The 72,089-nt window shown below is 44.9% G+C and overlaps 1 long non-coding RNA gene and 1 pseudogene across 1 annotated transcript; one reads left to right on the forward strand and one right to left on the reverse strand.

Annotated features, from left to right (window-relative positions):
- Positions 1-11,612: 11,612 nt before the first annotated feature.
- Positions 11,613-38,218, reverse strand: LOC144241484 (uncharacterized). Its single transcript, XR_013338090.1, has 3 exons — positions 38,139-38,218; positions 36,476-36,508; positions 11,613-13,187 (listed from the first exon to the last, which is right to left on the reverse strand). It is a non-coding gene; the product is annotated as an uncharacterized LOC144241484 (long non-coding RNA).
- Positions 38,219-62,461: 24,243 nt separating this feature from the next.
- Positions 62,462-63,328, forward strand: LOC144241569 (non-selective voltage-gated ion channel VDAC3 pseudogene; annotated as a pseudogene).
- Positions 63,329-72,089: the final 8,761 nt, after the last annotated feature.

Raw genomic sequence — 72,089 nt, forward strand, 5'->3', positions numbered from 1 at the left:
GCCCAGTGCTGCTGGGCAAGAGAGTGATTGGCATTGCATCTTTGCAGCCTCTCAAGCTTCCAATCGGATGAACATATACTTTGCTTCTGCAGGTGTTTATCTGGTGCTAGACCTTTTCGTATTATCGCTTGTTTGCTCCCTTCTATGCCTGGGCCGAATCACTCGCCCGAGGACACCAGGCTGGATTGTGACAGATCCAGATGTTCTTCTCACTCTGTCGACCTCCCGGAGCCCACCTGAGGCCCACAGGAAAATCCCAATAAAGACCAGGCCCTTCCCCACCCACTCCCTTGCAGGTCTCTATCTCACAGCCACTAGGGTATTCTTCTGAACCAGGCCCTTCTCTGCCATATTTGCACTGTGTGAAGTGCCTTGTGAAGGAAATATTCGTATCGACAAACACAAATCACAGACTGCTTAATCCAGCGCCCACAGCCTACCTCAGTATACGCTTAGTTTTGCTATTTTTAATTTTCAATACTGAGAGATGCCCATACTTTGGAGAGGCCGATATCACAAGATGGGAGCCAAAGCACACGATGGCTCCTGCTTCCCAGCCCAGGGAACTGTCCGCTTGGAATCTTGGTTCCATTTATAACTACAAACTACACACGGTTGAGCAGAATTGGTTTTGTACTCAGATGGCCAACCTTGAGCTGGAATCTTTAGCGTCCCCTGGCTGTATGGCCTCAGGCTATTTAACCTCTCCCAGCCTCAGTTTCCTTATCTGTGTAACGGGGACCACAGCGGCTTCATGAGGCAAGTACAGCTTGTATCCAAATGCATCAGCGTAGGGAGGACTCAGTGAAAGGTAGCTGATGTCGCCATCACTTGCTCGGGGAAGGGTTGGCGATGATGACAGCAGCCCTGGGTGAAAGCTTGAGCCGGAGAGGGTTTCTCTCCACATACAGCACGTAGTCGTGGGCGCTGACAGGCTGGGAACACACAGAGGCTGGAGGCGCGCTGCTGCACGGACTTACCCAAGATAAACAGTGCAGGAGCCATCATGGTCCTGCTCTAGCCACCGCTGCTACAGACCATTCTGGGAGCAAAAAATAACCCCCGCCCCCTCGCCCCAGTTCTTCAACATGTCTTTTTTTAATTTCTTTTTTAATGTTTTATTTATTTCTGAGAGAGAGAGAGAGAGAGACAGTATGAGCAGGGGAGGAGCAGAGAGAGAGGGAGACACAGAGTCTGAAACAGGCTCCAGGATCTGAGCTGTCAGCACAGAGCCCGACGCGGGGCTCGAACCCACAAACCGTAAGATCATGACCTGAGCCAAAGCCGGACGCTCAACTGACTGAGCCCCCCAGGCGCCCCTTCACCATGTCTTTAGGGATGAGTTTTACCCCCTGCACTCTCAGGGTCTGCCCTCAGCTTTCCTGCTGGAGCTGGATACTATTTTTGTGCTGTTTGTTCACACTCCCCACAGAGCCCTTTGAGGATCAAGAAACTAGGCTCTGATTGACCGTCAGCCTCTTCTGTCAGAGAAAAAGACCTCTGGCTAAACCTCGGCCAGGGCCTGTTGGAAACTTCCAGACCCTCTGTGCAGTCACCAAGGCCCAAGCACACAGTCTAGGCAGTGAGGACCATGCTCGACCAGCCCCGGACTTAGGTGCGAGGTTCACAGAGGCACTGGGCGAGGCGCCTGGAACAAAGGTATCTTATTCCATTCTCAAACACCACAGAAATGTAATCAACAGTAACTGGTAATACCTGACCCTATATTCTTACCCCAAGATAACTATTGATGACAAAGTATTCTTCTACTTTTTAAAATGTATATAATCATACGTATATACTGCTTTTTAAAAATGGGATTGCACTGGAGCACCTGGGTGGCTCAGTCCAACTTCAGCTCAGGTCATGCTCTCACAGCTCATGAGTTGGAGCCCTGCGTTGGGCTCTGTGCTGATGGCTGGGAGCCTGGAGCCTGCTTCAGATTCTGTGTCTCCATCTCTCTGCCCCTCCCCCACTCTCCCTCTCTCCCCCCCTCAAAAATAAACATTAAAAATTTTTAATTAAAAAATGAGATTACATTAAATCCTTTGCTATAGTTTCCTTTGCTCGCTTGATAACCAACACCATGCTGATGTATCATTCTTCTTAAAACCACATAATGTTTATTGACAGGCATGAATTGGTTTCCATTTTTCTCTATTACAAAAACACTATAATAAAGAAACTGTACATGTATATCTGCACATGTATTAGTTACATTTTTAAAAGTATACCTGTTGAAGCAAAATATATTAACATGTTATATTCTAATAAATACTTCTATTCTTTTTTTGAGAGAGCGCTTGCATGAAGGGGGAGGGGCACAAAGGAGAGGGACAGGGAGAACCTTTTTTTTTTTAATGTTTTATTTATTTCTAGGAGAGAGAGAGAGAGAGAGAGAGTGTGAGCAGGGGAGGGTCAGAGAGAGAGGGAGTCACAGACTCTGAAACAGGCTCTAGGCCCTGAGCTGGCAGTCAGCACAGAGCCCGACGCGGGGCTCAAACCCACGAACCACGAGATCATGACCTAAGCGAAAGTCGGACGCTTAACAGACTAAGCCACCCAGGCGCCCCGGGACAGAGAGAATCTTAAGCAGGCTCCATGCTCAGCACAGAGTTGAGTTGCGGAGCTCGATCTCACCACCCTGGGGTCATGATCTGAGCCAAAATCAAGGGTCGGACACTCAACTGACAGAGCCACCCAGGTGCCCCTTAATAAATATTTCTAGGTTGCCCTCCTAAAGTATGGCATCAGTTTATATTGCCTACCCTGCTCATTTTTTTGGGAAAGAGTTTGACGTTCTCTTGGCTCGGCTCCTAATTGTAAATGGAACCTCCCGCTGCTCACATCACAGGGCTGCTGCAGATGACTGAAAGGTGTTTGTAAGCAGCCTATGACATTCAAATGGCCATTGGCGGTCCCCATTCCCTACCTAGCCCATGCAGCCTCACATACCCAGGCCCTAACTAGCCCATGCAGCCTCACATACCCAGGCCCTCCCTCTCAATAAGGAGTTGGACAAAAGCAAAGATGATTACAGTTTAAGGCTCCTACCAGGGGTATGTGTGGGGAAACTTGAGGGAGACTGGATGTCCAATCACCAGGCCCCTGGCACTGACATGGTCGGGGGACGGCAGTATTCTAGAGGATGGGGGCAGGGCACGAGACCTCCCATAGCAGCTGGTGTCTGCTACCTCACCAACTCTACGAACTCTAAGCCTGTTCCCTAGAGGATTCTTTCTTTCGAAATACAGAACACAGAGCTTAGCCTCTGGGCCACCATCAGGAGGAGGACAGAGAGAGCCGCAGCATTACTGTAAAAACCTGGTATGTGGTAGAGGGGGCAAGCTCTGTCCACCTTCTTGGGGAGACAATTCACTCTGACACCTACAGGTAATTTAAAAGCTTTTATGGAGCCTTAAGTGGAACCCAATGAAACTTCCAGTCTCAGCCAATTCAATAGAAGCGTCCGAAAAGTTAGTCACAAAGCATCCTTCCCTAATCCACAGCAGACATTAACATTGACTTTCCTGATGACCAATGAATAACCTCCAAGGACTTTTGCGAAAACTGACTGACAACATGAAAATTATGGCTCCCTTAGTAATGAAGTTAGTATCTGAAGGAGATATTGGGTTGGTTATTGGTTATGGTTTGAAAGCCTCTTGATTTCTGCTTGTTCTTCTCTGGACAGTCATCACTGAATGCACATTAAATTTGATACTTACTGTTGGCAACAGTGGGAGTTCCAGCTCTTTCGGAGCTTCTGCCTTCAGGCTCCAGGGCTTATTAGAGACATGGCTTTTTCTGGTTCACACTATGGGCGGATGAGTCATTCTGAATCCCAGGTGGTAGAAGGGTAAGCAAGTACTTAGATGGGGCAATTCCTACTGCTAACGTTATATATGCAACTGCTCTGTGTAGTAGCATTAAAAAGTACCTTGGGACACCTGGGTGGCTCAGTTAGTTAAGTGTCTGACTTCAAGTCAGGTCATGATCTCATGGTTCGTGAGTTGGAGCCCTGAATCAGGCTCTGTGCTGACAGCTTGGAGCCTGGAGCCTGCTTCGGATGCTGTGTCTCCCTCTCTGCCTCTCCCCCGTTTCTGCTCTCTCTCTCTCTCTCTCTCTCTCTCTCTCTCAATAATAATAAATAAATAAATTTTTTAAAAAGTTTAAAAAGAAGTACCTTTAGTACTTTTGGCATATCAAGACCATAAATTAGGGAGCAGCACTTTGGATTAAATGAGACTCATGATAAAACATGAGCAAAAACAGTTAAGAGCCTAGTAGAAGGCATAAAATATTTTATAGAATTTAAATTCCCAGCCCAAATATAACACAATAGCTTTCTTCCTTTGCACACCTATGGAAACAACAAAAATGATGTACAAAGGAAGTGGTTTGTCAAGGGACAAGGTATTATTCTTACCTTCTTTTCCTTTTCCCCCCCAGGGACTGTTTACCAGTATTCACATGCTTGTCTATCAAATTTGCTTGATAACCTAAACAAGATTGCAGAGGTGAGTGGGTGCAGAGGTTGGGGTGTGGCGAGATCTCTCTGCAGGTGCCCTTTCACACACAGCGTGCACTGGTTAGGCAATGGTGTTGGCAATTGAAATAGACTGTGAATCTGAAAGAGGGGGAAAAAATTCTGACACGTGCCACAACATGGATGAAACTTTTTTTATATGTATAAATGTTTTTGCTGATTTCTTTATTTTGAGTGAGAGAGAGAAGAGAGAGCGTGAGTGGGGTAGAGGCAGAGAGAGAGGGAGAGAGAATTCCAAGCAGCCTCCTTGCTGACATAGCACAGAGCCCGACGTGGGGCTGGAACTCAGGAACTGTGAGATCATGACCTGAGCAGAAATCAAGAGTCGGATATTTAACCTACGGGGCCACCCATGTGCCCCACAACATGGATGAATCTTGAAGATATTATGCTTAGTGAAATAAGCCAGAGGACAATTATGAGATTCCACTTATAAGTTGTGCCTGGTGTAGGCAGTCTCAGAGTGATCGAAACTACTTTGGTGCTTAGCTGGGGGTGAGGGAAGGGGGGATGGGAAGTTACTATTTAATGGGCAGAGAATTTCAGTTGGAGGAGTTGAAAAAGTTATGGAGATGGATGGTCACCGATGGATGCCCAATAATGTGAATGTACTTAATGCCACAGAACTGTACACTCGAAAATGGCTGAAATGCTACATTTTGTGTTATGTATATTTTAGTATAGAAGATAAAATTGCCAAAAAGAAAAGAAAAGAAATAGACTGTGAAGCTGGGCATGTTAGAGGTGAATCTACTCGAAAGGCTTGTGATCATGGGAACCCATGCACAGAACCAGTCATGGAAAGCAGAAGAGGAAAGACACCTGAAATCTACCTCCCTGAACAAGCCAGTGTATGTCCGTTTGGGGGTGTGGGACCAGCTCCCTTCCAGGCTTCTCTGCCAGGCAGGCTGAACTTGCTCCTGGGGCAGCAGCCCTGGGAGATTCTATCATCCATGGAAGGAATTCAGCAAAGTGGAGCATCTGAGCATGAGGTGGGGAGGAAGGAGGTTGGAAAATCCAGGCAGGGATATCCAGGAAGCAGATTGGATCGGATCCCAATCCAGGAGACTGGGGAACGAGGCCAAGGAGGGGAGGCTGGGCTTGCCACCAGCTATTCTAGGACAGACACCTGGCAACCCGGCTCCCTGCATGGCTGTGGCCTCCAGAGTCCCCGGCCCTGGTTCTTCACCAGTTCTAGGGATGGACATTTTGAGAACCAGTGGTAGCATAGACCCTTTCCTCTCCAAACCATTCATGCCTCTCCGCCACTTCTGTGTCCTTCCTCTTTCTGGCACTCTCTCTGAGTGTGCCAACACATGAGCTCTCTTTGTTGCACTGTGTGTGGCTCTGTCTCAGTCTGTTCTCTCTCTCTCCTGCAAAGTTTCAGGGTTTTTGAGGACCCCCTAAGCCTACACGAGCTGAAGCTATAGGAACACTTAGCTTAAAGATATTGGCAAAGAGTCCTCAGCACACATGTTTGGAACAGAAAATATGATTCAAGAGTGGAAAAAAAAAACTATGCCTTTCTTTTCTTTTTTTTTTTTTTTCCGAACAGTTTGGGAGGTTTTATTTAACTTCTCACTCATCACCAATTTCAGAAAGAGGTAATTCTCTGGGGTTTTGGGGTGTTCTTTTAAAGTGATGCAAACCTACACTATAGATTGCACATTTTGGGCACCCCTGTTGGGGATTACAGCTAAAAAGAGTAAGGTTCCATGTTAAGTGCTATAGAAATTCTTTTTTTTTAAAAGATAAATGATCCAGGGTGCCCGGGTGGCTCAGTCGGTTAACTGTCCGACTTTGGCTCAGGTCACGATCTCATGGTTCATGGGTCTGAGACCCACATCGGGCTCCATGCTGACAGCATAGAGCTCGGAGCCTGCTTTGGATTCTGTGTCTCCCTCTCTCTACCCCTCCCCCACTCACACTCTCTCTCTTTCAAAAAACAAATAAACATTAAAAAATTTTTTTAAAAAGATAAATGTTCCTTTCTCCATATCCACAGCAATCAGAAAGGGGAGGGGGGCGGTTGCCAGTAATGGCCCCTTTTGTTAATCTAATCAACAGCAAGGGACCATTTCCCTGCTACTAACACTAGAAAATCCCGACAGTAAATCACTTACTCTCAAGCAACTCGTGACCCAGAGGGTGTGTTGGATTACACTGTGAATCACCCTGCGAACTGACAAGAGCCAATCTGGTAGCAGCAGATATTCCATGAGCTCATGTTCTATTTTTGGTTTCATGAACGACTGGGTGGACTGTAATGCCCAAATAAATTACGGTCACAAAAGTGCTCTGGGAGTTTAATTTGGGAACTTCAAAATAGCAAGAGATAATGTGCTGCTCATTTTACTTAGGCTCATATTTAAGAGGAAGATTTGAGGCAGGAACTGCCATTTGCTGGTCTTCTCCATTTCGCTCTACAGTGCCATTTTTCTGGGAAGCAGGTGTGCCTCTCTTCCATCGGCCCATTTCCCTGCCCTGCACCAGACAGCATTCCCTTTCTGTTGCTAACAAGGAGGAAGAGAGAAAGGGGCTCTTATGAAAGTAAATTCTATCTCCAGAACAACCATTTGCAGGCATGAAATCTCTTTAAAAGAAACTCCTGACCCTACCTGGTTGAAAGTGATTCATCAAATTAGGGTCTAAATATAAGAAGGTACCTACTAGTTATAAAAGTGATACAAGTCATACTGAAAGAGACCAAGAAGAATGACCATTGTCTAGACTTGCATAGGGTCTCAGATTTGACCCTCCTGTGGCTGGCAAGTTAGCCTGCCACAGTTTCATGAATGCACCAGACTTGACACTCAGAGAGAAAAGACAATTTGTTATTCACAACAATAGCAGTAGCCAGAGTAGCAACACTTTTTGGTGTCAATTTCTCCAGAGCCAATTTCCACAGGCGTTTGCAAAGAAGGCTAAGTGATCGTTGTACCTGCCGTGGGTTGTATTATAGGAGACAAAATTCTGAACTGAAACATCTTTTGTAACAGGCAGAAGTCTACCTGCTCTTTGCTCTAGAGGGAGAAACTTATCTCTACTTCCAATACTGATGTTAATGAAAACATGCAGAAACATAAGAGATCTGTGTAGAGTTGTCTTCCACCAACTATAAAACTGAATTTAAAATATGTATATAAATGAGATCAGGTCTTTATAGCCATGATGTTCAAAGTGCATTTCTCTTTACCCTCATATACTCGTGAGGACTACCTACCCCTAGAATCTCTCAGAACGAGGTAAGCCCAAAGAAGGCCATCCAGCAGAGTCACTTAACTGTCTAATTAAAGAGCCTGAAGTATATCTCTCTATACCAGAGATAAGTCTGGTCTTTTTTATCCAATGGATCCAATGAAAGCACCAGAAAACCAGATTTCCAGGACCTAATCTGTAGTCGTTTTAATACCAGTAATCTTTTGAAATGCCTGTCTCTTGTGTTGTCATGGGAACACCCACAGAGCCGAGAGAAGTGGTGAGCGGTTCAGTCTTACAAAAACAATTCATCCTCAGTCAACATACATCACAGCTGCCTAAGAACACTGAGAAAGTGAAACATTTCTGGTAGCTGTGTCCGAATAGGGGTAGAAGGAACTTCGTGAAATCTGGATAGGTCTGACTCATAGATGACTGTGAGAAGCCACCCAATTTTTCACAGGCAAAGTACATACACACAGTAAGTGATATCCCAAATCCCAAAGGAAATAGCACTAGTTCTTGGTCATAACTCTGCAGGATCATTGCGGGTAAAATAAATTCAAGAAGAGGAAACTCTTCTACTGGTATTCCTATCTGCGTCCAATTTGAAAATGGCTTTCACAAAGTTCCAATTACCAAATACACTGAATTCTTTTGTTTTTTTTAGATCGACCACAGACAAGGGGTTCTTCCCCTCCCTTGACACCTTGTTCCTGGTACTACATCGACAGCGTCTACTTCCCACCAGGTGCCCTTAAGCCTTTTATAGCATTGGAGGGTCCTGAGTCTAGTGACCAAAGTCGGGAAAAGGAGGAGGCAATGGGGGTGGGGGTGGGGAGACAGCCCCTTCAAAGTGGCTGCATTCAGGGACATTTTCCTGAGAAGTGGAGGGAATCCCCCGGTCTTTGACTCAGAAGCAAAAATGATGTGAGAATAGGTGAGAATAGAGAGGTGTCCCGCAGCCATGGGGCCTGCCTTTCCCCAAGCTGTCACCCCGGAGGCTGGCTCAGGGCCAGGCGTCTTGCTGAGGGACAACCAGAGCGACCGCAGAGAGAATGGCAAACTCAGTCTCAGCGGGCTGGGTGGGAGCAGAACCGAGCACGAAGCCCTGGGGCAAGTGTCTGACCACCACTGGCAGCGTCACCTGGGCCATGAAAGGGGAAGTTTCATGGCCCAACAGCACACAAGCTTTTATGGGGATTTTAGGCAGTAAATGAACATCGGGTATCTATGTTTTGCAGAGATGGAAAATCCTTATCCTTGAACCGTTCTTTCCCTCAATTTTCCTTCCTCTGGGAAGTGATGGGAAGTCCTCCGTGCCCAGCTGCCAAGGCCAAGGCCAAGGCCAGGAGATTTTTGTCAGGGGGGAAGGCGAGGGGACTTGAAAGTGGAGGGGGTGAGGCACCGAGTCCGGCTGCACCACCCCTCAGGGGCTGGGGGCCCCTGTTCTCAGGAGCGAGGGAAATCCCGAGCGTGGCTGAGCACCTGCTCGCCACAGAGCTTCCCCTCCCCGCCTCCCAGCTCGGGGGCTCGGCTCAGCTTACATGCAGCTTCTAGCTTTCACTCCTGTGGGGGAAACTGAGAGCAACCCCCAGCAAGGGGCAGGAAAGCCTAATGGTCAAGGGGTGTAGAGTCAGACAGCTGGGTTTGAATGTCAGCTCTGTGACCGTGTGACCTCCGGTAAACTCTTCAACGTGGCTGAGTTTCTCTTCTGTAAAATGAGGAGAATGCAATCTGCCCCAAAAGATGAATGTCAGGACCGGGCCACCTGGGTGGCTCAGTTGGGTAAGCGCCCGACTTCAGCTCCGGTCATGATCTTGCGGTTTGTGGGATCGAGCCACGCATCGGGTTCTGTGCTGACAACTCAGCCTGGAGCCTGTTTCAAATTCTGTGTCTCCCTCTCGCTCTCTGCCCCTCCCCTGCTTGTGCGCTCGCGCTCTCTCTCTCTCTCAAAAATAAACAAACATTGGGGGCACCTGGGTGGCTCAGTCGGTTAAGCCTCCAACTTCGGCTCAGGTCATGATCTCACGGTTCGTGGGTTTGAGCCCCTCGTCGGGCTCTCTGCTGACGACTAGCTCAGAGCCTAGAGCCTGTTTCAGGTTCTGTGTCTCCCTCTTTCTCTGACCCTCCCCTGTTCACACTGTCTCTCTCTGTCTCAGAAATAATTAAAAATATTTTAAAAAAATAAACATTTAAAAATTAATAAAAAAAGATAAATAGCAGGACTAGGTGAGATAAGACATGTAAGCGCTTAGCACAGTGATGAATAAATGGGGACTATTATTATGATTGCAGTTAAGTGGATAAAGTTTTAACTTAGATTTCTCAATGCTCAGGTGAGTACTGAATTAGAAGTTGGATATTTTAGAGTCATTCCCCTTAGGGCTGGGCTGTAATTCCTCTCCAGCAGAAGATAGAATGAGAAACAGTCAATGTGCGAATGCCACATTAGCTATAATAGCATAAACATGGCAAGCTGAGGTCAATAACATCAAACTCATCTACACAAGAATGATCCAATAGCCTAGCTGGTGCTCAAGCTAGGAGCTTGGGGGAAAAAATGCCTAAGGTCTTTCCTTCAGATTCTGATTAAATTGATCAGAACTTATTTTTAAAGCTTCCCAGGTGATCCAAATGCACATTCAGGCCTAAGAACCACTATTCCAGCCAGGAAAGAAACAGTTGAGTTTTCTTGAAGAACCTTTTATCATATGTATTCAGTTAATAAACGCGTATTGATCTCTTTCATGGGCCAAGTTCAGGACCAGGTGCTTGATTTATAAGATGCAGCGTGAAGCTCAAGGATCCAAGAGTCTAAGAGAAGACACAAGGAGGTGAATAGACAGTGTTAATACTGCGGGTACGCAATGTGATGGGATAAATAGTAGGAGCTCTGGACACACTTAGGAGGGGGTCTAAACCAGCGTTCCAGATACAGCCTATTGATGGTGAAAGTATTCTAGGCTGAGGCAACAGTTTTTGCAAAGCCTTAGATGAGAAATTACACATGTTCCCAAGGCCCCAGTTATTCCGTAGGACTGGATATTAGTGGAAGACGAAGACGAAGCAGGAGAGGCAGAAACCAATTCCTTGTAAGGGATGCAGAGGAGTTTGGGTTTTAAGTAGGGTGTTGGGGGACAGAGCTGTCTTTCAGAAAGATTGTTCTGGCTACTGGGTGCAAAACAGATCAGAAGGAGGCAAGACTGGACCCGGAGAATTCCAAGACGGTTGCAGAAATCAAGGCAAAATTTAACAAGGGGCTGATCTGAGAGGTATTCGCAAAGGAAGGGCTTGGTGGGTGAGGGCATGTTGAGGGCAGAAACGGAGAGTCACAGAGGTCTAAGCTTGTGGCTTGAGTGCTCAGGTGGGGTCCGCCAGGCCCTTGGTGAGGGAGGGAGAGAGAGTATGATGTGGCAGGATCAGAGACCTCTTGCTTCATCAGCCCATCACTCGGGCAGGTCAGGCCTCATGGAAATCCTGCAAATCCGGTATTTTTCTGTTTATAGGGTCCATGGCATTCTAACAATAATTAGAATATCTGATTAATTTCTAATTTTCTTGAGAATTTATATCAGACGGAGAAAAGGGAATTTTAATTAAAGGCACATCACACAGCCTGAGAGAGGGTGGGAATAGAGGCCAGGCAGGACCCAGCGCACTGAGTTCATCTTCTGTTTCCTTCCCGGCCCAGGAGTGTGTGAAAGCAACTCAGCTTTCATCAGGAGAGAACCAGGATCAAATGCCTGAAAATACCTTGGAAGCAAAAAGCCAGATAGAAGTGCTTGGTACCCCTGGCTGCAGAACGCCTCTCAGAGTAAAACGATCATTTCAACGTGTTTTGCAGTGAAACATGTATGCAGAGTTGTAAGCAGTTCCATTTATTTGAGTAAATAGCTTGTAAATAAATCATTGGTAAACATTACAAAATTAAATACATTTTTGAAAGCTTGCCAGTATACATAAAATTCACATACTTCTTTTAAAAAATAAAATATGTTCAGAGCACCCTTGATATAAAATGTCTGACCCCTGTCCTCTGACAGGGCCACCTGGAGACATCTTACAGTAGGTGGGGCTTCTGTGGGGAGGCGGTGGAGGCCCCCTGGGGGGAAGGAAGAGTTTCTACTCTGACCTTTGACCCAGCCCACATCCATCTGATGTTGATCCTTCTCCAGGAGCTGATATATAACAGAGAAGCGCAGGCGCCCCACACCTTCCGAGCTCCAAGCAGGGATACTGGGGTGCATAATTAGGGCCAGGAGCCAGAATCGCCACCACATGCCAATGAGAGAAGCCGGAAATGCGATCTCCATCCCACCCCCGCTTCTGAACCAGCAAATGCTCCTATATTGACTTTCTTGAGAGAAGGTGAGGCTTTCTCACCTCTACAGTGTTCAACGCTCAGGTCACCTGCTCTGGTCTAATGCTGTCCAGGCACAGAAGTGACCAGATCTACTTCTAAGGAGGAAGATATCTAATTTGCTAACTTCCTTATGACCTGCTTTCATGGAGAGAGAATAATACACAGTATTTGGTTGAAAGCAGAGAATGAATTGCTACACAGTGCTTCCTTTTTCCATTGTAAAACACCACTCGGCATGGGCATTTCTCTAGACATCTGAATAGTTCTTCAAATTAAGGGTTCATAAAACTTTAAAATACCACAAACGAGGCAATAAGTACGTGACCTGGCAAAGCATCCCAATTAATGAAATAATATAAAGTCCATGAATTAAGCCCTTGACCAACTCGACTTTTTGTGGCGTAGCTCATTAAAATAACGGACACACGGACTTCTTTCACTTTGGCGCATAAAGTGAATGTTGAAGGTCAGGAGCAGCCACATGAAGACTATCTAGTGGCCTCTTGAATATACATGTGCTGTGACCTCCAATAAAAGGAAAAACCACAAGTTTAGCCCATCAATGTAAAATAAAACTCACATCTACATTTTGACTTAGTCGTGTGTGGATATATACAAGAAATTCAACATCTAAGACAATTATACAACTTAAGAAAAGTATTACCAAACTAGCTGTAAGAAAACCATCATCCCTGTGTAGTTAAGCTTCTGATTTCTCAAAGAAAATGGTGCCTGGCCCAGCCCATTCTTACATGTCTGCCTGGTTCGAGACCCCCTGGTTGGGCTGAAACCAGAGTCGTGATATTCTTGCTCTTAAAATATGACACTAACAAACCCTTTTAAAACAAAAAAGGAACATTCTTGAATAAATGTCTAATAGACACCCCCTCCCCCAAAAAAAGGTTCTCATAAGGGCAACTATTCTGTAGTAAATGTCTGCATGAAGCCCAAATCCCAGGACCCTTCTTCGTCTCTGGGAGGGTCCACCCTGTGCCAGAATTATACAGGCTTCTTCTGTGGAGGACTCAGTTTCCTCATGCCTCTTATCCGACAGAGCAGCTCCTGGATAAATTCCTAAAAGAGAGCAGAAGAAGTTAATATGACAGGCTTGCTCTACTAAAATGCGGGGTTCAAATCTGCTTGAAGTCATTGAGGTCAGTTGCCATTAACTGTAGTTGATGCATTTGGTTGGACGGGTTAACCCTGGCTGGTTCAATACAGGACATTTGTAAACAAATGAAGCATACTTAAACATCGCGTCATGACGCCTTCTCACTGCTGCTCTCTTTGAGGGAGTAAAACAGGCTGTTTTCAGTCACTGACATTACCAATTCAGCCTCCAAAGTCACATGTGGTTTAGGTCAGTCTTCTCAACCTTGGATAAACCTTTAATATGAGCGTACAAATTACGCAGAGAGCTTAGGGATTCTGATGTAGGTAGGCGGCCCAGGTTGGGGTGTAGCAGCCCAGGTGGGGGTCTGAAATTCTGTATCTCTCACTGGCCGCCAGGGGATGCCAGAGTTAGTCTCTGAACTAGATATCTAGAACAGCAAGCCTTGCACAGTGGTTCTCAAATGTAAGTCCCCATCAGAATCACCAGGGGGGACTTATGAAACCGCAGAGTGCTGGGCCCAAGAATTTTTGATTCAGGAGTTCTGGGTGAGGGGTGAGATGTGCACCTGAGAAGCTCCCTAGCAACTCGCTGCTGGTTCCACACTGAGAACCACTGATCTACATCTCAAGAGTCTTTTGACTGTTTTGACTGTAAATCAGTTTTTTAAAGCCGAACACATTTTATATCTACAATTCAGTACATACAAACACATACCTGAAAAAAAAATTTAAAGAATACTTAATGTACATAATACACCCTATATTTTCTATTCTAATTTAATTTAAAAGGTAATGCAGAGGGAGACCAACTAAAATGATTCATGCCCTATTCATAGATGGACGCCCAAAGAGCGAAGAACAATGTAGAACAGTTCCTGCTTTATACCGTCAGGAATCTTTCACTGTTGCCTTATGGTTTAAAATTTTTGGCTACCAAAAATCATATTTATTAGGTAATAACTACCTGTCTTCCTATTTTATATTTGTCACAAACAAGGCAGACAGCCAGACTTTCTGATCAGCAAGTAGCAGTCAGTGAATGACAGAACTGAGCACGTTGGGAATTTACCGAGAGCAAAACCACTAAGAAATCTTCCTCTCCACTTGGCCTTCTGAGAAACTACTCTTCAACTCCGCTACCAATCACAACCCTTAGTCATGACCTCCCAGGCCAAGTGATCTCTGCAACTACTCTCTAGCTCTAAAACACAATAAGCTTCAGCATTTAGTATTTTGTTAGCCACTAAATTTATTTTTTTGTAATGTTTTTGCTATTATAAAGTGATATGTGCTTTTTCTAAACAACTTAGAAAATATAAGCTAGCAACAATTACTCCTCAGAATGAACCACTAATATGTTTTCTCCTATGAAAACTGGGCTTTGCCTAATTGAGATCACACCGTATAAATATGTCCTTTTCTTCAATTTAGCATTATATCATTGTGTCAGCTTTCTCCCACAACATTAAATAGTCTTTCAAAAATTAACTTCAGTGGATATAAGATCCTTTCTTATACGGATATTCTGTACTCTGCTTAATTTCTCCATCATTGGATATTTGGTTGCTTCCTGACTTTCCAGAAGTATAAACAAAGCCACAATTAACATCTCTGTGCATGAATCAGCTATTTAGATTATTCTCTTCTTCGGAGAGCTATCCAGAAAGGGGTCAAAGGCTAAAAACATTTTCATCCCTGCCATTTCTGACCTCGGGCAGAATGGAACACACATGAAGTAAAATGAGGCCGTATTTTAACTTTCTGGGCTATTTTATCTAATTTAAAGAGTTTTCTAAAATAATGCCAAGGTTTCACACTTATATTCAATTTTCATTTTGTGCATTAAGTGCATTTCCTATTTCTCCCCCTGCTATGTGGTATAGGCAGTATAATGTGAAACACACTTTCAGTTTCATTGTTTTTGGAAACTATTACTCAAATGACTGCTGTAAGAAGTTTCAACAGTTCAGTATGGATTTTCCTTTTTTTCTTTTATTGCAAAGGTCAGAATTATAAATCCTATCATTTATCTTGTTAATAACTGGTAATTTTCCTGCACTATTTCTATAACATATTTTTCATAAAGTTCATTCTAAAAACAAAGATTAAATATAAGGAAAAATATACCCTAAACTACAGACCTTTCTTCTTCAAGGCAAAAGTCATTTGATAACTTAAATCAAATTCAAGTTTTCTCAAAAAATCGATCATGATGTGCAGTAATCTTAGTGATTAAAAACTTCAATAAATAACTTGTATTTATAATATTAACATCAATGGACCTCTAAAATTTTATATTAATGTAATGTATGCCTACAACTTAATATACTGTATTATACATTTTTTAAAGTGTTCATTAAATTTGCACAAGAGGTGCTCAGCTAAGTTAAAAAAGAGCAAGACTAATACTTATTCCCCATACAGAGACTTGCACAGAAGGATTTTAATGATTACAGACAATTCTCAACGAAGATTCAAGAATCTCTAATCAAAAATACTCTGATGGCTCTTGTTCATACCACACAAAAATTCTCTATGTAAGTAACAATATATCTCATTTACTTCCAAAACGGATCACTCAGACTTGGGTTGGGGATACCAATTTAGTCAGAGAAAGGCTGCCCCTTGGAGGAAATGACATCTGATGTGAGATTTAAATTAACAGAGAGGCCAGCTCGGAGAAAGTCTGGGAGCCTGAATCATTGCACATGTGCAAAGGCCCTGTGGAGAAACAAGCAAGGAGGTGGGTGTTCCTGGCACAGAAGGGACAAGATGAGTGGGGTATTAGGGTCAGCTTGCCAGGGCCTTGCTGGCCACAGTAAGGTGCTGAGAGGGTATTCTTGATGCAATGGAAAGCCAACGGAGGCTTTTAAGTAGGGAAGCAACATCATCTGATTTCGGTTTTTAAAAGATCCCTTTGACTGTCATGTGAACAATGGATTTTATAAAGACAAGAATGAAAGAGAAGCCAGTTTGGACCTATTACAGAGATCTAGGCTAGGGATGCCAGGGCCTTGAAGATTATAGAAATCAAAACAGAAATTAAGTGGGATCCATTTCAGAGGCAGAGCCAAAAGATCTTGCTAGGCTGAATGTGGGGCCCCAGTAAAACAGGGAGGGGACAGGGAAAGGGGGATTAAGGTCACCAGCCCTCAGCAACTGGAAGAAAAGTGGTGCCATTATGCTGAGATGAGGGAAAACTGGAGGGGGAACAAAACAGGTTTACAGACTTGAGGTGCCCCTTACATACATGAGGGCGAGCTTGGGAAGACAGATAAACATGACTTGGCATCTCAGCTCCAAGGTGAAGACATAAACAACAGACATCACCAGCATTTAAATCGGTGGCTTGCAGCTAAAAAATCACCCCCCTTAAAAAATTACATGTGATCCACACACATAGAGGAACCTAGGCCACAGAGACACAGGATTGAAATAAAAGTTTCTTGAAAAAATAACTCTTACTATATGTGATGCCCCTTGATATTTTATTTTGAAAAAAATAAAATAAAGGTCAAGACCAGTTCATGAGTTATGCCCATAGCTTATAAATACAATGATCTAGACTAAGGTTAATTGATGCAGTAGCCCCCAACCACAGATATAAGTAGTATGAATATAAATAATACAAATATAGATACATATTGATAGTATATTTATATGCAATATTTATTTCTATATTCTATAATATAAATGATACAGTGCAGCTATTTAAATGTAAATGAATGGAAATAAATACAACCTAAAATTCAATTCCTTATTTACACTGTGGTCACATTTCACATAGTCAGTAGCTACATATGGCCAGTGTCCACTGTGCTGGGCACTGGGGTTGTAGAATATTTGTCATCTCAGAAAATTCTGTTGGACAGTGCAGGTGACAACACTTTGGATCACAGGACTCAATGAGATAACCGACAAGGAAAGTGTAAACAGTAAAAGAAGGCTGAAGACCAAGGCCAGAGGCCTCCTAACAAGTGAGGTCTGGGAGAAGTTTTGGAGCCAGCCACGGAGACTGAAAAGGAGAAACCAATAAGAAGGAGGGAAAACCCAAGAGATTGCTGTTAAGCAGTGAAGAAAAGAACATTTTTCTAGAAAGAAGAGGCATTCAATCAAGCCAAGTCCCAATGAGAGGTTAAGAAAGTCAACACAGATTCAAAGCCAGAGTTGGCAAGAAAGGGGCCATTGTGCTCTGGTTGGGGAAGTTTTGGTAGAATGGCTCGGATGGACACTCCAGCCACTGAAAGGTTCACAATGACTTTCTTTTGGTAAACAGCTTTATTAAGGTATAATTGACATGTCATAAACTGCACATATTTAAGGCATACGACCAGCACAGGTACACCATCTGTGCAATCAACATAATGGACACATTCAGTTCCTCCAGAAGTTTCCTTACGTTCCTCTGCAATCCCTCTCTCCTCCCCTGCTCCTCTCATTCCCGGGGAATACGCTGTCACTATTAGATTAATTTGCATTTTCTAGAGTTTTATACCAAAGGAACCATATTTGTATAAAAGGAACATTTTATACAAAAGGAACCACTATGTACTTTTTAGTCTTCTACTTTTTTGGCTTTTTTCATTCAACATAATTATTTTGAGATTCAGCCACATTGTTGGATTTATTAATAACGCATTTCTTTTTTTTTTTTTTATTGCTGAGTAGCATTTTGTTGTATAGGAATACCACAGTTGGTTTAATCCATTCACCTGTTGATGGAAATTTGGGTTGTTTTTATTACAGGGCTATTATAAACAAAGGTGCTTAAAACATTCATATAAAAGTCTTTGTCTGGGATATGCTTCCATTTCTTTTGAGTAAATACCTAAGAATGGAAGGCCTGAATTGCTGATCTATTTGTTTGTTTTATTATGCCTTTGTCTGGTTTTAGTAGCAGAGTACTGCTTGCCTCATAGAATGAGTTGGGAAGTATTCCTTCCTTTTCAAGTTTCTGAAAGAGTTTGTACAGAGTAGGTATAATTTCTTCTGTAACTGTCTGATAAAAAATTCCTCTGTGGAGTCACTCGGTCTGGAGTTTTTTGTTTTGTTCAAGACAATATTGCACTGTATTCCAAGGATAGGTTTAAAAGTCCTAAAATCAGGTAGTGTTAGTCTGCCACCTCTGATGACCTTTTAAAATAAAATTGTTTGGGGGCGCCTGGGTGGCTCAGTTCATTAAGCGTCCGACTTCGGCTCAGGCCATGATCTCACGGTTCGTGGGTTTGAGCCCCGCTTCGGGCTCTGTGCTGACAGCTAGCTCAGAGCCTGGGGCCTGTTTCAGATTCTGTAGCTCCCTCTCTCTCTGATCCTCCCCTACTCACACTGTCTCTCTCTTTCTCAAAATAAATAAAACATAAAAAAAATTTTTTTAAATAATAAAATAAACTTGTTTTGACTATTCTGTGTCTTTTAAATTTCCTTAAGAATTTTAGAATCAACATGTACATTTCTACCAAAAAAAAAACAAACAAACCCCAAAACTCAGCCTGGGGTTTTGGTTGAGACTGCAGTGAATCTATAAATTAATCTGTGAACACCAACAATGAATGTTCTTAGCAACGTTTGATAGTTCTCCGTGTACAGATATTACACATCTTTTGTCAGGTTTATTCCTAAGTGTTTAATATTGTTGATATTATTACAAGGGATATATTTTTATTTCAATTTCCAATTGTTGCCAGCTGTAGATTTTCATATATTTACCTCATATCCTGCAAGCTTGTGGAACTCACTTGTTAGTTACAGCAGCTCTTTGTAGACTTATACCTTTTGCAGATGTTCTTTATAGAGTGTAAGAATTTCCCTCCTATTCCTAGTTTGCTGAGAAGTTTTACCAGGAATAGAGACTGGATTTTGCCAAATGCTTTTTCTGTACCAATGGACATAATTATACAAAGGGCTTTCTCCTCCTAGTGTCTTAACATGGTGACTTACACTGATTTTTGATGTTTATATATATGTGATGCTGAATTCAATTTGACAAAATTTTCTTTAGAAATTGTGTAGCTATGCTCATGTGGAATAATTGCCTACATTTTTTATTATGTCCTTGTCTGGTTTTAATATCAGAATACTGCTTGCCCTGTAGAATGAGCTCGGAAGTATTTCTTCCTGTTTTTTTTTAAATGTTTATTTATTTCTGAGAGAGACAGAGCATGAGCATGAGCAGCAGAGGGGCAGAGAGAGGGAGACACAGAATCCGAAACAGGCTCCAGGCTCTGAGCTGTCAGCACAGAGCCCAACACGGGGCTCAAACAACAGATTGTGAGATCATGACCTGAGCTGAAGTCAGACACCCAACCGACTGAGCCACCCAGGCGCCCCAGTATGCCTTCCTTTTCAAGTTTTGGAAAGAGTTTGTTCAGAGTTGGTATAATTTCTTCCATAAATATCTGATAAAAATATCCCTGCAAAGCCACGTGGGTCTGCAGTTTTTTGTTTTGCTTTGTATGTACTGGTAAGTTATGTCTTTATAGACATTTGTCTATTTCATTTAAGTTGTTGGATTTATTGGCATGAGGTTCATAACATCAGTAGAAACCACAGTGATGTCACCTCTCTCATTCCTGATACTGATAATTCGTCTCTTCTCTTTCCTTCCACTTGGACTAGAAGTTTACTAATTGTATTGCTCTTTTTGGAGAAAAAGCTTTTGCTTCACTGATTTTCTTTATTGATTTTCTGATTTATATTTCACTGATTTCAGCTTTCATCTACATTATTTCCTTTCTTAACCTTATTTTGAGTTTAATTTGCTCTTCTTTTTCTAGTTCTTAAGGTAGATTCTAAAGTCATTTATTGAAACCTTTCCTAATACAGAAATTTAGGATTCTATACTCACCTCTAAGCACCACTTTGGCTGCATCTCACAAATTTTTGATATAATTGATTTTCACTTCATTCATTTCAAAATAGTTTCTCATTTCATATTTGATTCCTCCTTTGGCCCAGGAGTTATTCAGAAATGTATCCTTTAGTTTCCAAATATCTAGGGATTTTCCAGACATCTTTCTGTTACTGGTTTCTAATTTAATTATGTTATTTAAAGAATATGCTTTGTATGACTTGAATCTTAAAATTTGAGACCTGCTTTACGGCCCAGAATACGTCTATGTTCTGTGAACGTTCATGAAGAAAAAGGCTAACTTCAGGCAGGCCTCAGCCTCTTACCACATGACTCGTACACATCCGGGATGTGCAGACAGAAAGGGTGAATGAGGTCATTCCCCAGATGCAACATTTCCACAAGAAAATGATTCTCTAACCACAAAGGACATGCTGTTTTGCAATACTCAGAAAAGGGCATCCTTGGCTCCCTTTTGACCTTTCCAATCCCCAGCTAAAAGGATGGGTGAGGTGGACGCGGACACCCTGGTGAATGTGGGTTCGGTACGAGGGTCAGGCATGGGGTACGCTCCATCAAAAGAAAAGGAAGGGAATGAGCATTTATCGAAGGTCTTCTCTGTGTAGCTGGTTCACATTTTACTATATGTAATCTAATGTAAATTTTATCGTTTCCATTTTATAGATGAGAAAAATGGATGTTCTAGTTCATTATAAGTAATTGTCTAAGCTCACAAAGAAAATAGTTGAACCCAGGTCTCTTGAAGCCAAGTGAGCTCAATACATAGGCACCAGGCCCCCACCTGGCACATGGAAACAGGCTCTGCCAACATGAGATGGGAGCCCCATCGCTAAGTGTGTGCACAGGGGTCCTATGGGCAGATGGACCGTGTGCACTGCCCTGGGCCGGACCGGGCCTGGGACCACTCTTGCCTCTCCCACTCCACCCCTTCCAGTGGATGGTGGGCTAAAAGAAGGTGATAATTCCAAGACACTTTGAAAGATGAGAAGCTCTGTGCTAATACAAGGAATCTAGAATCCAGAATCACTGCTCTGGAGTGATGGCCCCGCTTCCTCTCCCTCCCCTTCCCTCCTTAAAGGTACACTGTTCATTAGCCAAACATCTCCCTACCGGTTTGTAAGATCTGGCCATTCTGGTTTCCTAATGCTGGAAACAGGATTTCAGCTAACTGCAGAAGTTTTAAAAGGAAAACAGATATTGCCCTGACCCATCATTTCGAGATAAATGGCATCTATTTTTTAGGCTACCTTAGCAGCGTTTGTCCAAATGCTCTTCAAAATGCTACCTGAGATCCTGCGTCTTCAACCTGAGAGCGCTCCCCCCAACCCCTGTCGCAGGGCTCCTGTGGGCCGCTGAGGGCCAGGCTGTGCTCACCCCGGGGGACCCTGAACCGCAGTTGGAATAACTGCCTCACATACTGGCCTCTAACAAGAGGCTGGGGCCCTGCGTCCCCAGGGCCGTGAACTGCACAGTGACTCAAGAGAGAAACAGAAGATAAACAAAGACCTTGAATTACAAACATAGGAGGGTCCTTTGAAACAAATGCCTAAAAAGATCTCAGACGGGTCCCTTCCCACATAGAGGGAGTCACCCTCTGCACACACCACAGGAAGCAGGTAGCCACGTGGTTAAGAGGGGGACACTTCAAATCTGGGGGACTGGGTTCAAATCCTTGGGCATCACTTCCAGGCTAATTACTTTCTCTATGGTTCATTTTCCTCACTGTAAATTGAGAGCGATGGTAGTAAACTCACCCTCAAGCTTGGTGTAAGGATTTAAGGATTTGATGAATGAATAGATGCGAGATGGGCCGGTGCCTGGACCACAAGAAGTAGAAGGACTTGATGTCATCTTCTTCTTCACCATCATCATCATCATCATGGAGACTCTACTGATAAGAATATTTCCAGTCTGCACAAAATCTAATCGAGACACTGAGGAAAACGTGGCCGTTTCCCCTTGCTCTTCACACCCACATGCACCCTGCCACACACAGCCCTGAAGGAAAGGTGTGACCGCTGAGGCAGATGAGAAGCATGTGTCCGACGTCCAGCCAAACCGTGGTGCTCAGGTCACGGGGTGACGTCAGGCTGTGAGCAATGCAAATGTTTCCCGGAGGGGCCGTCAGTGACCCTGGCCGAGCGCATGACTCTCCCTCTGCGGCTGTCCATGCCGGGCTTCAGCAACAAGGCGGTAAGTACTGTGACAAAGTCGCGCTGGCCTCTCCCATCCTGCCTGGTCTGGGGGCTCACTTCCCACAGCACCTGCCTCGAGGACCCCTGCCCTGGACGGTCCGCCCTGCAGTCCAGGCCTGTACAGACCTTGGCCTGGGCCCTACCGGGCCTCTTCCCGGCCTCTGCCCGGCCTCTGCCCGCTTCCCCTCTCGATGGGCTGCAAAGGAGTGTTCGCTCTTCACACAGGAAGTGTTCCAAATGGACTTGAAAACATTCCTACTGTGGCATTTCCTCACCACCTCCCTCCCTCTTCCACACATGCACGTGCATGCACACTCAGACTCATACACACTCAGAGAGGTAAACTCACACACTCAGGTGCATGCACATTCATGTACACTAAAGAGAAGCACACACTCACACACTCAGGCACACACACACACTCAGAGGGGCACACTCACACTCAGGCACACACACACTCAGGGAGGTGCACACACACTCACATACACTCAAGAGGCACGCACACACTCAGAGAGGCACACACGCTCAAGCACACATACACACACTCAGAGAGGCTCACACTCAGGCATACACACAACACACTCAGGCACTCACACACGCGCGTGCGCACAGCAGCAGCAGCAAACACACCGCCTCCCACCTCCTCCAACTCTCCCTTCTCCACCTCCTGACTCCTCTGGGCTTCGAACATGGCCTCTATCAGGCTGCAGGTGAAATCTTTACCCTTCCCTCCACCTAACTCTCCTCCCTTAAAACAACGAAAAATTTTGTCTCTTAATAAACACCTTTCTAAATTACCCTGGGCCCCTCCCCCACCTCAGTCCTGGGCACTATTTTTGTATCAGAGAGTGTTCTTCATTCACCTCTTTACTCATGAACCCAGCCGGGGACCATTCTTTCCCACAAGGTGCACCTTCTGTTCTGCTGAGCACAGGGCCAAGCTCTCACGGGCACTGAAGGCCTGTCCGGGGTTCAGATACAATCATACTTACCGGGCATCTTTTATGTAACAAGCACCCTGGCCATTTTCATGTACTGTCTCGTTTAATCCTTACAACCGTCTTATAACATAGGCTCAGACAGGCTTAGAGGTTTGGCCCAGGTCACACAGCTACTGAGTGCTCAGACCAAGATTCAAACCCTACATTTATATAAAGCCATAAGAAACCTGCACTCAGCTCCTGGGAACAGATGGTAAAATTCCCTCCCTCTGTACGATGGTGTCTGGGGGCACGGGGTGGGGGGGGGGACTTTTTTTTTATTAAGCAACCAGGATAGGTCATTTTAGTCTAATTCCAAACTAAATGAAAATGACTTGACATATGAGTGACAAACACAGCTGCCATACCATTTTACATTCCTGCCAGCCGGAACACAAGCGATCTGGTTGTGCCACAGCCTTGCTAACACTTCACGTTGTCAGTCTTTTCAGTCTTTAGCCACCTAGCGAGTGTGGACTGATAAGATACTCCTTTTTCTTTTCTTTTTCTTCTCTACTCTTTTGTCATGAGGGGCTTGCCCACTCTCCTCCATATTATCTTTGCGAGTCTTTGACTTCCTCCCTTCGCTCCCCTTTGCTGGCCACCTACTTCTGCCCCCTGACCTGTGGATGGGATGCTGGTATTCCCCAAAGCTTGGCCCCCAGCCTCCTCAAGGCAGTCTCCCTGCAGGCCATTTTCCTTAGATTCTCAGATCTCCTCTCTGCCCTCACCCCTGAGGGCCAGGCCTGCACTTCCCGTGGCTCCTAGAGGTCTCCACAGGGACACCACACGGGCACATCCATCTCAAAATGACCAAAAGTAAATTTATTGTTTCCTAGCCCTTCCTCAAACCTGTCCCTCACCCTGAGAGATTCATAGTTTCCATTATTGTGTCCTGAACAAACCATCATATAGGTCTTACATTTACCTCCAAATAATCTATAAATTTAATGAACTTCTGACAAAAATATAGATATTTGAGAATAGTTACGACAGTTTGGATAAGAAAATCGTGGGTTCACCTGGCCCTTGCTACAAACTGATTATAAAGCCCCGGCAATTGTGACCGTGTGCAGTGGCAGACAAACAGCCAGAAGTAAGTCCTACATATCAGAAAAATTTGATATACAATCCAAGACAATTTCATATCAGTCGGGGTAAGGACAGACGGACTGCTCAATATATGGTACCAGGACAATATGGCAAATATAAAATGAGATCCCTATTTCACACCATACACAAAAAGAAGTTTTAGACACTTTGAATACCTGGGTGTAAAAAGTAAAAGTGAAAAATTTGAGAACAAACTATAAGGAGACAGTCTTTAAGACACTGGAGTGGTAAAGGATTTCTTAGGCACAAATCTTTAAGAAAGCACAAGCCATGAAGGATGTAACTGATAAATCTGATTTCAGTTCAGATGTAAAGCTTCTGTACACAAAAGGCAACACAAGCAAAGGAAGGTCTACAGTTTGTGAAATATATTTGCAGCTTACATAAAGGTCAAAGGATGGCCATCCGCAATATATAAGTAACTCTCAAAAATCAACAAGAAAAACACAAACAAATCAAAAGTGGACAAAGGGGGGCGCCTGGGTGGCTTAGTCGGTTGGGCGTATGACTTTCGCTTAGGTCATGATCTCGCGGTTCGTGGGTTCGAGCCCCGCGTCGGGCTCTGTGCTGACTGTCGGCTCAGAGCCTGGAGCCTGTTTCAGAGTCTGTGACTCCCTCTCTCTCTGACCCTCCCCTGCTCACGCTGTCTCTCTCTGTGTGTCTTAGGAATAAATAAAACATTAAAAAATTTAAAAAAAAAAGTGGACAAAGGATTTGAAATGGAAATTCCCAAATATGGACACATGCACAGCACATAAGCACATGGAAGAAAAATGTGTTCCACCTCCCTACCTCGCAGTCAGGGAAAGGTACGTTAAAACGACAAGATATCATCAGATTGGCAAAAATTTTACAGTTTGGCAACACCAGGCATGGGGATGATGAGGTTAAAAGAGAATTCTCAAATCCTGCTGGTGGGCATACAAGCTGGTGGAAACCTCTCAGGGCGATTCCATTTCTTGGTATAGTCTTTGGAGACACTTTGTACACGAGTCAACAGATCCAGAGTTATTTTATGCATCATTATTCATAATAATAAAAAACCGGACACAGCCTAAATGAGTATCAACAGAAGAATGGGTAAGTTACAGCAATGCACAGGAACGCCACACAGCAACAAAAATGAATGAACTAGAGCCTTCTAGATCAACATGGACAAATCTCAGAAATCTAACATTGGGCAAATCAGCGAGCTGAAGAAAATCTGCAAAACATGACTGATGCAGTTATAAAGCATGCAAGATAATCTACACGCAGATTTGTCGCTCCTGCTTAATTGCAAGAGTCCTATGCCTCTTTGGTTTCCTAGCACCATGTTTAATATACAGGAGGTGCTGGGCGAAGGTTTACGGAGTAAAGGAATATATGCATAAAATAATCACACAACTGTGACAGTTAAGTGAAGGAGCAGAGAGAGGAGACACTAGAATCTTTGTGCGCTAAGTGTGTGTGCGTGTGTGCGTGCGTGTGTGTTGCGGGGATTGTACAAAGTATCATCTGGCCCTGGCTGCTATGGAGGAAGATTCTAAAGGTTCTCCGTGAAGCACTGGAAAACTAGACAACNGGGCTGGAGCTGGGGAAGACGAGAAGCATTTGGAGAAGGGTGGAACCTAGCATGCTTATGTGCACACATGCGCATGCATGCGTGCACACACACACAGCGATCAAAGAAGTAACAGAAAGAAAAGAAACACATCCAGTGACCCGGTAAACCCGACTTTATATAACACACAGCCACCTGGCTTATGAGCAACTTCTAAGAAAGCAAAAAGCCTAAGTATGTCTCTGTGAGGTTGGTCTGGCAGCAGCCGCGAAAACAGAAGGTCCTTCCTCGCCCTGGAGTTTCTGCCGTGTGGCACTGTCACTGGGCACGGCGTCCTGGTGCCACACTCTGAGTTCTCGTCCCCCATCTCTCCTGGGCCCTGTGTCTTTTAGCTTCCACCCCCTCCTGCCTGCTCTGGCTTGTGCCAGAGGCGGCAGATGGACACACAGTCTGTAATTATCACCAGAGCCAGGCGTCTGGGACCTTTCCCTTGTCACTCAAAGTGACTCATCTGTTACACTCATTGATGATACGGCACTGCTTTGACAAAGATGGGTCCATCAGAGTCGGAAAAGGAGGAATCACGGCATCACTGCAAATCACTGCTTTGTGCATAATTAAACTACATTTATGTCATTCTTTCAAGCATTTAGAGTCATTTAAAAAGACAAATGGATCTCATGCGGTAGTCCTCTAATTAGAAGTATTTCCCCACAAAAGAACTTTTGAAAGATGCACTTAAAACCACTGCTCAGTGAGTAGTGTCACCAATCATGATTGTGTAGATCATTCAAGCTCCCATAAAGGACACCCAGCAGAAGTCTGGATGCTGAACCTGCTTTCCCCAAAAATATCACCCACTCCTCACACGAGCCCAGGGTGGAGTGAAGAGAAACCAGCAGGTGAAGATTGTGAAAGTTGGGACCCATGTGGGTCAGCGACTCCCCCGTGTACTGTCCCCTCTTTGTCATCCTAATCAATGCACCGGTTACTTCCTTAAAAATGCATATTCACAAGGGCCATCTGCTCCAGATCCAGAGTCTCACTGCCCAGTGACAGCAGAACCAAGCCAACCCACACAAGTTTTACAGAGCTTTACATAACACTTCTTCCCGAAAGTCCGACATCCATCAGAGGACATGGGGATCAGGCAAAGCGTGATCAGGGGGAGAGAAAGAATTTCCAAATCCACTGACGTTGCGATAAGGCAAGGGCAATGGAAGGGTAGGTCCTCTTTTAAAAGTGATGCCAACACCTGAGAATCGTCCCAAATGGCAAAGAACCAGCTAAGTGTTTAAAAGTCACACTGTAAATCTTTATCGGCTTGCATATCCAGGTCACACAGGAGGCCAAACAGGCAGGCAGTGAGTCAGCTCAGACAAGCAGCTTTGGGGTGTCCCCAGCCTTGTGTGACTCATGGATTGGCTCCCTGCCTTCACTGACATTTCAGCACTACAAGCACTAATATCCCTCACAATGAATAGATAATTTTCCCCTCTTTTGGGGGGAGGGGGAGGGGAGAACATTGCTTATCTTTAGAGAGGTTCGTTTGCTCACAGTGCACACCAGACCTGATCCGATTTTTCACTACATAAAAAGAGGTTTGTGAATCTGTTATGGGTACTGGTGTTATAACCACTCCTGCCAACTGAAGGTCTTAACTACATCCTGGTTGTTTTTCATTTTTTCCCTTCCTTTCACTTAAAACCACTTGACACTATTTTGTCCATTTATTTTCTTGACTATCTGCCTTTAGAGATTAATTTGTTGCGCTGGCGAAAGCAATCCCATTAATCTATTTTAGAGACTCAGACCGCTGCTCTTGGACTAATTATTTGTACCCACATTCTAACCTTTATTTGTACATGGCAGACCAGTTAACTTGCCCTCACCGTATTCAACCTTTCCGGCACTTCATTTTCCCTTCATTTACAAATAGACTTCTTAGAACCTGTACACTTACTACTCAGAAATGTAAAATAAAATCCACAAAAACAATCCCACCACAGTAAATAATCAGTGGAGGAAATCCAGGAACATTATAATCTCCTACTTTATAATCACTAGGAAAGCTAATTTTATCAAGGGTCCCATGATAAATGAGGGAGAATATTATTTGCTACAAATACCTGAATCTTGTTACGATGAAATCTTACTGAATTTACAAACTGTGAGGTTTCTGTTTCAATTGTGACTCCCTTTGCTAAAGACATAGAAATCCAAAAGTCACATGTCAAAATGCCTTTAATTTGTGTTCTTTCTTCTGCCCAGGTAAGTCTAAACACAAGAAGAGAATGTGGAGCTGTTTATAATTAGGCTCGATCACCTTTTGAAACATGATCAGTCATTCTGAATTTAATGAGAAAAGAAAAGGCCATAAAATCACAATAGTCATTCGAAAATGCCAACCACTTAAACGTCCACTGTCCTTTAAAGCCTGTACCTCCTCCACCATGTGTTTTAAAAAAACAACAATCATTAATTACTGGGGGGAAAAGCATCCAAAGCCAGACCCATGAGGCTCTTCCTATAATAGCATCTCCTTCTTTCTTTGTGTCACGATTATGGTTGTCATCATCCTTTACACGATCTTCATGGTTATCCTGCTCCTAAGAGTGTAAAGAATGTCACCTTGCCCAAAAAGAGGGCCAGTCTCTGCCCTCAGTTCCTGGAGGGCTCTAAGGCCTTAGAATATCTGCTTGATAAAAGTACCTTGTTTACCTGGAGGCCACGCTGGAGAGTCTAACAAGGTGACTTAGGGTGGGGTCATCTGACGTCAGCTCATCACACCAAGGGACTGGGGACTGAAGTCGGCCTCGTGGGCAGTCCATGGCATCTATGTGACCCAAGTCCCAATAAAACCTCTGGGCATCAAGGCTCGGGTGAGCTCCCCTGGTTGGTGATACTCTGTACACATTGTCACACATCATAGTGGAGAGAATCAACACCGTCCAGGACTCCACCAAGAAAGGACAGGGGGAGCCTCTGTGTTGGAAACGTTTCTGGACTCTGCCCCATGTACCATTCCCTCGGCTGATTTTCATCTGCAGCCATTGGCTGTATGAATGTGAAATCATGCACATAGAAACTCTCAGTGAGTGCCCTGGGTCCTTCCGGCAGATTATCAAACCTTAGTAGGGTCTTGGTCACCCCCTAAACTTACCATTGGTGTCAGAAGTGAAGATGGGCTTATACACTGCTCCCTAACTTTGCAGAGTGCTGAATACAGACCAAAAAAGAAATGCAGAGTTTTGCTCTCTGACTGCATGTCTTTCACAAGCTTACCTAACCCTTCTGGGTTGATTTTCCTCCATGAAGACCATCTTTTTTAAAAAAAATTGTTTTTAATGTTTATTTTTGAGGCAGGGGGAGGGGCCACGAGAGAGGGAGACACAGAATCTGAAGTAGGCTCCATGCTCTGAGATGTTAGCACAGAGCCCGATGCAGGGCTCGAACTCACAAACCATGGGATCGTGATCTGAGCCGAAGTCGGACACTTAACCGACTGGGCCAGCCAGGTGCCCCTCCATGAAGACAATCTTATTCAGATTTATAAACATTCCAAAGAGGAGCTTCTGCTGACCTAGTAAGAATTCAGAGAAAGGCAGCAAGGAGTAGACAGAGCACAGGATGTAGACTCAAATATGGGTCCAAATGCTAGGTCCAGCACCTTCTCCCTGGGCAGAGGGTTCCTGCTGCATTAAGAACCCTCATGAAAGTGGGTGAGCAACTGCCATACTGGGACCAAAATCCTTTTGGCCACTTGGAAAAGTTACACTCCTTTCTGGTCGATAAACTCCAATCCTTTATTACTCACCTGCCTCATTACGCTAAAGCATAGTAAGGCTCTCCTAGCCAATGGCTACAACCACAAGGATGTCATTTGCACTGATCCCAGGCTTACTTCCAAAGCTCTCAGTTCTCTCACTGTTCAGAAACATTGTTCTCAAGGTGACAGCTTCCAAAGGGCGTATTTCAACTCATTAATCCAGCCCTCAAGCTCTCTTCCTCATCCAAGCACCAAATTGCAGTCTTTTTTGAGGAAACTCCATGAGAGCCCGGAAGAAAAGAATCCTCTGCAGGTGGTCACTCTGACCCATTTAAACAGAGTGAAATGGCTACTTCCTTGGCTTTATCAAGTATGGATCCCCTAAAATCACGTTCCATTAGGCAATTTGGTAACTAACTTAGAAAACCATGGGATAAGCAGACACCCTGGCATTTCTGTCCTTTATTTCTGATTTTAAGATCCTTAATTCTCACCATAGTTAACTGAACTTATGAGGGACTGTTTTTGACCTTTTCAGTGTTTATTTATTTATTTTGAGAGAGTTGAGTGGGGGAGGGGCAGAGAGAGAGAGAGGAGAAAGAGAATCCCAAGCAGGCTCCACGATGTCCGCACAGAGCCCGACACAGGGCTCGATCTCACCACCTTGAGATCATGAGACCTGAGCTGAAATCAAGAGTCGGACGCTTAAATGACTGAGTCACCCAGTCGCCCCGAGAGAGACTGTTTTTTAAATGGACACACAGCTGCACTGCTTTATCTAAGTCCTTAGATTAGTTATAGGCACATAGATGTTCAACAAACATTTGTTGAGCAAATGAAAAGAGAGAATATAGCGAAATGCCAAGTCACGTCTCCTCTGGTCGCACACAGCTTATCTGTGTTGTAAATACCCAGTTTATATTTTGTCTCCACTGCAATCATCTCAGAACAGGAGCTCCGAGTGCTTCCATGAACTTCCGCGTACACGTAACTGAACGATATTTTGCAGGACAGGTTAAAATGCTAAATGGAGAGAGAGCTGATGTGAGCAGGATAAGTTAACAATGGCCCCCACAAAAGTTGGACAGAAAAGCTAGATGGAGTCACCATGACCCCACGGAGAAAGGAGATCCTGCCTTCTTACCGTCACTGTGGGGAGAACAACAAAGCAGGTCTGCCTTTCGAGAAACGCCGGTCAATTTCTATTTGCAAACCATGATTATACATCCATTTCCTGCACTATCCTACCTCCGTGACATTTCCACGACCCAGCCAATTACTAGGACCCAGTGAGATGCCTCTCACCACCTACTCATAGACTTAGTCAGCCTTCCTGAAACCCTGATGCATATTCACCTACAGGCTCTGATTGCTCAAATGATATGTAACATCATAACCTCTCTTTCAAATAATGAAATAAACACACACACAAAAATATGCTACTTATCAGAGAGCAATGGCACAGCCGTTGTTAACTATAAATGGAGATTTTTAGAGGTATGTTGACTGGACTGACAGATCCCCTAACAGACAGTAAGACAGAACCCTCAAGCCCATAGTAAATGCATTTTTTGTCCACCATATCAGTACAATGGAAGTGCTCCTATGTCATCCTAAGATTTGAAAACCATGTAATAGAAGAGTGAACAATAGGAAAGGAAGCTCCTTCCTAGCCTGCTCACTGGCCCCAACACCTTACCTCACAGTTCTATGATGTCCACCCAGTTGTCACTACTGATCATTCAAACCCAAGTAATAACCAAAATTAAATTACTCCTTTTCTTCTTGCATTATATAGAAACCTTGTTTTTCTACATTTAAACCAGCTCTGTTTTAATGTTAGCTATGTCACAAATGGCATTTACTTAAGGGGAAAGAATTAAAACACCATTCTTACTAATCAATCACAAACACATTAGTGTGGTGACCACAATTATGCTGCTCTGTTTTGAAGGGTCCAAGTCAGAAAAGATCTGACATTCGGAGTCCACAGCTGGGAATATGAATCAAAATTGGGAAAATACAAGTTCTTTTCTGATTGGCCAGAGTCTCACATAAAATGAAACCATGGACCCAAAGCATATGACACACCAAGCACGGTATCACTCCGTGAAATTAGCAGATTCTTTAAAGTGTACTCTTCAAACTGAATAATTCAAGATCATCCTTGGTGAACTGGGCATTTTGCATATATAATATGTAATGGAGAAGTATTACCTTATGAAGAACCAGATTTGACTAGCATGTGTCAAGCTTTATGCTTACCCTGACTTCTCCAATTATTAACTATATTACCTTAGGCACGTGACCAAGCCCTTCTTGTCTCAAATTCCTTACCCAATAATAATAGTGTCAGCCTCACGGCTTTGTTGTGAAGAAGAAATAAGTTAATACATGTAAACTATTTAGATCAGTCCCTCGCATATGCTTAGTAATTATCTATTATTATTATTATTATCTCTAAAAGTATTATCAGTGCAAAAGCATCAGGAGGAGGAAATGGAGGCTCAGAGAAATTGAGAAAATGGTTTAAAGTCACACACATGTAGTGCTCGTGCTGACATTAAGACTCTGGTCTTGAAGTCCAGTCTTCCCACCACCCACCCCACCTCTGCAAGGAGACTATAAATAAATATCCCTGATTCAGCAACAATGTCTTCCTCACATTTCTAACTTCAAAGTGACATAAAATTGTATGTAAAATCCATTGATCAAAAAATAGCATCTCCAGAGAGGAGTATTTTAAAAAGAACATCATTAATTGGTAGGCACTTAGTTGGGACAGAACAAAGTCCTTTAACATCCTAAATGTGTTGTCAAGTAGTTTCGGAAAGAAAGAGCACAAAATCAGGTGTCAGAAACCCGGGGTCGAATCCTCCCTTTGCTCACTGCTGTCAGGTCATAGACAAGATAACCCAACTTTTCTTCTTCAAGTCATGCTTGTGAGGGTCAGATAAGATAACACTTGTTACTGCAATGCAAACTCCAGAGCTCTGGAAAAATAATACGCTGTGGTTTTTATCATCATAAGCCAGGAGCCAGCCTTTTCTGAAATGACCCTTTAATGGATGAATGATTGTATCTGCCATTCCTTAGCATTTTACACCATTTCCATTTCTAGAAACCAGGAGCTAAAGAACACAGAGATGTTTCACTTATAAATTCCACTGCCTTTCCTACTTTCTTCCTTGGGACTCCAAAGTGCATTCAGATATTACATGCTTTCATCTCTTAACCCTCCTTATAAAAACCGATGAGGAATAGTTTTGTTCTGGGGGAAGCAAGACTCACATCTTCACTTAACTGCATGGCCAGTCACAAGTGTGAATATTTTCCTTCCCACATATTGCAACGACTCGAGAAGAATAGGGCCCATGAAAGTCCAACCTTTCTTACCTAAATCCCAGAACATGAACTGTCCCCCTAGAACAAGAAGTAAAGAAGGGAATGATTAAGTGAGTAAATGGCACGTCCACACCTACCAGTCTGGATCTACCCTCGGCAGCAACGCTACCACTCCCACACAACATGTTAATTCAGTGACACAGTCCATCACCTTTCTGATGACTAAGTCCTATGACTAAATCCTAACGACCTAATAACTAAATCCTACTATTCCTGTCTAACCTCTCACAAGAATTTAATATGTCTCCAAATAGCTCATTATTTTAACCCTTGCATCAATTCCCCAGGTAACTATAAATAAAGAAGCTCTTTTCCCCAAAGAGCTAATGGTGAGGTCTCTTGCCTCCTTCCTGTCCTTCCTTCTATAAGGTCTCTAATCAAACTATCAACTCTTCAAGGAATTTGGAAAGTCAAACTCTTAAAAAAAAATTCAGATAGTGACATTCTGAGAAGTCCCCTTGCTCTGTACACACACACACACCAGCAAAAATAATCTGGTTTGCAACCTGGTCACTCCATGGTGAGATCCGCCAATGGACAAGCTGTGCTCACATTACAATAGATTCAATCGGCTTACTGGCTCCCAAAACTCAAACATGGACACGCTGCCAAAAATCAGCAAAGACAAATGAGAACAGAAAGAAAGAAGGTGAGATTCAGAGAAAACAGAGACAATGCAGAGAACAGAAACACCTTAATTGCAAAAACAAAGAAATCAAACATTTGATTAATATTCCCAAAGAGAAAAAGAATTAGAAAATGTATCCATGAAGGAAGAAATACTAAAAGTAGTGAACAGAGATCAAGAAAGTGCACTTGAATATGAAAGATAATACAACTGAAATTTTAAAATATCAGTAAAAAGGCTAGAAGATAAAGTCAGAGACATCTTCCAGAAAGTAGAACCAAAAATCAAGGAGATGGACAACAAAATGAAAAAGGTAAATTACAGGCTCCATCCAGGAGATGTAACATCTATATAACAGGAGAGACAGTATTATAGGATACTAAGGAAGAAATTAATAAAAATAAAAATAAATAAATAAATTTTTTAAGAACTGAAATGCATAAATCTTTAGACTAAGAGAGCTTGCAAAGTACCCAGCAACGAATAAAAAAGAATCCAAACTGGGGCACCTGGGTGGCTCAGTCGGTTAAGCACCCAACTTCAACTCAGGTCACGATCTCACAGTTTGTGAGCTCAAGCTCCACATTGCGTTCTGTGCTGACAGCTCAGAGCCTAGAGGCTGCTTCAGATTCTGCTTCCCTCTTTCTCTCTCTGCCCCTCCCCCTTTCATGCTGTCTCTCTCCCAAAAATAAATAAGCATTAAAAGGACCCACACTAAAGCATATTACTGTAAAATTTCAAAGTATGGAGATAATCTTAAAAGTTAATTGAGGGGAGAAAAACAGGTCACATACAAAGGTCTGAGAATGGAAGTGACATCAGACTTTTTAATACTAGAAGTGACAAAAGAGGGTGATGCCTTAAAATTGAGGTTTTTTGTTTGTTTTTTTAAGTTTATCTATTTTGAGAGAGAAAGAGAGAGGGCAAGCAGGGGAGGGACAGAGAGAGGAGAGAAAGAATCCCAAGCGGGTTCTGTACTGTCAGCACAGAGCCCTACATGGGGCTCAAACCCATGAACCATGAGATCATGACCTGAGCTGAGATCAAGAGTTGGACACTTAACCGACTAAGCCACCCAGGTGCCCCTTAAAATTGAATTTTAATAATGAATTTTATCCCAGAATTCTATGCCATCCAAACTATTAATCAAGATACATTTTCATACATATAGAGATTCAAAAAATTTACCTTCTATGTATCCTTTCCCAAAAAGCTACTAGATAATGTACTTCTGCAAAAATGAGGAAGACTGAGATTTAGGAAGCAAAGCATCTAACAAACAGTACAGCAGTGAACAGTAATCTCAGTACAGTTAGCTACTCAGTAGATCCAGAGAATAACTTCTCCAGATTGCTGCACAGGGATGCCAAGGGTAAAGCCTGAGATGGAGGCATAGTAATGATGGGGTTGAGCATACGAAAATATACTACATGTTTGACAAAGATCTTGGAGAGTTCAACAAAAAATAGCAATAGGTACTAGACAAAATAAAAGATAAGACAGTTATCAATTCCAGGAAAAACAAAGGGCTATACCAAAAAGGACCCATGGTCATATTTCACTATTTGGCTTAGCAGCGAAAAATACTTCTTTAAATCATAATATTATAAACGTGACCACTGATTCAACAAAATACTGGTCAATAACTTTATTAAGGGGATGGAGGAAAATAAATTATGTGGATAGTAAAAGAGTTGTTATATTTCCCCTTAAGACAATACATGAAAAAAAAAGTAAATGAATATTTGGGGATATAAGAATAAATAAGAGAAAAACAGCCAAAAGTATTGGTGTATAAAATTATATAATATACAAATATAAAATACATACGTTTAGGAAGAGGAACTGAGGAATGGGAAAGGCAATGTTATTTTTTATTTATAAGTCTAATTTCATTTTTGGCTTTTAAAACTATGAATATATATTACATTAATTTAAAAATATTTAATAATTTAAAATTTAAAAATTAAAAACCTCTATGACTGTGAGATGCAATTAACATAAAGGAAAACTGGAGCTTGTAAGATTGAAGCTCAAAAAGTACTTGGCCTCAAGCCAAATGATCACAAACACCCTAGTCATTTAAATCTTACACACTTTTGTGAAAGTATGCTTCCCTCTCACTTTGTGATTATGTCACTTCAAAAATAACAAGTCCTACCACCATCACTTTGATATTGCAAAAAACATCCAATGAATCTCCTAATTTCTCTGATTTATTACAGGAACAGATGAAAAGGACTTCAATTACCAATCTTTTTCATAACTGATCAAATCTTTAAATTCTACACTGTGCTTTCACTCTTTAAAGTATATATTAAATGCTTTGATCTAATAAACTAATATCCAATAAAAGCAATTCTTCTGAATGACAGAATTCACTTTAAGCTTCTTGAAAATGCATATCTGTATACTAAAAAAATGTAATTCTCGAGTTATAAATCTAAGACTTTTACTAAAAGGATTCCAAACCCTCTTGCAAATACCTTTGAATTTGGTTTTTATATAAAAACAAGCAACACACCCAATTCCATTCATTTTGAGTCTTCCCGAACCAGACACATTTCAGCACACATTTAAGGAAGTTAACACTACTCAAACATGGACTTCATCTGTGGATAATAACCACTGCTTAGTATACACATAACCAAGCCTATGAAGTGTTGTTTAGCTTTAAAAATACACAAACTGATTTAATAAAAAAAAAACGAATTCAAACATGGCATTTAGGAAAAGCAATTTGTTTACCTCTGTTGGTTTGTAGCAGTCTACAAGAGCTTCCTAGAATAAAATACACAGAAGGCAAGTTTGATTATCTTGAAATTTAGTATCATTTTTAAAGTGCAATTAAAAATCATTTTATCTTTACAGTATTCTTCTAAACATGGTCAACCCAGATTTCATACCGACAATCTAGAATCACACTTTATTTAAGTATCTGTTGGTCATCTTGAAGGTACCGAAAATTGTACCTTCCTGGGAAGAACTGCCTGGCACCCTTCAGAACAACTCACACGCCTTTCCTCTGGGCTACCAACTTGGTTAATAATAAACTGTGTATACTGAGGTTGAGACAGCCTGTAGGAAATGGTTAAGAATCACCCTGGACATGGAAAGCCAGGTGCCTGGCTCTGATTCAACCACAAACCACTTGCCTATCACACCTCTGCTGGTCAGTGTCCTCGCCTGGAAACCAAAGCGGGTGGGCTGATGGTAGCTAAAGCTCCTTTCAAGTTCTCTATTTTTTTTTTTATTAATTAATTTATTTTGAGAGAGAGAAAGCATGAGCTTGGGCGGGGGAAGGGGAGGGAAGAAAATCCCAAGCAGACTCTGTGCAGTTAGAGCAAAGCCCGATGTGGGTCTCAAACTCACAAACCATGAGAACACAATCTGAGCCAAAATCAAGAGTTGGATGTTCAACCGACTGAGCCACCCAGACACCCCAAGTTCTCAACTGATCTTTTTAATGTCATTACATTTTCTATAGAATCAGTACTTGCTTTGTATTTTTTAACATTCATCACTAGATGCTATCATTTCCCAACTAAATTTACCAATAAGAAATAATCATTAAACCAAAACATTTCACCACTCAAGGGACACTAGTAATTATTAACACATTGAACACATTAATACATTAAAATATGCCCTTTAATTGCCTTCAGAGATCATCTGCCATTGGCGATAACCAACAGCCATTAACAGTAATTATCAGTGAACATTAAGAGCAATGACAAGTCAAAAGTTAATTGGTTTTAGAATCTCCCAAATGCAGATTTTAAAATGATAGATTTGACCTCCTGGGGAAGAGAAATAATGTTGTATTGCTCTGGACTAAGGAAACATGAGATACCTCAACATCCACTGTTGTGCTAGAATACTACCAGGTGAGCACACTCTAATAAAATACACATTATTAAAGGGAATTATATTGTAAACAATCTTATCTAGAACTCTTATTTCATGGGTGATATAATCCATAACGGTGAGACCAGAGTCCCAGGTGTGGGTTCTCCAGTTCTGGCCTGGAGGCTCTCCTTCTCATACAATCGTGGGGTGTCGCCTCCTTCCCTGGCAAATGGATTTCTGGACACAGAATTAGTTCTGGACACAGAACATCTCCTTTTGTTCCAAGGAGATGCGGCCATGGAAGTCCATACCCATTAGGTGGTTTGAGAACTGTCAGTTCTCAAACAAGATGGTAAAGTATCAAGTTCCCTGATGCTTTACCATCAGAGACGCGGTTCCTGACAGTGAATACCTCGCACTCCACGGCTTCCCTCTCTGCAGACTGTCATTGCTCAGGTCCTGGTGGCATCATTGCTACGGGCAGGACCAGCACGTGCCCTGGAGACCCGAGTGCATGCAAGCATCCATGGCTGGCAAGTTCTAAATTTTGAAAGCTACTTACCCGTAACTTTAAAGCTCTCTCTTCTTCACTGTCTGCATCAAGAAGATCATCAATGTCAATTTCTACTTCTGGCATTTCTTCTTCCTGGGGGGCAGGGGGAGAAATGGGAAGGCATTCTATTTAGTGAGAAACTACATTGCAGCAAACCAATTTAGTTAATTTAAATAAATGACCATCAGTTAAGGGTGGGGGATCAACATTGGGGGGGGAAGAGAAACTGGAAGAGGAGGGAAAGGAGAAGAGGGAGAGTAGGAGAAAGAGAAAGAAGGGAGAAAGGGGAAACCAGAAGAAAAAGGAAGTAGAGGAAGGAAGGGGTTAGACAAAGGAAGGAGGGGAAAAGGAAGGGACGGGGAACAGGGAGCAAAGAAGATTTAAGAGTCCCAAAGCAGTAGAATGTAATATTTCAAAGATGGCAGAAAACTGTGATTGTGAGTATCATCAGGGGGTCAGCAGATGACAGAAAGAGCAGTGAGAGTTGCAATTTCCTACCCAACATCTACTCTTTGCTTGATGGCTACCTGATCTTTTTTTCTTTTTTCTTTTTTTTTTTTTTAGTGTTTATTTATTTTTGAGAGAGAGACAGAGAGTGAACAGGGTAGGGGCAGAGAGATGGAGACAGAATCTGATGCAGGCTCCAGGCTCTGAGTTGTCAGCACAGAGCCTGACGCAGGGCTCTAACTCATGAGCTGTGAGATCATGACCTGAGCTGAAGTTGGACCTTAACTGACTGAGCCACCGAGGCGCCCCTGCCTGATCTGTATTCAGGGTCAGCATCTCCCTTCACAGCTCTGGGTCTGGGGAACCTGATTCTGCAGATTTCTGAGGCATGGTACTGGGGTCAGGATCACCCCAGCTCCAGTCATTGACTCAAGAGAGGATGAGAGATCCAACTGAGGCCAATGGGGGCACTGGGAAAAGATATTCTTCCCACAAGAAACATCCCTGCTCACCCCTTCTGAACTGTGAGTGGAAAGAGGAAGATCTTAGCCAGAAATTATTGGCAGCCATCAATCCACCAAGAAGGGAATGGGCCTGACTTATCGTGTACAGAGGAAGGAGAAATAAGAAAACAGGGTTCTGGACAAGTCACTGAGTCAAACCACCTCTGAAGCCCCACTACCATTGAGTAAATTCCTATTCCTGGTTCAGCTAATGGGAGTCACGTTCAATATTCCTGCAACCAAAGACGCCCAATCCAGAATAGAGGACAAAGAGTCCAGCTGGCATGTGGTGGAAGATGTCACCAACTTGGAATCTGTACTTTCACCCCAAAGGAGATCTTTGCTACCTCGCACTTCTGTTATCTGACCTTCTCCATTCTGAGAACAGTGACGTAAAATTGCACTTAGGAAAGTGCTGCAGTTTTGCATTTCATCTTCCCATTAGGAGTCACCTCCTTTCCAGCACCTCTCTGCTGTAGCAATGGCCAAGGAGTATCTGCAGAAGCTAGAAGCAGACCTGGGTGAGGGACACCAGGGCTTAGCCACTCTGACGGTTGCATCATCTGGTCTTCAGGGGCAAGGCTGACCCCCCATTTCCTTTCAAGTAAAATGCATTACTAATAGTGCTTTAAAAAGAATGCTTTTTTTTTTTTTCTATCCCAACACAAAAGAGGATCCAAGCGTTTGTAGGAAACTGAGGAATATGATACGCTGCTGTGAAATAACAAGAATGTATATATTGGTCTCTACTCTGGTTCCTGGCACAGAGCTCCTAAAGCTCTTATGAATGGGGGTGCAAGGAGAATCCTTTGTTCTAACAGTTAGTCTTTGACCCGCAGTTCCTGACATAGAATTTCCTGGCTGGTAGGACCACCTTCAGTTCTAATGAGGTAACTCTTGGTGGCTTCCGCGATGGAGGCTGGTCACAGGAAAGATCAAACCATGATTAGAAGCTTGGAACTTTCCACGATACCTTTGCCCATCCTCCTGGAAGGGGAGAGGATCTGGAAATGGAGGTGGGTATGGATGTGGCCTCTGTCCAGGCTGAGGATACCGGAAGGACCCCAAAGCTGTGCTTGTAGTCAGGACGCTGGGAAAGACCACACCGGATGTGCATGCCGCTTCCCTCCCTTCGTGGGTACCGGCCTCCCTGGCTACCACCTCTTCCCCTCCACCATGCTGGTGCTCTGTCAATCTATGCGACCTGTGCCCCACTTCCTACTTTTGTGTGTATATGACATCCAGGCTGAAAGGAGTCATTTAGAAAGCCACAAATAGATGGTGGTACAGATCTCAAGGGTCTACGAGACTTTCCACAGTGAAAGGACGGATGGGGACTGAAACACCAACAATAAACTCACTATGCTATAAAACAGTCAGCAGCCCACACACACAGACCACAGCTGGGGAGCCACAGTGTGGACAGAGCCCACGGGGAACCTCCCCAGGCCAATGACCACCAAAGTGATGGCCATGGTCTCCTGGAGAAGATCCCAGCACACACTGGGTTGGGTTCTGGAAAATGTGGCTAAAGATTAATTCAATTACCTCCTCAGCACTGGGTGGTTTCCATTGCCACCGTATAAGGACAAAGTAACCACAGCCAGTTTTAGCTGACTCTACTCAAGAAAAGCCAAGCAAAAAAGATAAACCACAAGTTTCTATCTAATGAGCTACACAGAATTCTCCTGCTTCTCTACACCTCTCCCAAGGCAGCACTTTGGTGTGGACACAAAAGTATGTAGTTGATGTGGACACAGAGTATGCATTTAGGTCATGGTTCAACATCATCAAGCACAGGAAGCAGATATAGAACCTTCTCAAGGAGTCAAGGCCAAGGAAAGCCCAACATCTGCTATGCTTTTTTATAAGTCTTTTTTAATGTTTATTTATTTTTGAGAGAGAGAGAGAGAGAGAGAGAGAGCGAGTGGGGGAAGGCAAAGAGAGAGGGAGACACAGAAGCAGGCTCCAGGCTCTGAGCAGGCAGCACAGAGCCCAATGCAGGGCTCAAACTCACAAACCACGAGATCGTGACCTGAGCTGAAGTCAGCCACTTAACCAACTGAGCCACCAGGGCAGCCCTCAGTGTCTGCGATTCTTAATGGACATAAAAGAGTAAGTAAATAATGCTCTCCTCAGAACAGTACGGCAGTGGGCTTCCCGCAAAACATTATTCAGCTCTGATGCCCCGCCAAATTTGGTCAAATGGGCTTTTACTTGTGTAGCAAAACAGAGTCCCCACCCACCTGAGACGCATCTGCAATAAGGCATCCCCTCATAGGACTGCACACCACTCTTCCTCGGGCACTGCGTCGGACCCATTTTCTCCAGCCCTCAAGATCTGGGCTGTCCAAGATGGCAGCCACATGTGATACTTTAATTTAAATTCACTAAAATGAGGGGCGCCTGGGTGACTTAGTCGGTTAAGCGTCCGACTTTCGCTTGGGTCATGATCTCGCGGTTCGTGGGTTCGAGCCCCGCGTCGGGCTCTGTGCTGACTGCCAGCTCAGAGCCTGGAGCCTGTTTCAGTCTGTGACTCCCTCTCTCTCTGACCCTCCCCTGCTCACGCTGTCTCTCTCTCTCTCTCCTAGAAATAAATAAAACATTTAAAAAAATTTAAATTCACTAAAATGAAATACAATTAAAAATTCAGTCCCTTGGTCACATTAGCCACATTCCAGTGTCCAATGGCCACATGTGGCGAGTGGCTCCTATGCAGATGCAGAACTCTGCAGTCCATCGGACAGGACTGCCCTAGAACCTGACATTGCTCCTGGCCCAGACATTTGCAAGCAAAGCCTCCTTCTCTCTCAAAGGAACTTGATGGGCGTAAAGAAAATACCCTCAAGTATAGATTTCTTTGTATATTTGGTATTTAACATTTTTAAGGCAGAGAGTAGAAATATTCCACGTTTGACTGACGTTCTCTTTAGCTCTATTTGATGTATAGAGCACTATCACTAAATAAATAACTTTAGTGACAGATCACATCATTCACAGGGAAGTAACCACAGCCGCAGCTGACTCTCTTACCAGAGTTTAGCTGTGTTTGAGGATCTCCCCGCATTAAAAATCGATCCCCAAACAGTGGTTATGGTGATAAGAAGTGAACCAATCTCCCCAGGGTCACTGGGGTAAGTCATCAGCTAACATATCCCCCATCTAATCAGAGTCCTTTTCATTGGTACCCACAGACCACGCGCCTTGACCATTTCTATGCATCTTTCTGGTGATAATGTCTGTTGAGAAACCACTAAACGGAGGCACTGCGCTGCGATCCCACCCAGGAGGGACTGTCAGCCTAAGCTCAAAGCAAAATAACAGACAATGGCACTGAAAGAGAAAGGCAAACCTCCAAGTGCTTTACTAATTAAGGGGAGGGAAATTTTCCACCCCCGGCTACCTGGGAGGGTTTCCCCAAGGAGAGCACCTCACCTCGTGGAATAGCAGGATTTGGACAGGTTTGGGGGTACGGGGAGGGACAATAGCCACACAAGGCAAAATGGTACACAGGAGGCAAAAAATACAATGTGTGCTGGAAACATGGGGTGTAGAAAGGCCCTTGGCCTGGGAGGCAGGCAGGTCCGTGCTGCCAATTTTAATGCCTACGGTGGGCAGGCGGGTAACAGACATGAGAGCTAAGGCAGGCCCGGGCTGCTACGAGGAGTAGTGGGGAGTGCGGCAAACTGAAGAAAACATGCAAAGAACATTCCATTTCCTGCCTATTGTGACCTTCCTGTTAGAAACGCGTGCTTAATACTGCCACGTTTTCTAACTTTTCAGGAAAAGTTGAAAATCCAGATTTTTAACATAAAAATGTCACAATATTTTCAAGGCTGGTTAACAATTCCTTAAAACACTGTAAAGGACAAAAAAAATAAATAATCCCTCTCCCTGCAGGCTGCCGTTCTTCCTCAGCCTGGAGAGACGAGCCACGGAGGGTCCCGGGCAAGGGTGGCAAATGCCAAAGGGCAGCCAGCCCGCGGTAGGGACCTGGGGAGGGGAGGAAGGGAGGCGGCGGGGAGCCGCTGAGAAGCACGCTCTTCCCAGAGCGCCCGGTGAGTCACCGGGCCTTAGTGCGAGTTGTGGCAAGAACGGAAAGCTCTTAAAACGCCGTGAACAGGGAGGGAAGACAGATGGAATGTGGAAATGAACTGCGTGGATGCGGGCTAGGAAAAAGGTGAGAGACGATCCAGGTTTTGAGCCAGAGAAGTTCTGGAGAAAGATGCAATACTAAGGAGCACATCCAGGGCCTTGCAGGCATTTCACCAACAAGCAGTTCAGAGCTAAGCCGTCCCCGGGGCCCACGCCCCGCCAGCCTGTGAGCACAAAGGGGACACTGCTGTGCTGAGCGGAAGAGGCACCGCCCCGAACGGGCAGGTGGCAGCCTCGGTGGCTGCGCGCTCCCGACGCGCCCATGCAGCCCACGCGGGTTCCCACCGCGCCGCCGGCCTGAGGTGAACACACCCGCTCTCCTGCACGCATGCACACACACCTACATGTGTGCGCACACTCATGCACACATCTCTCATATGTGCGCGCACACTCATGTGTGCACACTCCCTCACAGGTGCACACATTCTGATGCACACACTCACATATGCACACACTCCCACATACTCTCACGCACACCCATATGCACACATGCACACTCATGCACATACACTCATGCACTCTTACACATGCATACACTCTCATCTGAACACATGCGCACACTTGCACACTCTCACATGTGCATGCACACACTCGTACATGCATAACACACTCATGCATAAATTCTCACCCACACCCACTCTCACATGCACACATACATGCAAACTCTCACCTGCACGCTCTCACATGTGCATACACACTCTCATGCACACACTCACACATACACTCATGCGTGTGCACACTTGCACACACTCTCACATGTGCATACAACTCTCACATACACACACAGAGACACATGCACTCACACACTCATGTGCATACACTCTCATGTGGACACACATGTGCACATACACCAACACACTCACACGCACACTCTCGCATGTGCACACACACACTCCCATACCACATGCACGCACTTCTAACTTGCCAGGAAACTTACACCATGAACCCTGTGAAGTGTGGTGTCATGTGTGTTTGTATTCTTAAAATCTACAAACGCTCACCTCTCTCCACAACAGTGAAGGGGGCAGGGCGGTAAGCTGAAACAGCCAGATCGCGGATCATGGTTGTCAAGCTCGGTGACACACAGCCAGGCGGCTCCCTGAAAGTGCTGGGGCTCCCAGTGCTCAGCAGTCTCCACCTCCACTAGGGATGTGCAGAACCACAGGATTAGCGCCTGGGACACTGGCAGACGGGACACATGTGGTGGCAGGGGTGAAGCCGGGGAACGGCCAGCACTTCTGAGCACACACCCTGCTGCTGCCAGCGCACAGGGGAAACTGCCTTAGGAAGAGCCGAAGAACAGAGGCCAGCTGAATTCGAGGGATTTTGATTCGAGGGATACTCCCCATGGGAGTATTTACAGCTCATGTTTCCATTTCAATGACAATTCCCAACATTTTTGTAAGCAAGCCTAGTTCTTCTAATTGTCTGGATGACCACGCTGTAACCAACTCGGTCCTGTGTTTACACACTGGCATCGCACAGAATTGAATTCATTGTCATGGGCTAATGAGAAAAAGGGCAAAGGTTTAATACCTGTTAGATTTATTCCTCAGTGACTTACAAACACCAGGTGAAGCCAGAAGACATCTGTCACAGGACACTGAGGGGTAGGGCTGTGCCTCCTTCCTAACCCCAAAAGGAGTGACATTAGCTATCACACTAAATTCATGTTATATGCTTTACGGATAATTTGCAATTTTGATTTGATTTTATAATTGGAAGAACTATAAGCATAAAGAGTTATACTTGGTTTCAAGTCGTACATTTTTAAATATTATAATATTTAAATGTTTAAATGAGCCTTGGAAATTGCAAGAAATTTTTTGTACTTAAGAAGCCTAGACTACCCTCTAGCACATCGCTGTGGAATTTCAAAACATCGGGGGTGAAGAGGACGTCCTGGAAGCTTTCAGAAGGAAACGGGTCACACGCAGGCTGTCGGAGAATCAGCACCATCAGGCAAGCGGGCAGTAATTTTAAAATCCTGAGGGGAAACAATTCCCAAACTGGATGCTGGCTAAAGGGGGCACCTGGGTGGCTCAGTCCATTAAGCATCTGACTCTTGATCTCAGCTCAGGTGTTGATCTCAGGGGCATGAGTTCAAGCCCCACGTTGGGCTCTGCACTGGGCATAGAGCCTACTTTAACAAAATAGAAAAAAACAATCAAACAAAAAAATCCCGCCACTGAGGGTCAGAGAAAAACCACAGACACTTCAGGACACGTCAGGTCTTATGTCTTCATAGATTTGCCTCCCATTTTGGGAAGAAGTGCTCCAGCAAAACAAAGAAACTAGGGAAGTCATCTCAGTTGTCGATGGTGCAGGCCAGAGGGCACATGCTAGAATCAAGACCAAGGAGGGTACCTGGGAGGTCAGGAGATGAAGAACAAAGCAAATAGAGACTCAAAAGCTGGGAAGCTGAGCAGAAGGAATGGAGAAGAGCCTAATGGTTAAAACAGGCACGGGGTCAAGTGTACACCTGCCTGGGCCGCTGAATGTCCAGAGGGGCTGGAATAGGATGGCCTCACATGAAACCAAAATGGCGGAAACAAGTGTAGGTCAATCCAGCTCCAACACCCTGGGTGAACAGTATGATCCCGTATTACTAGCATTTCCCTAATACCTACTTATTTTTAAATCTAAATAAGCTTCAATGGTTGATGCTTGCTCAGAGCCAAAAAGCACTATCTCCCCAAAATCTTCCCTTAAAAAAATGAAATAGCCTAACCAAACTTTGTCCTATGGCTAAGGGAAGGTATATTTTAGATAATACCCACAGACGATGCTATTCTTGCCATCCAGAAGAGCAAGTCTGTACCTCCCTTTATCCCATACACCCTGCAGCGAAAGTTCATTTTTAAAGCACTCAGAGCTCCGACACCAGCTGCAGGAGAGAGGGGGAGGGCCACAGGTCAGCCACTGCCACCACCCACATCCACCGAGCACCCCACATGGAGCGTCACCCCTTTCCTCTCAGTCAAGAAAACACGATGTGATATGAGTGAGCAACACTGACATGATTTAACACACACCATAAAACATATTTCAAGTTTTTGATAGTTCACCTGCTTTATTTGGTACTTTTCACGACTGTCACTGAGCAAATTACTTGTGACATAGCCTCATGTCACAGCAGCCCAGGGAGGAGCTACTGCCCTAGCAACCAATGACATACTACAGTGAATACCGACTCATAGAAAGATTCACATTACTGGTCTTGTGAGATGATTCCAGAACGAGGCACATCTACATCAAAAATGAAGAGCACCAGGCAAATCCACACAACATCCATTCATTGAATACATACTACCAGCCAAGTACTTTGTAGATGTCAGAGAGAAAGAACTGACAAAAATACCTGTTCTTGAGGAGATCAAACCCTGATTTTGGAAGACAGGCGATAAGCACAGATGTCCAATACATAGCAGAGCAAACAGTGATAAATACTTAGGAGAAAAAATAGACAGATAAATACTTAGGAGAAAAAATAGACAGAAAAATAGACAGAAAAATAGACAGGGAGGGAAGGAAATAGGAAGGCTAGCATTTTACACAGGGTAAGGGAAATAGCTGAATGAAAGACTTGAAGAAAGTGAGGAGAGCCACATCAATGTCTGGAGAAGTCATCAAGGGGAGAAGCAAGGGCCCGGTGTATCTGAGAACCTTCTAGGAGCCTGGGTTCCTGTAAAGGGGCCCTGTAAAGACTGACTTGTCCTCTGAGCAAGAGAAAAGCCACAGGGAGTTTGAGCTGGGTGGTGGCGTGATCTGATTTACCTGGGATCACCCTGGACTGTGGGAGGTGAGGGCATGAAAACAGTCCACACAGGAGGCAGCAGAGATCCCCTGGTCAGAGACGACACTGCCTTCAGGCAGCCGTAGCGCAACAGACATTCTCTTTTTATTTGGGTCACTGGTAATCGAGATCTCAAAGAGCAAACCGACATTGGTGTAGCTACAGCGGTTGCTGAGGCCGAGGCCAGCTGAGCTGGCGCCTTCCACAAGGTCAAGTGCAATACCTATTAAACAGGAGCAGCAGGTGGGCACAGTGGGGGGTGGGGGGCGGGAGCCGCTGGGTCGCAGACTCCGAGGACCAGGGGCTGCCCAGGCTGAGAAGTCAGGGGAGGCCACTGAGATACTAAGGGCAGGAGCTGTGTGGGAAAGCATCAGGACAGCACAGAGCCAAGCCAGGGAGGTGCTTTCCCGAGTCTGAACCCTGTTTCCCAGCCCACCCCCCATGTAAATTGTTCCTCGTCTGCCACCCCCAAATCCCTGCCCTTCCTGAAACCCGACATGTAGCAATTCACTTTCAAAGGAACATCTCTGAAGAGACAGTCCTAGATCTCCAGACACGTTTGTGTATTTGTTTTAAAAAGACAAAAAAAGGGGCGCCTGGGTGGCTTAGTCGGTTAAGCGTCCGACTTTCGCTCAGGTCATGATCTCACGGTTCGTGGGTTCGAGCCCCGCGTCGGGCTCTGTGCTGACTGCCAGCTCAGAGCCTGGAGCCTGTTTCAGTCTGTGACTCCCTCTCTCTCTGGCCCTCCCCTGTTCATGCTCTCTCTCTCTCTCTCTCTCCTAGAAATAAATAAAATAAAAAAAGATAAAAAAAAAAGATAAAAAAAAAAAGGACTCAAGGTCAGGGAAGAAAAATGTTACGTGTCCACTTTGGCCTCAATGGCTCATGAAGCCACATCTTTCTGTGATAAAAGGACCCCAGGGGGTTTAGGTGAACAGAACAGAGAATGGGAATCCAGCAATGGAAACTTCCATCTTCCCTGCTTCTCGGCACAAATGGGACCCCTTGGTACTCGGAGGTTGGAGAGAGACAGACTTAGGTTCAGCTGAATTCCTTCCACTTACTACCTGTGTGAGCTGGGGCAAGGTACCTCACCCTCCAAACCCTTATTTCCCGCTCCTGTAAAATGGGTCCAAATATAAAAAGCTAGCATTCTGGTGCCTGGGCTGGACATGTTGTACAGAACTCAGTGATCAATAACATGACCTCAGACGCGGCTAAGGGTTGTGAGCACGGTTGACCAGTTGATCCCTCTTTAAAAAAAAAAAATTAATGTAAATATCTCTTCCAGGGAATCTTTCACTCCTCATGCCTGAAAATTTCATGTAAAGACTAGCATATCACCAACTTGTCCAAAACCACAAGGATTAAAAGGGGAGAGTGAAAAAAGAAGAAAGAAAGAAAGAAAGAAAGAAAGAAAGAAAGAAAGAAAGAAAGAAAGAAAGAAAGAAAGCGAGAGGAAGGAAGGAAGGAAGGAAGGAAGGAAGGAAGGAAGGAAGGAAGGAAGGAAAACAAAAATCCCCAGAGGTAGAGCTTTCTGGAAACAATAACACTTTGCTCTGCATTTCTGCATATGAACACTAAACGTGCACAGCTGGTCACGAACAATGCCAAAGTGACAGGAAAATCAGCAGTAGTTATCCTAATAAGGTATTTGAAAAATAAGTGAGAGCTAGGGCAGATCATAAAGACGGCAAGGACAAGCTTCTCAGCCAGGGCATAGCTGATGCGCTACAGATTCTGGCTGCAGAGACACACGGCCGCCATCTTCATGCTCCCTGTGCTGATTCACAGCAGTGTGGCCCCTCTAGACCCCCAGCTCCCCCACAGCAGCACCCACATCACAGGGAACACCACTTGTAAGCTCCCCAGCCGGGGGAGCTGTTGGACACACGTTCAGAGGTACATCAAACAAAAGATACAAGGGATCCGGCAGGTCAAGGATGTGAAAAGGCAGCCCAGCAATGACCTCAAATTGCTACTGGGCTGCAGGCAGCTGATGAGGACATTGGGAGAGAATAAAGGCATGTTCCAAGAGAGGGCTGGTGTCCCCCAAGGAAAGCAAGAGGCAATGGCTGTGCAGCCTCTAAAAGGTCACACTTGGCTATGTCCTGCTTCCCATCTGTTTGGTAATATGGCTTAGACTGGCTTCTTTTAGAAGATAATCCATACCCACCTTTTTAGAAAAACTGCTTAGGGGCAAAGCAGAACTCTTTAGGCTGGAAACAGCCCCAGGGTGCCTGGGTGCCAGTGCCTGTTACAGCTCAGCTCTCAGAAGGCAGCCCTCCCACACTACCCAAGCCGGTGCCACACCGCTCACGGCTGGATCATTCCAATGGGAATCCGGATGACCATGGTGCTGGTTTTCCTGAGCACAGAACACTGACTCTGGACACGGTCCCACCTCCTACCTTGGGAAAGCTCCTAAATCTGCTATGGCTAAATGTGGTCAGGGTTGACAGGTGCACGGAAGAGTACGACTGAGACAATGGTGAGGAACAGCCACGCGGGAGAGAAGCCAGGCACTGAAAAGAAATTGCAATTCCCATATGGAGGCCTCCAGGTGTAGACAGACCGGCAGGCGGAGACAGTCTCTCAACAGTTGAGAGACTGTTGTTGAAACGAGCCCTCAAGACTCCAAAAGACATGGGGGAACCTCGAATACATGTTGCTAAGTGAAAGAAGCCCACGCTGACAAGGCCTATGAACCGCATGATTCCAGCCGTACGGCATTTTGGAAAAGGCAAAACTATGGAGACAGTGGAAAGATCAGTGGTTTCCAGGGGTTGGGGGAGGGGAGGGATGAAAAGGTAGAGCTCCGGGCATGTAATGGCAGCAAAGCCGTACGACACTGTGATGGCGGGCACACGCCGTCAGTGTCAAGTCCCACAGAATGTACAACACAAAGAGTGAGCCCCAATGTAAACTGTGGAGTTTACCTCACAAAAATGTGTCAATAGTGCCTCATCAGTCCTAATAAATACACCCAACTAATACGAGGTTTAACAATAGGGGAAGCAGGGGGAGGGGTCCTTTCCACTCAGGTTCCTTCTCGGGTACAGGTGAGAGGTCACGGCCACCCACTGGGACATTCTGCTTGAGGAAGAGAACTTGCCAGAAGTTCCTTTCATTACCTCCCTCACACGGTAGGGAGGGGAGAGGAGAGAGGAGCTCTTAGTTCAAGGCCCCGCTGGGGTCAGAGGGCAGGTCCCAGGGCACATGGGCCCAGCTGACTTGGGTCAAATTCCAGGCTTAGTTAACAATCGTCATAATCACTTACGTGTAGCGAGGGCTACTCTGTATAGGCAGCGCGACTATCCCAGGATGCCTGGCCTGGGACCCTTCCTCTCCCTCTACCCCCCTCATCTCTCCTTCACCAAGTCTATCAATTCTCTGACTTCAGTGGCTCCTGAATCAGTACCCCTCCCCTCCCCTCGTCGACACGAAATCATCTCTTGCCTAAATTATTACGGGTTTCTTCCAACCTCTGCCCCACACCCATTCTCGTCCCTCAGTCCAGTCTCTACTCTGTAGCCAGCGTAGCAACTTTAAGAACACAAATCTGTCACTGCCCTGCCGAGGACCTTTCCGTAGCTTCCCAGCACCCTTAAAACCAAAATTCCCTGACCACCCCCCAACCCCAATCCATCAACATGCTCCCCACTTAGGCCTCCACAGGGCCTTTGCACATGCGTGTGTAGTGTGCCCTTCACATTATCTGAAGTCAACAATCACCTTCTAAGAGAAAACTTCCTTGGTCCCACTTGTACCAAGGTCAACCTCCCAACCCCTGAAACTGCATTCCTAATGCCATGCACTTCTTTGTTGCATGTACTGCACTGGCAGATTTTACACATGCTGGTCTCCCTCCCTAAACTAGACGTCCACTGTGTAGTGCCTTTCACAGTGCCCAGCACAGAGTAAGCCCTTAATCATCAATTTTTTGAATCAAAAAATGAACAATTCACTGAGGTAGATATTCTCATCACCACTATTTCTCAGAAGTGTTTGAGTATCTTGACGGAGGGGGTGAGGGCTTACTTTCAAACTCAGACAACTTGACCCCAATACATACGGCTTTATGCCAATGTGTGTTCTCTGCCTTCCAGGATGCAGCAGTGCTGAGCAAGAGATTTGTCCCTGCTGATTTCAGTGACTTTGGGAGCAGCCAGAGAATGGCGAAGCCTCTGGGTAGTGCTGGATGGCAGCCAGAGAGCCTTCTGCCACCCCCACGCTCACCCTGCAACACATCAGAAGCAGCCAGGGGGCGCCTGGGTGGCTCAGTCGGTTGAGCATTGGACTCATGCTTTTGGCTCAGGTCATGATCCCAGGGTTGAGGGACCATGACCCAGCTTAGGATTCTCTCATTTTCCCTAAGGCCCTCTCCCCATTCACATGCTCTCGCTCCCCCCGCCTCTTTCTCTAATAAAAAATGAAAAATAAATTAAAAAAAAAAAAAACAGCCAAGGCACTCATCAATCTTGAACCCAGGAGGTGAATCCAAGTTTCCATACAGAACACACCCTCTGTGGAATACACATGCGTGGTCTCAGGGCTCTAGGACAAGTTTGGGAAATGACTAACCATGTCCAGAGAACACGCTAAATGCCCAGCTGGAGGCCTGAGCTGCAGAGATGGCTGACTGAAATACCGCTGTTCTCTAGGCCTCTCACAGGGGAGCCGGTATCCACACCCAAGGAGGTGATTCAAGGAACAGGCAGCCAGGGTCTGGGCAAGAGGCCAGTGTCTGTACCAGTCTACACACTGCCTTCCAGTCGGCAGTGGAAAAGGGGCGCTCCCCAGACTGGGAACAGGAAGGGGCAAGATCTCCCCTCGGGTGCCAAGGATAAACCTAGTCTTGGATAGGGAAAGATTCAAAATTATAGGAGAGGGGGAAAAAAAGGCCAATTGTTCCACAGAAGCAAGTAATTAGGAGCCTGACGCCTTGAGAAGCGGCCTTGATATACTGCTGGTCCCCTGGGGCTGACACAGGGTTTATTTAAGAGCTGATACTTTGGAGACCTCACTGGTTTTTAATTGTATGCCTAGTCATTTTTCGGTTGCTATTCTCCTATGGAAGCACTCAATCTTTTAAGCTGGTTTCAACCACGCCGCTGAATATATAGAGTGTCCTCAAGGAGAATGGTAAAGTGTACCCGCGGGACTCGACGGGGAGGTACAAAAGAAATCAAAGATGTGGAAAATTCCGGGTGTGTGATTAAAGCAGCAGGAACGAGCCAGAGCTCCTTCCTCGATTGTTGACCCCCCGCCTGGAGAGCCTGTTTCCAGAGCACTCCGCAGCTAGCCTCGGGAAGTGCTCTTTCTCAAGTCGTGACTCACAGAATGCCTGTCCCAGAAGCCCCCTGTGAAAATGCAGATCCCCGGGCACTGCCCCTCACCCCCGGGGACCATTGGACCCCAACATGAAGGAGGGGCTCAGAGTCTCTGTAGGTAACAGGCACCATACAGGATCCACAAGCCAATGCACAGTGACACCTCTGCTCCCGTTTTGAATGTCTTTGTAGAAAGGGGAGAACTTCCAGGACAGACGGTGGCAACAAAAAGGAAGAGCCACACCTCACTCACGGTCACTGATGTCCACACTCCTCTTAGCACCTTCATTCTACGGTTACGGGCTGGGTGCTGAGGATTCCACCATCAACCAGACATGCGACCCGCCCCCTGCAGTTTGGGGAGCAAGACAAAGGTAAATAAATGGTGGCCACACTAAGGAACACTGGGGACCACTGTGTGACTTGAGAGCAAAGCTCAGCCGCACGAGTGAGAGCCGGCTGCTCCGTCCTGACTAAAGCAAGGGCCACACGAGGACCCGTCCCTGCCCACGGCCAGCGTTGCTGGTCACGTCTGCTCCTCCGAGACCCTCTGTGAACAGACGGTGCTGCTGTGCTCACCTGAGTGCTCCTCAGCTCCCGCCGGGGTCTCCATTTTGAAAATGAGTCAAAACACAAAAACCCATCTCCCCCAGCATTTGTAATCGTGCAGGTCTTAAACACAGGCTGAGCCAAGATCAGTGGGATTGCCAAGGAAATAGAGTTCTGGCAGGAGAACCGAGCCACTGACCACCTCTCATCAAGGAGCAGCCCTTCTCTCCCTGACGTGGTGTCACCAGGGCAGGGGTACACAGCGCCCTAAAGCCAGTCCTCCTCCTCAGTGACAGCAGCCACAGGGGGACGTTGCCATAACCAGATCACTTCCACGACGGAAAGCAATGCTCCGGCCACTTGGATGCCCCCCACCACACATCCCTTAACGGTCTGGAAATCGGGAATCTGCCAACCGATAAAACAAGCCTTTACCTTTGGGGATGCCCACACCCATCTCCCCAGCCTCGCAGATTCCAGGCAAGCAGTAAGCATTCAGGTCAACTCAAACACTCAGTGCCTTCCACACGCAAGCCAAGTGCCCTCTGGAGCCAGAGATGGGTGGGTGTGTCCTCGGGGAGTGGCCACGGGTAGAAGGAGGCACAGGGCACCGCTTCCTAGACAAACACCAGGGCCAGTCTTCACCTGAACTGGATCTGAGGCAGGTCCTGCTTGAACTCAACAGGGCAGATCCGAGCCTCTTACACTGGCTTTTCTGACTTCTTCCTCCCCAAGAAAATACTCCCCCACCCCCACCTCTCTGAGGCCTGAGGAGAGCAAGTGCACGAGATAATCCTTGTAAACATGGCCATAGTCCTTCCTGGACTGAGATTCGAGTTCCGCCTCCCCTGCTTTCACCGCTAAGGTTATGTGTCTGGGAAGTCAAAGGGTAAAGCCAGCCTCCATCCGTGGTGGGTGGGCGGCTGTGTTTATGTGAAGGGGGAAAGGGGTAGGAAGGGAAAGAGCATCCAGACCTTCCTCACACCGAGAAACTCTCATCTTCCAAAATGCTGTTGACCCCGATTATGAAAGTGTTTCACCTTCGACTCCGGGCAAGTAGCCCTCGATATGATTCCAGACATTCTAAAAACTCCAGTTCTGCGATTCTGATTCAGTCACAAAGACAGCAAGTGACTCAGTCACAAAGACAGCAAGTGCTTACCCCACCTACATCTGTCACTTTCGCTACTGGAATTGACACCCATTTTAGATCCCGAGTAAGGGCAGATGCATAGAAAGAAAGGGATGCCAGGCCTCATCTTTAATCTTCACAAATGAATTGATTGAACTATGGATCTATTTTTCAAAGGAAAAAAAATAGTGGCAAACAACAAAGGTGCAAATCCCTTATGTGTTTTTATTCCCATAAAGAGGCGTTGCATGGTCAAATCTTTCCCCCAAATCTTTATTTACTTTCTCCTGGGCAGGGAATCATTCAGGTTGAGGATGGCATACTCAAAACAACCTTGCAAATTAAAAACAAAAAAGAAAAGTCCTGGGAACAGAAATTAGATTCAAGAATCTGATGCCCTCCTGCTCTGCTAACTACGGACATAGAGAGGAAACAGAATGCCTCACACCTCGTGGGCACTCCATGATTGTCTGTTGAGTGACTGACTAAATGATTTATCTTGAGTCCCAATGGCTCTTTGTACTAGCGAGCTAATTCAGTTGTTACAAAGCAAGCAGGGTCGAAGATTTATGGTTGCCCAGTTATCCCGAATGACCATAAATCCTTGCCAACCTCCAGGCTGTTCCAAGCAGCTCAGCTAGTAGTTGGGCACGCGTAATGACAGTATATTGTGATGATTCCTTTTGAAGGAAGGCCTTGGCGGTACTCTTATTTAGAAAGTTGAGGTCCACCAGAAATCTAGTTCTCAGCCTCTATAACCCAGAATAGGAGGGTCCCATTTCTCCACTCAGGGACCCAGGTCCTACAGACCACATAGGGACCAGGCTGAAGGACCTCAGGTCTTCTGTGCTCAGTAATCAGCGCACGTCCGTCAGGAGATGAGATGAGGTGAAGGTCATCTGGGCTGACCACTGCCCATGACCAGATGCTGCGTAAGTACGTGGAAGTCATGTCCCCTGGCCTCCCACAGCCCTGGAGTCACCAGCATTTTAAATTTCATCATGATCACTAGCACATTAAAACCCATCAAGACATGTGTCTACTGTGTCCACTAGCACACAAAGAACTCCCTGAGGGCGGGGACTGTGTTTTGTTTATTTTTGTAACCCCCCATACACAGCATGGTATCTGGGCCACAAATATGCACAGTGAATTTTTATTGAGTGAATTTTTATGGAGCAAAACAAAATGCTTAGGCCTAGAACTACCATTAGACACATTTTTCTAGAATATTGAGGATAAGAATAAGAGGGACTCTTATAATTGCATGAATACTTAATTTCCTCTTGAAATTGACCCAGAATTGGAGATAAAATGGTTGCGCAGATTTATGTAAGAACGGCTATAAATAGCAACTGCCCTAGGTAAGTAAAGAAAAAGCAGACAGAGTAGACATGAATTCTCTCTATAACTCTTGCCGTCATCGATCGAGAGAAAATGAGACAGAGAGTCTCTTGGATCAATTATTATTACTTATGAACTGGCTTGATCTCACCTTTAAATTTCTTGTCAATAGTTGTACTCAATTTGCATGAGTACTTAAACAAGTAAACCTGCCTCTTTACACGGTGAGATACCAAAGAACAGCAAATTTCTACCAAGAAATTTGTTTATATTTCTTTTACTGAAGTGTAGTTGACATAGTATATTATATTAGACTCAGGTGTACTACAGTGACTGCACATTTATATACATTACAATATACACATACATATATATTATACCACTGTAAATGCAGCTACCATCTGTCACTTACAAAGTTATTACATATTACGAACTAGCTTCCTGTATGCTCTACATTGTATCGCTGCACCTTATGTATTTATTTTATAACTGGAAGTCTGTAGCTTTTATTCCCCTTCCCCTATCTTGCCCATCTTCTCCTCACCTGTCTACTGCCTCGCTTTAACCACCATTGGATTGTTCTCTGTATCTATGAGTCTGTTTGTTTTTCATTATTGTTCATTTGTTTTGTTTCTTAGATTCCGCATATAAATGAAATCGCATGGTATTTTCTTTCTCTGACTTATTTCACTTAGCATAATACTCTCTGGGTGGATGGCAAATGGCAAGATTTCATTCTTGTTTGTGGCTGAGTAATATTCCATTATAGGTATAGAAACACATATTGATATAGATAGATATACAGATATAGATAAAGATTTATATATACATACACACACACACACACACACACATACATACATACCACATCTTTTTTATCCATTCATCTACCAGGGGGCACTTGGGTGGTTTCCATATCTTGGCTACTGTAAATAATACTGCAATAAACATAGGAGCCCAAGAGCTAATCCCTGAGCCCTCCAATGGGTAGAAATAAGATGCGTGAGAACCAGCAAAGGGAATGGAAAGAAACTGGTGCCTGGGAAGCCAGAAGGACATGCCTTGAGGAGGAGGGAATGATCAACTGCGTTGAACCCTAGAAGTAAGACAAGGACTGAGACTCAGCCACTGGATCGAGCAACACGGGAGTCAGGGTTACCTAACAAAGCACCTTTGGGGCACTGCTGGGGCGGAAACCCCGAGTCAGTTCAAGACACAAAGGGAGACTGGGACTGGGTTGGGCGTTCAAGAATGTGGCTGTCCCACCCACCACCTGCAGTTTCAAATACCTGCAGTCTGGAAGCAGATGAGCCTCATTCTGACCCAGCAGCAGCAGGTCAATAGCGAGCGACCTAACACTGCTTCACAGCAGTTATGTCGTTCCTGTTGCTTCAGCTCATCACGTGGGCATGTCATCATCTCACACTATCGCAAGAAGAAGGGAGAGTGCAGTACAATAAGACACTGGGAGAGAGAGAAAGAGAGCACCTTCACAGAATATTTATTACAGTGTGTTGTTGTTGTTACAATTGTCGTATTTCATTATTAGTTGTTGACCTGTCACTATGTCTAATTTGTAAATTAAATTGTAGCACAGGTAGGTGTGCAAGGGCGGGGGGGGAAGGGAAGCAGTACGTATAGAGTCTGGAACTACACACAACCCCAGGCATCCACTAGAGGTCTCGAGATGTAGCCCCTGCAGAAGGGGGAGTGGCACTGTAGAGAAAACTTTCCCAAGGATTTTTGAAGAAAAGGAAGGGGTTGCTAACTAGAGGGAGAAGTGGAGATCAAAAAAGGATTTTAGCTTTTTTTTTTAAGATGAAGAAATAATAGCATGTTTATACTCTGATGGGAATGAATGATGCAGGAAAGTGAGGAGGAATTGCCAGAATGATATCCCTGAGTAGCCAAGAGGGGGGAGTCCACTGCTTCGGGGAGTGTCCCTTTCTTGGGCTGCAGACAGCTCGTCTGTTGCATTAGATACATGGTGTGTGTGAGGCACAGATGCTGCCGGGGGACACTGGGAGCCCATGGAAGTTCCCTCCAATAGTCTCCATTTTCTCGATGGGAAACGGGAAAGCAAGGTCATCAGCTGAGGCAAGGCCAGTGGAGAAGGTGTTAAGGAACGTATTTGCCATGTAGGAGAATGGCAGAACGGACAGACTGGGCAATTGTCATGCACATGCCGGGCCTGCCTGTCGCTGGTCGTCATGAGTTTACAGTGCATCCGGGCAGAGTGGCAGGAATGAATGAGTGAATGAACAATCTCTCCGAAGACATCAACAAACCAGAATCTACACAAAAGAAAGTTTGGCTCGCCCTCTTTTTCCCTCCACAACAAATGACAGCAATGCTGGGGACAGGGTGTAACTGGCCACTGAAAGCAGGCTCCTTTCCAGTGGACCTCAGGTACCACCTTGCCCGTGGTTAGCACCCCACTAAATATTTGCTTTCAAGGGAATATTCAAATCCAACATCATTTTCACCTTCGAGCAGTAAGAGTACATCAAGAACACAGACATTAAGCCAAGCAGACCAGAGTTTTGGTCCCAGCTCTGCCAATCACTAGCTGTGTGAGCTAACCCTCTCTGTACCTCGATTTCCTCATCCATAAAATGGGAATAAATAATAATAGAACTTTCCTCACTGGGCTGTGCTAAGGATTAAATATGTATTTAAGCCTTATGGTAAGTGCTTTACCAACAAGAGCTACTATAAGTCTGAGGAAGTCAACAACAGACCCAGGCCAGAGAAAAGGTTAGTTGTGATCCAAATCCCTTACCATACCTGGGTGATGCCTTTGTTTACAAAGCTTAAAATATAAGTTTTATTATTCAGTGGTTAAGGGTTACTGGCCTCTGTCCAGAAGATTGCTTCTGTAACCACCTTATCTACACCCTCTAAGAATTAAAAATCAGTTCTAGAGTAGGGACTATTATGCCCATTGATTAATAATAAAAAGACAAAGTCTTGAACCATAAATCTGCTATGAATGAGTGGCTTCGAGCCAATATGTTTATTTTCTTTAAGAAGCCTGTGTAAAACACAAATTATCACAAAGTACAGTCCTAGGTCTGGTCAAGAAGTACAAATTTGAGTAAGACGTTCCTCTTTTCCTCAAGATAATAGTAGTTAATATTTATTAGTACCATGGTTCCAGGCACTATGCCAATAACTTTTACAATCAAGAATTTAATAGGGACGCCTGGATGGTTTCATTGGTTAACCAACTCTTGACTTCAGCTCAGGTCTTGATCTAACAGTTTGTGAGATCAAGCCTTGCATTGGGTGCAGAACCTGCTTGGGATTCTCTCTCTCTCTCTCTCTCTCTTTCTCTTCCCTCCCCTGCTTGTACACTCTTTCTCTCTCTCAAAAAATAAATACGTAAACTTTAAAACAAGTTTAATTACTTCTCATCTCAACCCTTGTAATAGGTGCCATTATTACAAATGAGGAAATGAAGACTTCAAGAGGTTATGGGACTTGCCCTGGGTCAGGCAGCTTGATTGGAAAGTGGTTTGAACTAAAACCATCTTTCTTCCCTCTTGAACCTGCAAGTGAAATGGGAAACCAAGGTCTGGCTTAGAGCCTGGAAGGCCTTGCTGAAGAGCGACCCTCTTGGCCTTCACCTTCCTGTAGCTTTTTCCTCAGAGGTGCTCTGTGCAGAGGAGTGTCAGGGATTATAACCCAGAACAGATATGTGTCATTCAATTCAACAAACTAGGACAAAGCGAGGTGACAGCTGTTAGGTTCTGTACAGAACCAGCCAGAATTATGATTTCAAGCTGTGGTTGTTGATGCTAAGGTGTCTATGGCTTTCAAACTCTGTCTAGAGGTGTGCTGGAAAATCAAACACTCGATATTGGTCTGAAGGAAGGTTTTACCTTCCTATGGAGCAGCCTAGAATGTGCAGTCAGAAAATGTCGCCACGGAAAGAAAAGCTAAAACAATCAATATCAACATGATGAGCTGAGCCGTCACCAGAAATCGCACCAACATAAAAGATGGTTTGATAATATATTGCAGATGAGACTTGGGTATTTTCCTGATCCCCCACAAGGCGACTAGGACTGTTGCCAAATTCAATCAGGGACACCCAGGTGTCTTCCTTATCCAATCAAGAGACCAGAGTCCTCCCGCAAATCCAATAACAGTGACCATGAAAAATGGGACCAGGATGTCAATTAAGTCATCAAAGAACACTGCAAATCTTCTCTATTGCATTATGATCAGAGCGGGCACTGTGTCAACAGAAAGAAATATAAGGGGATGGGAGTGAACACAAAACATCTCAAATGCATCGCTCTTCATCTGGCACTTTTGGGGCAAAGGGATGGCACAGACTCTCAAGCACTGATTTCTGTTACATCCAGAAGAACTAACTCAAAGGAGTAGGAATTTAGTGAGTGAATAAAGGGTAACTGCAATGTCCCAGAAGAAGGTAGCTCCCTTTGTTCTTTCACCACCAATCAGGCTTCTGATTTCCATTCTCAGTTCCCAGGAGCAGGGCCCACCAGGAAGGACAGCACGCCCCGAGCAAATGACCACTGTGCCTTCCTGCTAGACGTTGCACCCACCCCCTGGCAATCCTACCTCCAAAGAGCACCGCGTCCACCCACCCCACCCCATCACACCACCACCACCTTGGTCCAGGCCGCGTGGCCACCTCCCGCCACATCACTCTCTCTTGACCTTTGGCATTGACAGCCTGGCCCACACAGCAGCCACAGGGATCTTCTCAAAATCCTAATCAGCCTTCAATCATTTAGGAACAAAACTTAGAGCTTCAGAAATTGCACAAACATTTGTCTGATCGTCTGATGAAGCTATCACCAAAAGAAAAAGATTCAAAAACCCAGATCATCTCACCATAAAACCAATAAAGCCAGAAGTAGATTAATCTGCTCGAAATGGGAAACACTTAGCGCTTTAAATCCACACACGCAAAGTTAAATGTTGACAGGACAACAAATTGTAGCGATCACCTAAGGAAATAAATAAATCCCGACAATAAATAGATCTCTCTCTCTCCACTATGTCTGAATCTATGATAGAGTACAATATTCTTCAGTTTTTCCACATTGCTGAATTTTCTGTGTGAGGAAAAAATACTGGAAATGGTCAGGTTTAAATGTGGTTATTCAGTGTGAAATAGAACTTGAGGTTTAAATTTTATTTTAATAAAATAAATATTTTATTTTAATAAAATAAAATAAAAAACACTACAGAGAGTAATTAGCTGTGGCAACGTAAATCATACCAAAAAGTAAGGCATGTAAAAAAACTAACAAATGAATCGAGCAGAAGTTAAATTTAACAATTCAAGGCATTTTGTTTTGAGGCATCGTTGAGCTCGCCAAGCAGACACTAGAAGCCAAACACCCCTCCTGGGATGGATACATTTACGGGCAAGAAGTTACGGTCATGATTAAATGGTGGCAGACATGGTCAAGGGGGACTTGGTCCCTTTATGAGTCTTTTGATGGATGAACACGTGCGGACAGCAACCAGTAGGCAACAGAACAACGTGGGAATGGTGGGAATGGGAAGGAAGAGCATCTCCAGGACAGAAGTGCTGGTTGGAGCACAGACAACGGCTGTGTTCACCAGAGAAAGTGCTCCCCTCCACCACACCTGTTTTATCACCATATAAAAATCAGGTTGTGTACATTTTTCATATCGAACTGTTTTGTGAAATAAACTTTTGCAATAGTAAAAAAATAATAATAATAAAATTCAAATCCGACCTCCTCAATTCCTCTGCTTCGATGACTTGCAACTAATCTCAAAATTCTGACTATCCGACGTGGCCCACTGAGTGCTCAAGGTAGGACCCCTCTGTGGCTCCAGCCCCTGCGGCCATATGGCCTGTGACCATCTCTTGACCACACCCTCCTCTTTACCTCAGGCTGATTTCTCAGCCTTCCGGAATCTTCTGGGGGACACCCCCCCCCCATCTCCTCACCTTATTCTCGGGCACAACACTTCCCTTTACTTCTCCTTCTCTCAAGCTACCATTCTGTTGTTTATTAGTGACTCTGCCACATGACCAGAGAACCCCAGCTCCTCGCTCAGCGCTGAGCGCAGAGGCGCTAGTCCCCAGAGGCTTCTTTACGCTTCCCACAAAGATTATCAAAGCAGGAGCTTATCCACACAATGACAGTCCACATACGAGCCAAGATTAAAGGCCACATAAACCCTAAACACACAGAGGGTCCCAATAAAACAACTGATTGACTGAGGGGCTCTTCATGTAAATCCCTCCCCTTGGAAACCCAGCGCTACATTATGTGGGACATTTTCTCTTCAGACAGATGGTTATTTCCTTCAAAGCGGATGAGGAAATTGTTCCTGAGAGCTTTGGAAGACCATCACGAAGGAAAACTCCATTTGTTAGGCTTCCTGGGATTAATGCATTTGGTCCCTAACTAAATAAAATAATTATACTAAATGAGGATGGAGTGTGGCATGGTACAAACCTTTCAAAGGGTGACAGTAACAACTAGGCCATGCTCCCTTTATCCGCAAAATCCCACGAATATTCTAATGCTTCTTTCCAGGTCCCTGGTAGGTCTGTGCTTTGCTGCTCCCTCAGGACTGAGATGTGGAGTGAGGCCCGCTTCGGCCAGTGAGCTAGGAGGCAGATGTGAGGTGTGCCCTTTCTGGCGGAAGCTGTAGGAGCCTGCGGGTGCCTCTCAGGGCCCTCGCCCTGCCTTGCCGGTTACAGAAGCATGTTTCTAGACAAAGCCTCATGGGTCTGCGTCCCTGAGTGACAGTACGGAGCTGAACCCCCACATCGGTCAACACTGGATACATAGCCTTAGCCAGAAATAAGATGCTATTATTTTTAACCATTGAAATTCTGGGTCACTCCTGACTACAACATAATCCAGCCTATCCTGACTGACATGGTGAGCAGACCTGTCGCTGACTGCTGGAGTTAGAAATGATCGTTAGGTTCCTATCGCAGACAGGAGGCTGCAGGCCCTCAGACAGTGAAGGCTGGAGCCGCACATCCATGAGGGTGCTAGGCCAGACTCTCAGTGTCTTCCGACCAACAGTCTCTTACTGATATGTGTTATTTGTCAGACACTGAGCTAAGTGCTAGAATACAGTGGATTGTTGCTAGAAAATTCTATAGACGCTGTGAGGAGAGGCCCCCCAGCAAGCTGAACAAAGTCCGGAAAGCAGTGAGGTAGCTGGCAAGGTGGAGAGTAAGGGACAGATGGCCCAGGCCTCGGGAGGAGTGGCTCTGCGTGTGTACAGGACAGTATAGGTGACTCGGTGATCAGACTTCCCTTCACCCAGAAATGAAACATAGACAATCCTTTTGGGACAGAATAAGACATAATCTCTTTGCAGAATGAGTTGGCTGAAGGGTTGAAACGGACTCTTGATACCATATGTGTATAGAACATAAGAAAGAAGAGTGGGAAATTGAAGGCCTCCTACAAACAGAATTGCTTCAGTTTTGCCAATAAGGTTGATATAGATTTTTCTGGACCAACTATCTATGGCTTTGCTTTGAAGGTTGGCTTGCCGGCTCTCAGATGAGCTTTGATACAGCCAAATCCAAACTGTCACAGAAAGATTTCGCCCTGGGTTACACGGCCCCAGACTTCCAGTTGTACACGCATGTGGATGATGGCCCTGAACTTGGAGGGTCTATCTACCAGAAGGTTAATGAGAAGATTGGAACGTCAATAAAGGTTGCTTGGACAGCTGCCAGTAACAATACCTGGCTTGGCATCACTGCTAAATGCCAGCTGGACTGGAGAACCTTTCTATCTGCTACAGGAAATAAGTCCAGCCCGACTGGACTGAGTTATACACAGACCCCTACACCAGGAGTCAAACTGACCCTACCAGCTTTCATCGATGGAAAGAACTTCAGTGCAGGAGGTCACAAGGTTGGATGGGGATCTGAACTAGAAGCCTAATGTGGTTTCAGGTAAAGCATCAAATTTGTCCTTGGAGGTGAAGAGAGCCTACTATGTTTTGGCCTTAAAATTCTTTCATGAAATTTCAAAAGTGTGAACTTTTTATTCTTCCAAAGAATTGTAATCCTCCCCACGCTGGAGTGTAGAGATCGCAAGCACACTCTAAGGGAGATATTGAAGGTATGCCTGGAAATTGTCACATTTGTGCCATGTTGCAGTTGATTTCCGTGGTGTTATTTCATTTCATTTCATTTCAATTAATTTTATTTTTATTTCAATTTAATTTTTTTAATGTTTTATTTATTTTTGAGAGACAGAAATAGAGCATGAGCAGGGAAGGGGCAGAGAGAGAGGGAGACACAGAATTGGAAGCAGGTTCCAGGCTCTGAGCTGTCAGCATGGAGCCTGATGTGGGGCTCGAACCCACGAACCATAAGATCATGACCTGAGCCAAAGTTGGACGCTTAACTCACTGAGCTGCCTGGGGGCCCCCTCCACAGTGTTATTTTAAATGTGTTCCTCAGGGAAAATGTAGTGTCGTGTTACAAAGGAAATGACCTGAGCCTCTAGCTTGAACATCATGTCCAACATACCCCACACCACTTTTCATGACCTCTGAATATACTGGTCTCTGTGCTGTAGGGGAATCTTTGGTTTTCCATCAGAGTAAAATAAAATAAACCCATCACCTTTGGAACATAATCAATCATCTGACTTGCTGGTGATGGTTCTCTCTTTTTTTCTTTTTTTTTTTAGCTTTTCTTTTTAATTTTAGAAAGAGAGAGTGCAAGAAGGGTAGATAAGCAGGAAGAGAAAGAGAGAGATGGGAATCTTAAGCAGGCTCCATGCTCAACATGAAGCCCAATGCAGGGCTCGATCCCATGACCCTGGGATCATGACCTGAGCTGAAATCAAGAGTCAGATCCTCAATTGACTGAGCCACCCAGGCGCCCCTGGGAATCTGGAATTAAAAGGAGGAAAGGCCTACAGCAAACTGTGACAGCCAACCCGGCCAAGGGTGACACAATCAGCTGAGAGAAGTTGCCGGCTACCCAGCCAAAGATTCAAAGGCATGAAAGGGGAATCAGCCATTCCCACCCCTGGTAGATGGGTCAAGACCATAACTCCTTGATCACACGTCTCTCAGCTGGCCCATGTGTGCCCAGCTTTGGTTTGCTCAAAGACATAAATTCATTCATCCATTAACTCGTTCACAAATCCTCTAGGGCACCTGCATGCTCTGAGATACAATAATGAATAAACTAGCATAGCAGCTTCCCCAAAGGAGCCTTTCATTCCAATGGAGAAAATAGACCCAAACTGGGGGGTGAGAGCCCCCAGGCAAAACAGTGGTCCCTCATACACATCTTTGGCAGAAAGAAGTACAGCACATGTGTAAAACTGATATCCCCAAAACACAAGTTATACGGCAAAACACCCCCTGTGGTCATAAAGGGAATGAATGAGGTGGGGGCACAGACAAAGGGGCAGGCATCCATGTTCTCAGGAAGGTGACCGGACTTGCCTGTGAGCTAGAGGAGAAGCCATTGAGCGAGATAGCTCCTCCCTTCTCCAGAGAAGAGCCACCCCAACTCAAAATCATTAACAGGACGAATGCTGAGCATCAGATGCTGTCTAGGACACCTGCTCCCCAAATACAGCATGCACTGCGCTCCAATGTGCCCTACACCCACACATTAGTTACTGGAGAGCCCAGGCATTAACTTCTGGGTCCATCTATAGCAAAGAAGAAAATTATATTTAACCTGCCTGATTTAGCTCGTCAAATTTCAACAACCAATCTTCTTCAAAAGCCTGAAGAATCACTGACCTGATCAGAAGGGACTACTTGAAGTTGGCAAGCAAAACCACTCAGCCCTTGAGAAACATGTGAAGAGTCAAAAGGTGAGCATTACACCACAGCAAATCTCTTTAGCTTTTTGAGATGTTTAAAATAAATAGTATGAGATTTTATGTAAGCATCAGTATGAGATTTTACGTAAATCACTGAAACTGTTCTATTTACTCATCTACAGAAATCCCTACGTGGATGAGTCTAGTAGAAACCAACGCTAGAGGTTAAGCTGTATGTTTGTAATGACTCTATATACCGCGATGTGTGGAAGCACTTTTCTGAACATTGAACTCGCCTGAAGTCCTAAGACAAAATACAAAATTTTATTTTCCATTCTATTTCTTTTCTGCCAAGGTAGAGCGATAAAGCTGAATTTATAAACCCATTTTTGCCAACTCATTTTCCTTTTTGTAATTTTAGGACTAACTGTACTATAGAGAATTCAGCCAAAATTTGTAACTAACATTAGCCACAGTTGCTTGCTAATAGTCCAAGAAAACTCATAAAAAGAAAAAAATCACTCCCTTTCAAATGTGAAAAGTTTAAGTTACCATGGTAAACATGAAAGCCAAAATCCACAAAGCAGCAGAATATTTATGCTTTAAGTGGGTATTTCTAGATATCTACAATTATATTGTGCTTACCTGGTGACAGGTACCACACTGTGCAATTATGTATGTGTATAATCATCTCATTTGCTCATCACAATGACCCTATTAGGTAGGTACACATTTGCATTATTCCCATTTTACAGTTGGGCAAATAGAGAGGTTGAATAACTTGCTCCAAGGTACACAGCGAGGAATTAATAGAGCCAGGTTCAAACCCAGCGGGTCTGGACGGAGAGTCTGTACCCTTGGCCGCCATACTAAAGCTGTTCCCTTGCTGACCACAATAACCTAACGATCTATACACACAAACCAATCTGGTGAAAGTGGCTGGATTCAGTCAAATAACAAAGTTAAGGTTTCTTTTTCTTTTCTTTTTAATGTTTATTTATTTTTGAGAGAGAGAGAGAGAGAGAGCATGTTGGGGAGGGGCAGTGAGAGAGAGGAGGACCAAGGATCCAAAGAGGGTTCTGGGCTGACAGCACTGAGCCCAATGTGGGGCTTCAACTCACAAACCAAGAGATCATTGACCTGATCTGAAGCCGGATACTCAACTGACTGAGCCACCCAGGCGCCCCTCGTTTTCTTGAATATCATTTATACCCAGACTATTTAGCTGTATAACCCACATTAGACTTAGCATTTCCAAAAAACTGACTCATATTCTACCCCTGCATCCTATTTCCCACTTTATCTAGTAACCGTTATGGAAGAAGAAAGGGGTAAACATATTGCAAACCATTTACTGCACAAAGTAATTTTATTTCAAGTCTTGAATTAGAGAAGCAATGAAAAAGAAAACCTGTCATAGCTCCAAATCAAAAATAAATCAAGTCACATTAATGAAGAATGCTAACAAAGACACACCCGAAGCGTGTTCTGTTTGTCAGGAAGGTGGCTCACACGGACTCCAAGCAACCCTCAGTGGCTCAGCTCTCCAGTGTGGTGCACTCAAGGCGAAGGACAAAGCATCTTATTATATCTAGAAACAAGACAGCTAGGCTTATATGTGACATTTTTCCTAATTAAGGTATAAGCAAGAAAACCACTATGTGCAAGAAACCATTATGATACTCGGGAAGCGGGATGCCTGGGGGAACAGGAAGTGGAGCCAAAGGGAAGAGCGAGGGTGATAGAAAAGTACAGCATTAATTCACAGTGAAATACTCAAGACGAGATTTTTTTTAATGCTCTATCATGCGATTAAAATGTGTCCTCTCAGGAGGACCTGAATCCTGAAGCAGAAAGGAAGAAAAAGGTCATCCTGCATTCCTCTCCCTGGGAAAGCACCCAATAACCATTGCCAAGGTGGAGAGGGGTTCCACGGCAGCCTAGGCAATGCTCTCGTAGAAGTGTTCCTAAAATGCTAGCCTTGCCGAAAGCAGCCAGCCACTTCCTGGCAAACAGGTGAAACTAGAGGGAATAAAAATTGTGCTTTTTTTTAAAAGATACTTTATTGTCGGGGCGCCTGGGTGGCTTAGTTGGTTAAGCGTCCGACTTTCGCTTAGGTCATGAACTCGCGGTTCGTGGGTTCGAGCCCCGCGTCGGGCTCTGTGCTGACTGCCAGCTCAGAGCCTGGAGCCTGTTTCAGTCTGTGACTCCCTCTCTCTCTGACCCTCCCCTGCTCACGCTGTCTCTCTCTCTCTCTCCCAGAAATAAATAAAACATTAAAAAAAAAAAAAGAAGTTTAAAAGATAGTTTATTGTCAAGTTGGTTTCCATACAACAGCCAGTGCTCATCCCAACAAGTGCCCTCCTCCATGCCCATCACCCATTTCCCCCTCTCCCCCACCCCCAAGAACCCTCAGTTTCTTTTCAGTATTTAAGAGTCTCTTATGGTTTGCCTCCCTCTCCTTAACTATTTTTTCCCCTTCTCCTCCCCTGTGGTTCTCTGTTAAATTTCTCCTGTTTCACATATGGGTGAAAACATATGGTATTTGTCCTTCTCTGCCTGACTTATTTAGCTCAGCATAACACCCTCAAGGTCCATCCATGTTGCTACACATGGCCAGATTTCATTCTTTCTCATTGCCATGTAGTATTCCACTGTATAGATAAACCACATCTTCTTGATCCTTTCTTCAGGTGATGGACACTTAGGCTCTTTCCATGTTTTGGCTACTGTTGAGAGTGCTGCTATGAACATTGGGGTACATGTGCCTCTATGCATCAACACTCCTGTGTCCCTTGGGTGAATTACTAGCAATTCTAACTCATTATCAGGGAAATAGAAATCAAAACCACACTGAGATACCACCTCAGGCTGGTGAGAGTGGCTAAAATAAACAAATCAGGAGACTCTAGATGCTGGGAAGGATATGGAGAAAAGGGCACCCTCCTACACTGTTGGTGGGAATGTAAACTGGTGCAGCCCCTCTGGAAAACAGTGTGGAGGTTCCTCAAAAAATTAACAAAAATTGCACTTTTGAAGACAGAGCTTAGAAAATATATACAAATATATATATCACATAAATATATAAGTATATATCATATACGCTTACTTCTAAATTTAAATCTGACCATTAGTACCTAAGGGAGAAGCTATAGTTTCTCTAACTCCCTTTCACTCAAATCAACCTAAACTTTGACATTCTGTCCTTATTTCAGATGCACTGTGACAAGAATGTGGACACTGACGAATATTCCTAGTGACGATACAGAATGGCACTGTCACCTGCTATGTCGCCTCCTCTGAGACCTGGGGATGTGGTCCGGGACCGCTGTGCCACAGTAAAAACACATCTCTCCAAATGGCCCTGCGGCCTGGCTTCCTTCAAATTCAAACCAGTGTGCCCGCCTCGCTCCTTCCGCAGCCACACTGCTGGGGACAGGGCGACACCTCCGTGAAATCATCCCTGTGTCACTCCTCTTACACAGACCACACCCCCGCTCCCGTGTTACTCACTGCAGTCACCATAGACATGTCCTCAAGACACACACTCAAAACAAGTATTCCAAGAAGTGCTTGTTTGGCCAGGACAACATTTACATCAGAGAAAACAACCAGAGGCAAACTTAGGAGCTCATGAGGCTTCTCTCCGAGTGTAGAGTTTGCACACGACACTGTGTAAAATATAAAACTACCGTACCTGACACTGCAAAGGGCTTTAGGAAAGTGCTTTCCCCAAACACTACCAGCTGTAGTTCCCATAACTGCCCTTAATGGAGCTGGAAGTAAAATCCCCATTTTACAGATGAAGAAACTGAGACTGGGAGAGAGAGGTTCAATTATACGGCCACGTAATGCATCCGGGGAGGGAGCCCAGGCCTCTTTCAGTCTATACTACTTGGCCTCAAATATAATAATAGCTAACCTTTTACTGAATGCTCACTTTCTACTACATGCTGTGATAGACGTTGTATTACATAGATCACCTCGGTTATTCTCACAACATCTCGTTAACACCAGCTCTACAGATGAAGAAGCCAAAGAACAGAGAGGCTAAGGAATTTCCCCAGGCTCACACAGTCAGTATGTGACTCCAACCCTCGTCTTCCTCACACACCATGTGTGGTGTTATTCTTGGCTTTCATCACACCCACTAAAATAGTAATAATAAGGGGGGCACCTGGGTGGCTCAGTTGGTTAAGCATCCAACTTCGGCTCAGGTCATGATCTCACAGTTGGGTTCAAGCCCTGCGTCAGGCTCTGTGCTGATGGCTAGCTCAGAGCCTGGAGCCTGTTTCAGTCTGTGACTCCCTCTCTCTCTGACCCTCCCCTGCTCACGTTGTCTCTATCCCTCTCTCAAAATTAAATAAAACATTAAAAATTTTTTTTAAATAATAATAATAATGTTGCTTCCTCTCACAAGTAGAAGCGCCATCAGGGATAGCGCCAATTATCTGTATCGATCTGAAAAGCAACAAGATTTAACATGAGACAGATACTTGAGGAATCTGACTCTAACAAAGGGTAAATCTGCAGATAGTTTCCATTTAGAAAGATAGGTCGCTGTGGCCATGCCCCCAAGTCTAGACACTTAGGGGGACTCTCTGCACCTGGACAGTCCCCCCACCCCCCACTGTGAGGATGAAGGCCTCCGTGCGGGCGGTCCCTCCTCCCCGTGTCTGTCTCCAGGCCTCCCCACACTGGCCTTACTCTCAGGTCAGGCAGACTCCACAGGCGTCTCTTCCTCTCAGAAGGAACTGGATTGGTAGGGGATTTCAGGAAGTGGAGCAGAGCTTTCAGAGGACTACAATGGTAGTGACAGACAGACTCTGGAAAGCTAACAAGTACAGCTGGCTGACTTTCCCCCCCAAGAACCTTCTCTGCCTTCTCTGTGTGCGTTCAGAGCCAGTCATCCAAGAGGTACGTGGATCCCGTTTTTCCTCCTTCCCTGTGAATGACGAAATTAGTCCCCTGTGAGATTTGACAGTCCACACCTCAGAGAATGTGCTAGATGCCTCCATATCCCCTGTGGCCGGGCCAGGAATATGGAGACAAACCACTCCTAGCAACGTCTTCCTCTCAGATGATCACTGCGGTCAGTAACCCCATCACCAGCAGCGTAAAGATCCTCTGTCGTATTTCTGACACCATATTTTGTATCACCATGATAATTCTGAAGGCCGGGTATGATTTTACCTTGAGTGACTCCAAAAGTCAGAAGAGGAAACAAAGCAATCCAGGTAATGCATCTATTTCCACGCTTCAGTTAGCCATATCTCTTTGGTTGAGATACTTCTAGTAGGTCTATAAATCAATCATACTGGCTTTACTTAAATTGAAGAAGTGAACTAAAAGGGCTGGTCATGCATATTTGCAAAGTAACAAATCTCTGCCGGCCCGAACTCCCCTTCCCTCCAGTTATAGCCTAGTGTCTGGAGATTCCTCAGCTGGTCCCGCCCCTCTCCGGCATCCCACATACAGCTTCCATTGACCCTGTGGCCCCAACACACTCTGCTGCCCACACCTGGGGTATCCTCCAACCTCCTACATGAGCTGACTTATCAGGCAGACCATCTGGACCCTTCGGGCCTCCCCACGTGGCTCCCCACTGGGCCTAAGACAGGTCACTATAAGCCTTTCCAGGGTGGTGCTAGCCCCCGATCACAGGCTGCAGACGGACACGGAGGGCACAAAGCCTGGGCACAAAAGCCCCATAGTATCTTCTGGTGTGGTGATGGGCCACCCTCCGTGCCAGGACACATACACACCAGGCCCCCTAGGAGACTGTGGTCACAGCACTCAGCCGTGGGGGAAAGCAGGTTCACAAGCAAGGTAAAACATGGCTACACAGAAATTAGGGAAACCAGAGGCAGCAAAGAGAAGCCCGTCTTCATGGCTGGAGATGGAGCCTCGGTGGGAAGGTCGGCCCCCATCTACCCACTGGGAGAGTCACCAGACAGGCAGGCCGCTGGGGTTCTGATGCAGGTCCAACTGGCCCATTTATAGTAGCTCTCCCCACCCACTCTTTACCTCCCTCTTCCAGGAAGAGAGGAACAGGAGAACGCGGAAAGAAGAGAAGGCATGGTTAGCCGTGAAATGGCTACATCTTCATGAAAGCCCCATTGCCCCTGGGACACTCCATGTATGACCCTGGGTTTACACTCCTTGCTGTCAATACACAGAGTCCAGTCCTCGGTCACACTGGCAACAATTCTCACTTCTTATCTACCAAGATAGTTCCCTTCCCAATATAAACGTGGCCTGCAGGCGCCGTTAAGTGAGACCCATATATAGGCCCAAACTACCATTTCATTTCCCATCTCTTCTCTCTAGGTTCGCTTCACAGAAACAACAACAAAAGCAAGTATATCTTAGTTCTTCCGGAACTTACCAGATGCGTCTCTTGGAGCAGAAAACTCATTCCTATTCTGACCGACACACAGTGTGGGGGAAAGGCCTGCATCCTTTCTGCTGAGTGTTAAGACTGGCTTACTGGTCTTAACCAGTAAGGTTAAGAGGGCGAAGTGTCAGCAACTTCTACAACAAAACCATTCAGCAAACAAAAGTGAGGCCCAACTTTGCCAGCTGGGAAGCGTAGACATCAGAATTTCTGGTAAAGAGAAGGCAGCAAACAGGACATGGAGTTTGAGGAACACAGGAAGCCCAAAGGCAGAGACACATAGGCCAAAGCTGGACCACGTGCCTGCTAGCACTGCCTTAAATAACTGGCGGTTCCCGGTGATCTGGCTTCCCACTCCCCTGAGTGGCCTCATCGGTCAGTATGAAGCCTACCTCCTCGCCCACAGAGTGGTCCACTCCATCCAGTCCTCTGCTAGACAGACCCCTGCGGCAATGACAGGGACCCGCCCTTACATGGGCCTCACTCCCAATAACAGCTTAAAAGAAAATC

The sequence above is a fragment of the Crocuta crocuta genome, unplaced genomic scaffold (assembly GCF_008692635.1).
Source record: "Crocuta crocuta isolate KB4526 unplaced genomic scaffold, BGI_CrCroc_1.0 scaffold25, whole genome shotgun sequence".
Taxonomy (NCBI): Eukaryota; Metazoa; Chordata; class Mammalia; order Carnivora; family Hyaenidae; genus Crocuta; species Crocuta crocuta.